Below are 60948 nucleotides of genomic sequence, written 5' to 3'. Positions count from 1 at the left end.
GCCTGTGTGTTCGAAATAAATAAATAAATAAATAAATAAGTAAATATATTTTACACTCAATTTTTTCTATGCAATACAGTGTTTTACTTTGGCTATTCTGCTAGACTACACACTAACTGAACCTTATTTCTGCCATTAAACATAGAAATAACATTTCTTTCTGCTCTCTTGTAACTTGAAATGAACCGTGTCAATTTCCAGGGAGCGCCATTCATGCATGCTGCCCATGAATACAACGTTAAACACACAATGGAATTGTCTGACTTATTGTATCATTTATCTACACATTCTATTTTAACTACTACAAAATAAGTGCCATACGACTTGGTCCCCATTTACACAAAAATGGTTCACTTTTCGACAAAAGAAATGGCAACAAGGACGGGGAGCAGTAGGGCCCTACTGAATTTACAAGTTAAATTTCTTTCTTTGTCAGTCTCCCAGTGGACAATAGAAATTTAAATAAAAATTACACAAATTGCACGTGATATTTAGGTGCATTATATATGTGATCCTCCATCACCTTGCATGTCCAAATATCTGTGCTATCAGTTATTAATTGTGACTTTAAAAAAGCACATACTGTCCAAGTCCAATTTCTATTTACGAGTACATTGTTTAACTCATCCTCTCTGCCCCTAGTTTAATCATTAAGATACAGATGAGGTTGAACAATGAAGTGAGAACGAACATGATAAGAAAGATGCAGTGGGACGTCCAAGCTTTGAAGAAAATGTCCTTAGGATAACCACTCCACCACACTGACAGCTTTTCATACACTGTAAATCTTCATCAATGAGAAAATGTATGTTTTAATGTTTGCTCTATGCTCCATGTTTACCCTATGATTTTTAATAATTTCATTCTTTCAGATTGCACCCAATACTATATTACTAGGACTAACATGTTAATAATACATATTTTATTATATATCATCTTTTTTGTAATAATAAAATTATGACCACTTATTTAATGTTCTTCTTCAAATCTCATTCAAGATGAGTTTTGGATTTGTTTCTTTCAGAAACACAAATCGTTAAGTGCTCTTTACGCATGTTATAACAAAAATCAGTATTCATTTTCACAAATTCCTATTTTTTTTGGAGTTGGAGTAATTCGTTTTACTCTGCTATAATTACCAGTCTTGCTCAGATAGCCTCTCTTCTCTCTCTCTCTCTCTCTCTCTCTCTCTCTCTCTCTCTCTCTCTCTCTCTCTCTCTCTCTAACGACCCATAATGTATTTTTTGTTGTTGTACCATTGCACAATAACTCATTTGAATTGCAATATACGCAATAGTAAAGGGTACTAAGTGTGTCTGGTGTCACAACAATCAAGTGCTGACTTCCCTTTATTTAAGACATGCTATTAGCAATTCCAGTAGGAATGTAATAATATTGGAACCAAGGCCCAGAGCGAGCAAAACAAAGGCACTCAGTAAGTTATACAATCCAAAAACTATCTTATCTTCCTTCTCCTTAAATTTCAATTGCTTCCTATAAGAAGCATAATACTTAGCAAGTGATTCTTTTCTCCAGAACTGAGTTAAACCAGACTCCATACATGAATCTATGACCCTAGAGAAAGGTTCCGTAAACGGAGACCCACGTTTGAGGATGAAAATCAATGGTAGAGTGTTAATATTCTCTGGTATAATGTAATAGTACGGTGTACCATAAGAATCTGTAAGATTGTATGTTTGCATTGTCCCATCAAAGTACATATCCTTTATGGTCGTCACAGCAAATCTTCCTCTAAGCAGGAGTTTATAGTCCATGTCATCAGATATGACCCATCTCTCGAGTAGAGTCTTAATCATTTTGTCCTCGTGAAAGGAGAGCGTCTTTTTCGACATCCTTCTACCGTATATCGGCAAATTTGAATCAACAAGACCTTCCAGAGTGTAAATCATAGGGCGCTTCTTGGGATGTGTTGTGAAGCTGAAGAGAGAGCTTTGGTAGCCTGTGTTGAGAACCAAGGAACAAAATACAAATAATGCGAAGGTCAATCTGGAGAGTGAAGTGTGCGGCATCTTGCACACTGAAATTCCCAAAACAATAGACAAAATGTATAACAGAGTTGATTGTTGGTTGAAGCTCTCACTCTTATGAAATACAAACATAGCAATTACTGCGTATGAAGTTGCAATAAGTATCCAAGGTAACCACTGGTATGGAAAATACACATTCATCCAGGAGGGATAAGGGTTTAAGAAGGGAGCCATAAATACCACGTGGATGTAGAGTCTTAAATAAATGTCGTCGAAAGTTAAATGAGTGTAGCGAGTGCCCGTTAGAATTAGTATTGCTCCCCCATGCACGCCGTCGTATATCTTTTTCATATCCCCGTATCCACTTCCATTAGGGTATACAATCCCTGTGTTGTATGCTGCTCTGTCAGAAAATTTGCTTGTTAGCAATGAAAAGTTATATCTTTCAGAGAATGCTCCGAGCATTCCCCCATAAGCACCTGCTAGCTTTCGCCTTCCTTTAGAAATACCATTATTATCAAGAAGTCCTTTAAACGTATGTCCTGAAAAATATAAAGGACAGCCATGCAAATCCTTCACTTTGTCTGGGAATAGATTTTCTTTTGCCACAAATTCTCCGTTTCTCCATACATCTAGAAGCTTCTCATGCACACTAGTGCCGCAGTTGTCGCTGGAATATGGGAAATAGGTGTACACGAACACTGAGGTATTGTTGATATCAGTGGATTTTTTCACGGTTGGCTCATTTGCCGTCATTGGAACGACAACAATTACGTTCGTAATCTGCTTCTCATGTACCGCTCTGAATATGCTGCGGATGTCATCTGAAGTACTCTTGTCGTTCCCCACTACAACTATGTATCGTGCCTCGGGCCTCCATTTTACGGCATGTCTCATATAATAGCGCAGAATGACATGAATATGATATGCGTGAGCCAGAGTAATAACATACCCTACTTCCTGCCTAAGGAGAATCCATCCATAGGGCAAAGGACCCTCCGCATACAATGATCTGTAGGTATCGAAAGTCAGGTGCGGAGTTTCGAGGTTCCTCGAAATAGCTTCGATGAGATCTCCAGTTCCTACATGCTTCAGCAAAATTACACGTCTCGTCTTATTGAAATACATTGACACAATTTCACTTACGCATGATGCCAGGTTTCCCATTTCAAAACCGGAATTTACATGAATATCAGCAATTCCACAGCATGAAACACAGAAGAGCAATAGCAGAGCAAGTTGAGCCATTTTCAGACTATGGCGATTTCTGTAAGGAAAAATTACATTAAATCAACGTAACGATTATTGTTCACAGAATATAACTTACGGCATTGAGAGAAACACAAACTCAAATATTCATTGAAATCTAATGCATTTCTTACTTCATTGAGATATTAAATGCAGATACATGATCTTCAGATGAGTGTCAATGTGTGTTTTATGGTGGCATGTCAATTCCTTGTTTGTGTGAAAAGGTGATCTTTAATGCAAGTGAAAGCAAGTGCGGCGTTACTAGTTAGAGATTTTCGCATCTACAAAGAAAATCCAAAACACATTGTTACCTCACTCAAACGCCTTGTTACAAATCGAAATTGTAACAATATCTACAGTGGGTACATTGCCATGAATCTAACCTTTACTGATCAGATATATCATTTAGAAGTTTCAATACCGTTACACCTGCTTTTCCTTTCAATAAATGGACTCCAGTTCATTGCGTCGATGCAGGAAAGTTTGCAACAAAATGCATCACGTGTAAGCATCATAGTTCACTTCACGAAGCAACTGGGAAACCATTGAACCTACAGTAGCAACAGCCCCATTCATCAGTCTATTCAGCTTATTTATATAATTTTCTTATACGAGTAGTTCAAATTTTAGAATTTAACTTCGAATGATGTTGATTTGTGTCTCATTCGACGTCAAAATTAGATTTAAGCTATTAACGTCCAATTATAAGCATACTTAATGTATGGATAAAAACAAATGTTCATGCGAAAGGTCAGTCGTACACTCTTCTGAAGCAGATTTATATCTTATCAACTAATCGACTACTTCTAAGTGTAAAGAAATGGGGGTACAATGTAACCCCCCGTTCCTGCGCCACTGTCCTCTACCCCCTCCTTCCCCCCCTATCCTGATACGCGTCAGAGTAAACTAATAGAGCTCACCAAGAACAGTGATTCCATTACACTATTGCAAATAAGTGATGCATGTATCGCAGGAACGGATAGGTATTGACTTTGTTCTCTGAAACAATTCTTGCATGGATTTTTGTTGCCTTAACCCAGATTTATAAAAAAAATAGTCATTATATTTATGCTTGTCATATATCTTTTAATAATATATCTATGACATTCCTTAAGCGATGTTTTATGAAAATTTCAGGACATTAGATCATCTGTGAAAAATAGTTTTTTGGTACTTTAGTATTATACGGACTACCGGTTAGGTTAGGTTAGGTTGCTTTCCCAGAAAACAGACGGTCTGAAATCAGGTAGTCCGTATAATACGAAAAGTGCGAGTTCTTTAAAAATCATTACAGAAAGAAAACTATCCGGTTCAAGATTTTTTTTAGAATGAAGTAGTGTTGGACGCCAATCCCCCTTATGGAACACCAATGCCATATATTTTCTTGAAGGATTTTAAGAAACTAATTGTAGTGGAGGAATGAGAAGATTGAATGCAGTTGGAATATTCGGTTCACGCAATCCATAGCCTATGTGTTTCATTATACTGTCGAAGGTTTTGGGAAAGAACATGTATATGTTCTTATAAATAATATGACATAATAAAATATATTTCTACATTTTATTCAAGGAACTTGAAATATTAAAGATAGAGGAACATCTAATTATCTACGACCAACTTCATCTCCAGACAAAGCAACTTTTTACATAAATTTTATCTTTTAGATATCTAGAGATTGTGTTTTATCCTCCCTAAGAAATGTTTATTCCACTGTTACTCAAACGTTGATGGCCTACGTCTATGAAACAAATGTCTCCTGATTGAATGACAAAAATTGGAGAAGTAATCAGCAGAAGCTGGAAATCTATAGTTTACTCTTATGGAACGGCTAAATACCAATATAACGGGATAATTTTCTTTTATAACTGTAACGTTGTAGAGACTTTTGAAATTTAAGATATACGCGTATCTACAATTGGCTTGTTCTTTGTGAATAGTAGTTGGAAAATCATCTTTATCGATGGTTATGGGTTACACAGAGCAGAGTCAATCAGACACACAAAAAAGTGTAGTGAACTGGGGTATATTCACTTGCAACAGTGGCGGCGATTATGGGGGGCGAAGGGGGCAGGTGCCCCCACTTTTTGCCACTTCTTTCCACTTTTGCCCCAACAAGGGAAAGTAAACTGTCTTTGCCCCCTCCCCCCAGTTTTGGCACCTTGCCCCCCAGTTTTGGAACCCAATCGCCGCCACTAAATTGCAATATTCATAATTTTGATTCATCTGTATGTGAGAAACAAATAACAAAAGTCAACAATCGATATTTATTTTACCTCTGATATTTCAAAACATTTAAAGTTAAACGTAAGCCATTCGAGATACCGAAAGATCTATAAATTAGGTTGATGTTTCTCTCCACCGAATTTTACGTGTCTAGTTTTAGTTGATTCTGAGAAATCGATAGGTATTGATTAGTTTCGATTGTTGACTATAAAAAACAAATTAACAGCTAGCGATCGGAAGAAGGGTATCGTATAAATATGATAATTCATAGTTTTTTTGACACGCCAGAATTTGTATTTATTGCAGGGCCGGATCTACAAATCTTGGGCGATCCCGCAAAATGTTACCAAAAGCCCCCTCTACCTACCTACCTTTACACACACACACACACAAATATATATATATATATATATATATATATATATATATATATATATATATATATATATATATATATATATATATAAATTACATACACATGCATACATACACATACGCATATGTGCCTATGTGCGTGTGCGTAATTCTTGATCTCACGTTGACAAAGTCACATATGTATAAGAGCCTAGATGTTGATTCAAAAGTCCCTTAACTCCCCCTATAAAAAGTAATGGAGTTAGGCTGGGTACAATTGGTCATGATGGAAACAGGATAGGCTTATGGGGAACCACCTTGGTGTGTTCCAAGCGGACGTCCGCCATATTGAATTCAACTCAAAATTTTTAAATGATTGATTGATTTGGTGTTTAAGTCCACTTTATGCACAATAAGGCTAGTCGGGACTGGACCTACAGTTTAGAGTGGGACCCGAACCACTATATGCCTCCACCGGAGATCGAACACGGGATCCCTTGATTACAAGGCAACAACGCTACCACTCAATTTTTTTTTTAAATGAGAAGGGGGTGATGTGTATATATGACACTGTTTTCTCACATCTGGAAAATGATACATTTGTTACAATCATGCAGTCGTAACGTTTACCTGATTAATGATAGGTTGAAGAAACCTTCACCACTGCATTTCTCGAGAAATTCTAACCTGATTTGATTCTAGTCTGATTGCCACGCGGGAAACGCGGGGTGGGTAATCTAAGGGCGGAATTTTCCGGCCTTTTTCCTTGCATAAAGCGGCTCTTGGGCCCACCCAGTCTCAAATCAATGATACCCGGGGAAGGGGGCAAAGGCGACCGCAGCTTAGTGCTGATCACATCACCACCAAGATAGCCGACATCGGAAATAGATAGGGCTCACATACCCTAAATGTGTCTTCATGGCACGGTGCTATATGCACACGCACAGGGAACTTTACCTTTACCTGAGTAACTACGTTTATTTTTACATACGCATATATGAACCCTCTACTATGCCAATGGCTGAGCGCCGGCCCGCCCAGCACTGCGGGGTTTTGTGGCTTGTAGATCCGGCACTGATTTATTGCTAGCTGACTGACTCCGGAGATATTGCAGCATGTACAAGCGTCGTTCAAAGTTGGTCGAGACTTTTATTTCTAGGGAAAAAATGGAAATTCTTACAAGCACTAAAGTTGGTCAGTTTTTCAAAGTACTTCAAGATGGCCAGCATCCGTAACGTATATTGAGAACTTTTATGTTTAGGGACATTTTCATTTGTGCTTACCCATCCCTATCTATTATTCAGACCGATATTTTGTTGTTTCCACACTTATGAACCACAGTGCATAACTTGGACTCCTAATTTCTAGATAGCGTACATGATAATACCATATGATAATACTATTGACTTTTCTTAAACATTATTTGTAGTACCACAGATTTACTAATAAATATTGCAAAATTCTGTCAGGACATATAATAATTTTACTTTTTCCAGTCCTCATATAACTTAATCCATTTTCAGATTATTTGCATAAATTATATTAAAAATAAACACACATAATTAATCCAGTCCTTATGATCATTAAGAACATAAACCGAATATGCGGGCCATTCGTTTATGGGATTAACACTTGCATACTGAACCTTCTCTAAACATACAAAAACAAATAACTTTAGATAAAATCGAATTACACTACATTCTACCTACAGAGAAAATTTTTACTAAAGTGCATTCAAACAATTGACAAACAATTAAAATCGCTCATACGTTGAATGATACAATCGAACAGTTTAAAACTTTCCAAAGAATAAAATGGAACGACTTCTTTCTTTCGCCAATGGTGCCCACATTTTCACTTTCAGTCTGCATTTAGGCTTCTTTCCATCATTAGTTCCTCTTCTCTGGAAAAGGAAATCATATTGTAGAATGGATTTCCACACATTTACTGTAATCGATCTTTAAATAGTTGTAAAAAGATAGCGAGTCATGTGATGTTTTCAAACAAGATTATGTTCAGAAAACAAACTCGTTTCAAACGGAAGCAACAACTTGAATTACATCTTGCACTACTAATTAGAACGATTATATACACAACTTAAGAATGTGTACATAAACTATGTTTAAAGCTGTAAGTAGTTGAAATAGTTATTCTATTTGTTTGTCGTTTCAATAATTGTTTATAACGTTAATGTTTCATCTTCGATTAATATGTTAATTTAAATCCCCGGGACGCAAAAGTTTCATTTATGTCAGTGCAGTAACAGCCCCCCCCCCCCCTGGTGTTTACTGCCCAAGAATAACATAAAAGGCGTGCAATTAAAATACCAGATGTTCAAAATATACGTATCAGTCTACGAGGGTCTACTATAGAACGATACTTTCTTAATGATTTTTTTGGCACTTCTCTGCCAACCCCTGCATTGTTCACACATTGTTCAATTCCATAAAATGTCCTCTTCAATTTGTATATTTCCAATTTTTGTGCCGGTCCTGCATTCTCAAGAATAAAAATAGTTGCCATGACCCTCGTATATACAGATTCATAAATTACGAACACGTTCTCCCTGTGCTTCAGCACGACTGCGTCATGAACAATAATTCCCCAAAGTATCTGTTTTTGAAATTAAACATCAAAGGTAGAACTCACTCAGACTCAACTAGAAAAGCAGAAAAGCGGTTTGTTTCTTTTCAGAATCTTACATTATCAGTCCTCGTTAGGGTTGGCAAAATTTGTGTTTTTTTCTCGAAAAAAAAGTTTTTGTTGTTGTTTTAAACAGTGTTTTAAACAAGAACCGAAAAAACATGTTTTAAACAAATAAAACATTAAAAACAAAATGCCAAGAAGACATATTCTAAGAATAATTACTAATAAGGAATCTGTTAATAATCCAAGGAAGGACTATGTTCCTAGTTTTAAAGTAAACGCTTGACTGACTCCTTGAAATACTTATTTTTGTTGATCTTAAAAGTTTGATCTCGTATGTAGGCGGTTCAAAAAGCTTCAACTAATGCACAGTTGCCACGCCACACTCTATCCACGTGGTAGCTACTCTGTTTTCGGGATACAGCATTTTTTCGTGAATGCAACAAAATATCGACATTAACAACTGTGTGCAGTGTATTAAGTGAGAAACAAAACTGTTTCATCCATATATTTTTTTAAAAACACTTCTAAAAAAACAGCCAGGCGTTTGAAAGAGGCCCAGGGGTAGCCCAACTCATCACGATATGTTTCTTGTTAACTGATTATACATTTTCAGCCACTCAACAGATTTCTGTGCAGAATAAACAAAGTGACACGGAATGAATGAAAAGACAAAGTTACAAAACACGCAAAAAACCACAAACTATCAAGGATCAAGAATAAGAATGTGTTTTAAACAAGCCTGAAAAAAACATGTTTAAAACACATTGTTTTAAATGTTTTAAACATTTGTAAAAAAACAAAGTCGTGTGTTTTAAACATTTAAAACAAGTTGTTTTAAACATGCCAACCATGGTCCTCGTTCAGTTACATCCAAAGTCTGGAATGCACTCCCACACTTGCAAGGCAACAAAATTTCGAACGTTTTTACAACATGTTCTGTGAATTAGTGATCACAAGGTTCAGAAGCAAGGTAATGAATAACCAAAAATCTCGGCGAGTTTTGGGAAATTATTTTCCCATCACTTTTAACTATCATCAGTTTAATTAGTTTCATTTTCTATTTTGCTGCTAGTATTGTTTATATTGTCTCGTCAGTTTATTCTATTCTATTGTTCTTCAGTTTATTTGTAATTTTAAATGTTATCATTATTAATTTGTACTTTTTGTGGTACCAGCAAGACTTCACCTCGCCCAGCAGTAAATAAATTCAATCTCAACGGCGAAAGCAAATTACACGAAGTTACAGTTGTGTCTTCCAGAAGAAATTTTAAACAGGTGTGCTTTGCTTCAGAATTTGGAATATTGTGGAAATGTTTCAAAATGAGCGAAAGTGACTCTACTGTTGCAATTGGAGGATCATGAAGCTTCAAAATGCTTCATAATACACATTTCAGTAAGAAAGCATAAAGAAAGTGAATCCAAGACCAATAAGGATAACCTACCGCACATCTCGCTGTCTTCGTCAGATCCGTCTTCGCAGTCGTTGTTGTCATCACACACAAAAGCCGATGCAATGCATTTGCCATCCGTGCACTTATACTTGCCAACAGGGCACGCATAGGATGCTGTATGAACAATAGGGATTAGTTTCAGTAATACATTTGATATGTTAATTTAAATATGAATTTACAAATATTAACGAGCAATTCTTTGATGAAGATGATTACATACGTCAAAGGATTGGCAATTAATGTAATGCATAATGATATTATTTGGAATATTTCCACTCCAAGCATTTTAAAGATATTCGAGTGGTATACGACTTTTGAACCACCCTGCATAGTTTCATATTTAATATACGTACATTTTCAATAAGTATACGTTTCAAATGTATTTTATACTTTTTCCTTAGAATATATTCATTTCCAAATTCCATACCTGATTTATTTAGTATTATAAAGGAGCAAATTTTGGGTAAATTTAATCTTAAATATTTTTCTTATTCGGAAAAACACCTTCACCAAATGTTAGTATTATGTTGAGCCTCAAGACGTCTCACGGTGGTGCAACCATTTGGGGTTACAGATATCAAACTTTTTTTTTAGTTGTTTTTTTTTTTAAATTCAATTTTGGGGAGATTTCAGATAAAAAGGGGGCCAAGGCACCTTACGTGTTTAACAATTTTCAAACTTAATAAACGTAATAAATATGGTTAAGTTGTGTTGCTTCCGTCATTGTTATTTTGTGCCCCAAAGATGAGAAATTATGAAAAAAATAAATCTATGGGATTTATTGTAGCATAGGATAGCATTGATTGATTGATTGGAGCAAAAATGTAACAAACAAAATGGAAGAGCATTTATTTCTGAAGAAAATGGTTTTTGAATCATTCTATTTGGAATAAGTTATAGCGATTTTCATAAACGTCTGAAAACGCTAAAATCACCGCACGCGACTAATTAAAAATGGCCGCCAGATCTAAACGCAAGCCTGAAAATAAATTCAATTCGATTTTGAACACTTGAAGGATACAGAAATAAGTAATTAAATTATCAATATTTAAAAAAATGCTGATGCTTGGTCGAAATGGTACGGAATGACCCACATACATAATGTTTGAGTATTGCTGTAAAAAAAAAAAAAAGAATAGTTTAACGGCAACAAATGAGGATGACCACCACTTTTTTTGGGTCTAAGGTCATACACCACCGTTGAGCCGATACCAATGTGTCGGCATTGACCGATGCCAGGGTGTCGGTATCGGTTGGATTTATTTACCGATACCGGCCGATACTTTTCAGGTATTTTCATTGTTCACGTTGCACGCGACACTTTCGCAGAGTCTAATTATCGTAGAAGTTATGCAAACTTTGATGAATTTTGAACTATTCACGCGTATTTTAATATTCTGATGTAATTTTTGAATAATTTAAAGCAGAACACTAGTAAATTTGTGTGGAATTCTGACTCACTAATGTTAATAATGATTTTGAACAACTTATAAATGTTAACAAATTTGAAGCATGGGTATCCGTTTGGGTATCGTTTCAGAGTGGTATCGGTGTGTGTGTAGGGTTTGCACGCGCTTGTGTGTGTAAATAATTTTCACCAAAAACACTTATTTAGTCATCTGTAGTAGTGAGATTAGAAAGTCATTTGTATGTTCATTCTATATACACTATCTAGCCAAAAGTCACCGGACACCCAAGTGGAAGTTGCAGTAGTGTCATGGTCTGGAGCTGTTTTTCCTGGTTTGGGATGGATCCATTAGTTTTGGTCAATGGCAACATGAACAGTGGTGTTTATGAGGACATTTTAGACAATAACCCACATTGTGGCAACAGTTTAGAATGGGCCCTTTTCTCGATCAGCACGATAATGCCCCTGCCCATAAAGTAGGGTCCATTGCATCGTGGTTTCAGGACAATCCGGTGGATGTGCTTAGCTGGCCCGCTCAAGGCCCCGACTTGAACCCCATGGAACATCTTTGGGGTGAACTGGAGCGTCGGTTGCATGCCTGACCCACTCGACCGAAAACCACCCATGAACTATTCACGAGACTACAGTACGAATGGAAAAAGAATCCACCAGCAAGGTACCAGAACTTAGTGGAAAGACTGCCCCGAAGAGTAAATGCTGTAATAATAGCGAAGGGATGTCCGACATCTTATTAGTTACGTGGCTGGTGTCTTTGGAATGAAGAGCACTTGGTGTCCGGTGACTTTTGGCAATATAGTGTATATGTACCAACTAAAAACCTTAGGTAAAATTGAAGTATTCCTTCGCAAAGTAACAATAGCAAAATTATGAAATACTGCCCGGTGGAGGCACATTGTACAGTGGTTCGGATTCCACTTTAAAATGTAGGTGCAGACCCGATTAGCCTATCTGTGCATAAAGTGGACTTAAAACAGCAATTCATTACATTACATTACAATCCTAACGATGATAATTTCCTTACCTAGGCTATTGATACAAAAACATACGGTTTGAAACACGATGAGCCTATCATGAACGACTATAACATACGATTATTGAACCCTCACACTCGAGAGTGTGTCACAGTCACCATTGTTCTAGAACCAATGGCTGATACCACAACATTAACAACATACATGTTTCTTGTGCAAAGTTGAAAATTAATTGATAATCGATATCTGAATCCATTTTTCACTGTTACAGTTTAATATCACTTCAGTCGGTCAACCAAGGCTTCTGTCGCAAGCTTGAAATATCTTAGAATAACTGCATAATATCTTGCTATACATAGCACGTAATAATGTTAGCAAGGTTATAATATCGGACGCTCGTAAAAATCCATTCTTTTCAGGGAGCTACAGTAACAATTACCACGACTTTGCTACTTCGAAAAATATATAATTTTTCAGTTGTTGTACTTGCACAACTATATCATGTGGGACGTGCTCCAACTATTCAATGTCGTTTCAGTTATTTGCTCGAAATTGTAAGGTTATAAGAGATATGGGATCTTACAAACAAGTACGAAACATAATCGGGATCGTATTGGTAAATAAAAACTTTAAAAGAATTACGACATTTCCAGTTGATATAGCTGTTGCGCTTGACACATCATCAATATATAGCTATTATGAAGCACTTCTTTTGTTGTGTCATTAATTATGCCTTAGTTCTTACATAATATAGACATGGAATTGGAGGTCTTGCTTACTTAAATACAAAAATTATTGGTTTGATAATCGGAAATAACTTACGATGAAAAATGTTACTTTGTGAAAAGTTTCCTACAAAAGCCATTAGGTTAGTCAGGCGTTTATCCAGAATTTTTAATCTATAGGCGTGTAAGTTTGTATTTATGGGATATAAGGTAAATTTAGACCCAAAATGTGAAACATTTTAAGAGCCGTGTTGAAATTTTAGAGGGATGTTATGGGGTTGTTGGAGGTGTGTGGATAGTTCACTGACTGCAGCTATTAGTAGTGGGAAATGATGCAGTGTAGGTAACGGGTGTTCTCTTCTTTTTAGTAAAGAAACCAGATACGCGTCCGGTCGGCCCCCTGTCGAGCTACGTCAAAGATACCGAACTGGCGTTCGAATCAGGACTCAATTTTACCAAACAAGTGCCATACTTGCTCTCAAACTGTCCATTCGATCGTGTCCTACTTTCCCTACTGAATGCTAGAAGCATCCAATCACGCTCGTAAGTGAAACAGCTTAGAATCAAAGCACATGTCTCACCGCACATGGTAGAATCCTCATCACTTCCGTCTGAGCAATCGACGCCTACGTCACAAAGGTACAAGGCCGGAATACATTCTCTACTGCCGCACTTGAACTGGGAGTCTGAACACACAGGGTCTGCTGTTGGGGAGAGCAGAAATTACAGATAAAAAAACAAAAAAACAAAAAACAAAAAAAACAAACGAGTATGATGTTGTAAAATGTCTGCACAGAAAGTAAATTAATTAATTATCATATCATATTCAAAAGCATTATCACAATATAGAAAATATGATTGTATTTTACATCCCATTTCTGCCACTCTTGACTAATAACAACGAGGAGAATGATTGATGATAATGATGAAGAGGACACACACACACACACACACACACACACACACACACAGAGAAAGAGAGAGAGCGTCGAATAAGTCAAGACAGAACACATTTAACAGAAGTTCGTAATTGAAGTTAACAAAGTCGTTCCTTCTCTAACATTCTTCTATTCATATTAAAGTCGAAATCAACTTTTCAGTGTATAAAAAAAGTTTCCCTCATAATCAATGGATACAAATTTTAGTTTCGATAGAAGACTTTTTAAAAGTCACATACAGAATCTAACTTTTCACTTACTGCACATTTTCGGATCTTCGTCGCTGCCGTCTCCGCAATCGTCGTCTCCGTCGCAACGATAAATGCATCGAACGCATTTTGCATTGTTGCAGGTGAAGTCAGTAATGGCGCAGGAATGGTTTGCTGCAAAGTGCGAAGACGTGTTGTGATCTTAAACGTATGCAACACATTTGGTACATTATACTCATTTATAGCAAACTAATATTTCGTTCCTTGTTTAATATTTTCATGCAGAAATGTTAGTTGAATTTTCAGTCACTTCCTTCATTTTCTGTAGAAATGTTGATGAAGTATTGAGGAAGGATGAATGTGTTCGATTTAGGTTTGGAATAATTTAATATGGCAAAACGTTCAGGTCGAATTTTTGCACAAATAGGCTTACCGAGACTAAACCTGTAGTTTAAACTACTCAGATGTGACTCTCTCAGCTCAGATTATCTTGTTCCAGTTAACTTACAAACGACAAAAGAAGAAAATGTTATAAACAATTTGAAGAAAATATGCAACTAATAATAATTATAACCCCAAAAGGTAATTTTATAACAGAAAATAGGGAGTTGAAGTTCTTGGTTTCGTGATGCAATTTGTAGTTGATAAATGGCGAATTGAGACAGACACATTATAAGTGGGATACATACCTGATACCCAAGGTACTATATCAGGACTTTGAGAATCTGAAACAAAACATAACATTATTAAATTAACTATAGTTCAAATCACAAACCCTGACACCTTCTGTAAACAAAACCACCTGCATGCAGAAAGCATTGCAAACTCATAGAAGTAAAATAATCCACACGAAAATCCAGCGTTGTTACAGGATTCATTATGTAAGGTAAAACAATGGCAAATTTGTAGTATGGGATATGCTGCCGCAAATGACGTCTCACTTTAAACCCAATGTTCTTTCTTTTTTTACTTATTGCTTCACCTTTATGGTTAATTCTTTGCACCAGTAATCATTTCCCATAAATTTGGCTTATTTCTTTGAATATATTTTACTTGCATTTTTTAGACAAAATGATATAACATGGTAATGTATATTTCTAAGGTTTGATATAGATAGGAGTGTATTTGAAATTTGTTTGTACATTTTATGTAAATTGTATCTTATGTAAATAAAATATATAATGGGCATAAACAGCCATATGCATTGCTGTAAGTCCAATAAATATATTGATGATGATCAAAACAAGACAAAAAGTTCGTAAATTTATTGCGGTTGGAAACTTTGACAAGCATCCTAATAACGATTTTTGTTCCGCCAAATATAGTGCACTTCGTAAAATAACTTGGTGACATGGCAAGGCAAGATAAGTGTGAACATTTTGTAGTAATATAACTTTCAATGAGCTTAGAGATTTGTGTACATAATGATATTTTATAACATTGGTTATTTTCTAAAAATAATCATGTGAACAGCAAGGAAGTAGTGCAACTTAGTAATATTGCCTGACTTAGCCTTAGAAAAATAACATGCCGAGTTCTATGCGTGAGGGAAAGTCTCCGTTTACTCCGAGCTTGTTTTCAAAACACCAGCAAGGACAGCCTTTGAAAAGGGGTGAGAAACAGATTCTACTCAATATTTTTGTAACGTTCTGTCAGTAGTATCCTAAGAAACCAGTAAATGAAGTGGTTAAGTTGGTATCCCAGTGCAGTGGTGTGTCAGTGTCTGCAGTTTTAAGGGTTATGAAAGAGAGAATGACCGGGAGAGTAACAATGTATGCGGCTGCATATTCGTCTGATGTTTTGAGAACGGGTTCTCACATTCAGAGGCTCTTATATAAAATGAATAGGTGCGGCGAACTATGAGTGTAACAGCAGATGATTGCGGTCATGGATCAGCTGACGCGGAGTGATACATCGAATCGGTGAGACCGTTTGTTTACAGAAGGTCTCAGGGATGGTGATTTAGACCTTAGATTTTATTTACTCGAGTAGAGTGTATATAGTCTGTGGAAAGGTTAAGTAGGCATAACTATTTATAGCCTAATCATAAGGAAACTATCAAACCTTTCTATCTTTTAAAGTAAATTCTACACAATTATGATATTTTTTGATCAATATTTGGATAAAATAACCCTTCAAATTAAATTCCTTTGTTGAAAATAGCGTACAAAATAATGATAGTTATGTCTTCTCTTGCAACAAAGTAGTGTGTTGTACAGTGGGATCCACTAGTATTACCCGGCAAATTGTCCATGACTATTTTCATTAATTATTCTCTTGCACTGTATGCGTTTTTAAGCAATGGATTTTTATGTATGCTGGTACAGAAGTTGTCAACAGCTTGTTTTGAGTTTTCTTTTAATTCTTTAAGCTCTTGTTGGGTCAAATAAAGTGCACGAACATGGTGATGGACAATTTGCACGGTAATACTAGTGGATCCCACTGTACGTACATCTCTTGGATTGCAATATACATACATACATACATACATACATGTATATATATATATATATATATATATATATATATATATATATATATATATATATATATATATATATATATATATATATATATATATATATATATCAGCTTTATCCCAGGATCCCGGTACTTACACCGTGATATTGTACCCACTACTCCATGTAGGTCGTGTAACGATTGATAAATTTTTGGTAAATTACTTTTTATTTAAATTACTTTTCGATAGCCCTCGTATAAATTCTTTTGGAGTTTTAATCTTTTGAATGTACATTTTATCTTTGTTAAAATTGTAACGCAGTTTCTGCCAAGCGAAAAAGAACGCGAAGCAAGTTGCAGCTTGCATTATTTTTCTTTCTTAACAACAATGGGTTCTTTTTCGTTCGGCGCTGCGCGGGTTTGTAAATAAGTTTAGCTTGCATTGTGATTCTCGATATGCCTTTTTGGAAGGGGTAATTGTTGGATGCTAAAAATAACTTTTCAGTTTGTCCAAATCTTTTGTTGGGGAATAGAATTGCGCAATCCCGCAAGTATAAATACCAGCCGTTTCGCTGGCAAAATAATGAGTATAGCAGTAGATTCCGGAATCGTTAGGTGATTAAATCGCTTGTCGAGGTCCAGGGCTGGGAGAACACAGGCGTTGTGAGGGGAGTGGCTGGTCAGCTCTCCCTTCTACAATGTCCTGAGTTTTCCGTAAGCCACCTTTCTGGATTTGTGCTGGTCAGCATGATCCTTAAAGGGGATTTTGGCAGGCTTATAAATAATTTGATTTATACATATTTAATCTTAATAATTTAAAATTTTGATTCATAAATTCTGTCGAAGTTGGCACTGGTCAGTGTGACTCCGATATAAATTCAAGATATGCATCCTTCTCGTCTAGTTAATTTTTATTCTTAAATCATTATGAATTCTCCTGGTCAGGAGGTTCATTTAAATAAATTTGTTTCTTTGATACTTAAATCCGAGAGCATACCTCTGGTCAGAGGGTGTCTTTTAAATCTCGTAGCTTATATAGTTTACTTGTCCGTTTTTAAAGTCTGAGTATCCGGAAAGTTTATTGGTTTCTCTTATTTAGGTTTTATTTAGATGTAATTTTGAAACAGTTATAATAGGTGACCGGTCGAGTATATGTTTTTATAGAAATTCGTTTAATGTAAAATTCTATTGTTTTGCTTTTGCAATGTGAGTAGCCAAAAAGGGTAGACAGAGTCCCCTATTATGTTAAGGAATTCCACGTGGACATTTGTGATTTGTGGCCGAGATATGGCTTTGATATTGGGTAGAGAAAGGCTCCCCTTATATTTTGTTATGAATGTTATTGGAGGTTGGCCCTGAAGAGGGTAGTATACCTCATGAGTTCTAGAGAACATAATGCAGATGTGAAAATATGACAGAAGCACGAATAGATATTTACGGAAAGATGTTATGCAAATTTTTCTTTGGTTTTGGATAATTGAAATTTTGTCGATCATTACTGAATAATTTGTCACCTGTTTATTGAAACCAAGTTAAGCTGGGTTAGTTTTGTGATGGGATATGGACAATATATATATAAGAGAGAGCTCTCTGGATTGTATGTTTACTCGAAAGCAAGTTTCAGTCTATGTTACGGAAGTCATTTTTGAACAAAAATTTAAATTTTGGCATTGTAGTTTTCTCTTGATCAGAAGATTGTATATTTTTCTTTCAACCTAACCATGTTTGGATTTGTAAATAAATTTATAATCGTTAATTGGTATTTCCTTATAGCAAATTTGTCTCATAAGTATAAATTAACTGGCATCCTTTGGGTTTGGTGAGGTGTCCCGCCATCACTGGTCAGTGAGGCGGAGGCTTTATCAATCCAAAGGACGGCAGATTCGATTATGCTGATTTCGCTCGCGACTCGCATGCGTATCCTCACTGGTCAGTGGGATGCGGGTGCGATCACGATGGAGGTTCAAGCATGAGAATGGTTACCTTATTTTGAAATCTTAGATAAGTAAGCATAAATTTAATTTTAATTATATTATTATTCAAAAGCAGACCTTTACCCGAACTTTGGGATGCGGGGTCTCATGCCCCGCAGGAACTGAGCGTAGTCGTGGCATTTATATATTTATAACAGAAAGATATTTGGTAGGCAGCGACGCCCGGTCTTTGTCTGTCGAGGGGACCGAGCCGGTGTGTCGTGTGTCTTGGCAACGGCCTTGATTGTTGCAGTCGTGGCTCGACGGAAACAATTAGCAACAAAAGTTTTGACAACAAGAACGAAAAGCAATAATTCATAATATATTTTAATTATAATTCATCAGCAGATGGCAGCATCGACGCGCTACAATCACGAGCACTAATTTACTTTAGCCAAAGTCACACACTGTTCATGAAACAGCTTCACCCACAGTGAAATGAAAGTAGAGAGATCAAGGAATATGTGAGTACATACAGTGCACCAATGCTGCCATCTATTGCTGATATAGAAATTCGGAAGCATTACTTTACATTCTACCCTCGTAACTAACTTAAAAGTATTGATTCCGCAAGTATGGAAAGCTATGCGGTGCATACTTCCTGGTTCAAATCATGTTGTATTACTCGTACGATTCTAATGTTTCGTAAGAGGCTAAATAAATATAAATGTTTCCAAATTCTCTGTATTAGCTGTTTTCTTACTGCATATGTCCACATCTTCGTCACTTCCATCTCCACAGTCGTTGTCTTTGTCGCAGAGGAAGCTGCAAATCACGCATTTCCCGTTGTTGCAAGGGAATTCTGTGTAGGAGCATGACGTATTTCCTGGAGATAAAGAAGAATTTGCATTTATAACCAACAATGTAATGACTCCGAATATAATTCACGAATATACCTCATGAACAAATGCTTCTAAAATTAAGAATGAAACGTAATAGCTCCATTAATCATTTGAAATCTCACTTACGTGTATAACTAATTCTCTAAATTAATTTGCAAATATGGCCTTGAATTTTAGACGATATTGCACTCTTGTGTGGTTTACTCACCTTCGTGGCAGAAGACAATTAACAATAAGAGAATATTGAGCAATATTCTTCTCATTCTGAACTGCTGCAGCAATTAATGATGTTTGAAAATATTATTCTTCCTGTTTCACTTATGTTTAAATTTAAAACACAGTCCTGATAAAGAGATATCTCATCAGGCAGGAAACTAAGCTGGAAGCTGTGGGAAAGAGATTCCGTTATCGTCTCTACTTGCTGCAGGTTATTAATTACTCCATTTCCTCCTAATAATTATTTTAATAATAATAACAGGACGAGTCATATCAGGCCTGTAAAGTTGGTTGGGGGAGTACCTCCAGATAACTTGCCTATCTGTACACCCTGTGTTTTCCATATGCTTGATACAGTTATTTTTTTTTTTCACGTTATACAAGGCGTTGAGGATCAAAAACACACACACATATACGGACACCAATCTTCTATTTTTCGGTTTACGACGATGAGGTTGTTTGGAATCGGTATCTTCTTTCTTTTTATCATCTGCGTGGCAGGTAAGCTTCACTTAAAAATTAATACAATAAGCATTGTTATCATAGTATATTAAATTGTCACTTTTTGTTATTCTTTTACTATTACTAAACCGAAACATGAGGAAGCACATATTTTAAAGTCAACTGTAACTTTTCAAATTCCGAAAAATTTGCTTAATTTTTAATGTGTCCTTCGGTTAATCCTTGTACTTTACTTCCATTTTCTGTCTCTTTAGGGTAATCGTGACGATCATGTTGAATGATGAATAGATGTAATTGATGAAGGGACACTCACAAAGGTGGGTGTGGCATTGGGTGACAAGTACAAGGGGAAGGGGTCAGGTTTCCTGGTGGGGGCGTTTGAGGCAGCTTTTTTGACCAGGGTGGAAGGATAAACACAGTTTACCAAGGCTTGGTGTAGGAGGATGTTGTCGTTGCCATGAAGAATGGGATTGCTTTCTTGGCGTGGAATGGGTGAGAACTGAAGAAGGGTTAGCAGTGGCGGCGATTGGGTTCCAAAATGGGGGGCAAGGGGCCAAAACGGGAGGGGGGAAGACAGTATATTCCCCTTTGCAGATAAGGTTTAGCATAGTGCGGGGGCAAAAGTGGCGAAAAGTAGGGGGCAACCGCGCCCCTCGCCCTCCTAATCGCCGCCACTGAGGGTAAGTATACTGTATGTGGTTGGTGGGTTTGATGTGGATGGATATTTTCAAAATACCTTCCTCGATGTGCATTTCCATATATAGGAAGGTGATTTGATTGGTGGAGTGGGTCCAGGTGGACCTGATGGAACTCTGTCCCGGGAATCTCTGGAGCAAGTCTGTACGCAAGTATTGGCTCGAGAGGACTCGACCAATGAACACGTGCGAGGGAAGGGGATTGCGCGGAGGAGGGAGGGACTGCAGATACTAGCCGTTTGCAGGGGCATGAACTGCTTCGCTCCTCCCATTCGCTTTCTCCCCTTCTCTACCTTTATGCACGACCTTGTTCCAGAGATTCCAGGGATAGAGTATAAGAAAGAAATGGTTCTCCATGTGTTCAGAGCATGAAAATGTCCATAAGCGGAGCTGGGGGAGTGACTTCTAGGGTTGGGTATCCAGCTACTGTTGTTCGAGTTTGCCGACGAAAAGGTTTGTATAGGATTGGACCAGTCTTGTTCCCATGACTGTGCCTCGGATCTGGAGGTAATGTTTGTCCTCAAAGGTGAAGTTGTTACTTGTAAGGGCTAGGTGGGTCAAGAAATTGGTGGTGGAATTATGGGTTTTAGGTCCTCACCACAGTTAACTTATATCACTGTTCTGTTTCATGGGTGAATTGAGATCTTGAGGATAAATGTTGAACTAATGAAATTGTTCACACGACTAAGACATTGACACATCGAATCCATGGCCAGTATTCTAAACCGTAACCTCTGGCGTCACAGTACGTTATGCTGACTCTTTCTTTCCATGTACGTCTGGAAGGGGGGAAAGGGGGGCTACGACCCCCCTGGAAAATTAATGTCCACGTAAAAATTATATATTTCACACAAAATTTCATTTCAGTCACAGTAATTTATGTTAATTATCATAAATTCGTTGAAGAAACGCGATAATTGCAGACTGAAATAGTGCTTTTTGAGGGGGCATCACTATTATGGGAAAAATATGCCTCCTTTACCCCCTCTTGAAAAAATACCCTGCTTGCCCCTCCCTGGAAATAAAATCTTCTGTTTCTTTCGTCACAGAAGTCGGTACACTTCTGTTTAAATATAAATAAATAATGTGAAATGTTTAGAGGGCAGTTATTGGAAGATGTACTGAATTGTCATTTTCTTTGTTGGAAGGTAGTTGTCCAAGGTTGATGTTTGACTGCGGCGATGATCGTCGTTGCATTGTACCGGGGTGGAAATGTGACGGAATACTTGACTGCTCCGATGGAAGTGATGAGGCCGAATGTGATACTACAGGTAGAGTTAGAAGAAGTAGATTTTTATGATTCGATGTTTTTTTCCATAAAGAGCGGTGTTTTGGAAAAATAACTCTTCTTGCAGCCAAACTGCATCACCAGCTTTGAGCTTGGTTCACAGTGCTACAATTTTGCAATTAGCGAAATAATTTTAGATTTGTTTGTTTCTTTGAGTTGGTTTTTTAAGTCCACTTTATGCACAGACTGGCCAATTTAGACTGGACCTACAGTTTTAAGTGGGATCAGAACCACTTTGTTGCTCCACCGGGACTCTTTGATTACAAGGCGACGCTACGCCATCGGGGAAGTCCATAATAATATTTTTAGATGTGTGGCAGCCAAAAGAGATACCGGGTGTTCCGTTCAAATCTCCCTAATTTCAATTAATTAATGTGAACGAAGTACGATGAATTGTCAAATGACTATAACACCAAATGAAAGGCCAGATCTTCAAGTTTTGTTTCCATAACTTGAAGTTGTCCGTTTGCTCACTACGCAGCGCCACTGTCGCATAAATTAAATTTTAGAGAAGCCCAAGTAAATGCATCCGCCAGGCATCTAGGCAATTCAATGTGACTCCAACAACAATCCATGGAGTTCTGTACAAGCGGCTTCGGTTGTATCCGTATAGAGTGCAGATTGTGCAACAATTCAAGCCAGATGAAAAGCCGCGTCGCATAGAATTTGGTATGGAAACCCCGCTCGAATTTCTTCCACCTTTTCCTCTGACACACGACGGCGAGCTCCACCACATTGTTTTAGCACTTCCGGTTGTTAGAAACTTACTAAACCACAGCCTAATTGATTTAGCATCAGGTGCAAATGCTCCGTACACTCGTCTGAAATTTCGTTGCGTTGCAATCACAGATTTTGTCTCAGCATACCACACCACTGCCTGCGCGCGTTGTTGAACAGTCGCCATTTCTATTTATGCGACCGTGGCGCTGCGTAGTGAGCAAACGGACAACTTCAAGTCATGAAACAAAACTTGAAGATCTGGCCTTTCATTTGGTGTTGCAGTTATTTCACAATTCATCGTACTTCGTTCACAGTAATTAATTGAAATTAGGGAGATTTGAACGGAACACTCTGTATATTTCCACTACTGCGGATAATTTTCTAATGTGCGTGTATGCCTGTAGAGGATAGGATTGTCCGTAAAAATGGAAACACTCTTTAAAAATAAATAGGAAGGGGTATGCTTCCAACGTGAAAGCCATCTTTTAGTCAATTCCATTTTCTAAATAAAAAAAATCAGAATGGGGAAGAATTTTGCTTATACTTATTTCCAACGTTTCATTATCCCTTATCTACTTGAACACACAGTGGCTTGATATATGGTTATGTTTTCTGAACCCATTATATTACAAGCTTTACTTAAAACCAAGATTATCAATCTAATTATAATCTACTGCATATCTTTTTAATTTCAGAGGGAGCATCACATGAGCATCAATTTGTTCTTGCAAGTTCATCGGAGTTAATCCCGATTCGAAATCTGTTGCTGATTACATCACTAGGCCATTTTTACGCACATTGTCTCTAAACCTGTTTTCAATTTATGTAATAGTTGTTCGAATAACATGAAAATGTTATCAGCAGAATAAACTGGACACCGAAGTTATAATGTAATTGAATACTTTGAAAGATATTTAATAATTTTTAGGCAATAATCAATCAAGGTAAAGAAGTACCCTTCCATCGGCCACTGTCGACTGTTAACATTTCAGAAAGCACTTAAGACTTGTCCGCAGAAAATTTTCGAAGGACGGGTAAGATCGCCTTTCGTCGGAGGAAGCGGAACGTTCCTTTCAAGTATACGTCGGTAGGGATTTCTAAAGCGAAGGATAGGTCGTTGATTGATTAAGTATCAGAAGTAGTAATAGTATAAGGAATAATAGAAATTGTAATAGTTGTGAACTAGGATTGTTATTATGTTCTTCTCTGTGCACATCTCTCCTCAGACCAGTAAATAAATCAAAGAATCAATGCTTGTATCCCCCTGGGATTCACACCCTCCCAAACCACCGTAGAACTCTAGTTTCTGATCCAACTTTCCGAATTGGACTCTACCACAAAACGCACTGGACCACTTAGCTAATTTTGTCAACTACATCGTGCAGTAACACGCATCTCCTTCCCCTACACACATACACTTGTACACACACTGAACATTAAGCTAGGAGTAACTCCAGTGAAACTCAATGTTAACATTGTTCTCGGTTGCATTGGGGTATAGAAATGGTGCCTTGTAATCGAAAGGTCTCGTTTGAAGCAAATAAGTGGTCCAGATTGTGCCACGCGACCCTTATACAAGAACAAATATAAAACCACCTATTTTTCGGAAAGGAGAAAATACTAAAGAATCAAAGAATCCTAAGGCAGCCATCCTGGACAATCCTCTTCCCCAAAGCTAAATCTATGATTTTTTTTATTTTCTATTATGTTACACTCAAAAGGTCCACGGTTCGAGTCTTTAATAAACTTCTGTTTACTTATTATAGCGATTAGTCAAAACATGAAATACAATAAAATACAATAAAACGCCCCTTTCCTTCAACCTTTGTTCAATATCTTGCCTACGTCCTTTCATTAGATTCAATTACACTACTTTGAGTAAGGCAAATGAATTGTAGTTTTTACTAGGACACACAGAGAATCACGATAGTCTTTGGATAGATCTAAATTAAAATAAGAATGTCACAACACAAAGAATGCCGTTTTCTCTTTATCTATAGTTCACACGCGATTCATCTGATGAAAAACCTAAAAGTAAGATTGAATGACATAGTTGCACACTGTAACGCTAAGTATAAGTTAAGCACATTTATGAGGACATTATAAGAATATCATTCCACCTTTTCAAATAAAAATAATAAAATAAATAATGTCGTTTATGGTATAAGTACAAACCTGCATAAGAAAATTACAGAATATTTTAATTTTATTATTATTATTTTCATTTTAAATTGACAGGTAAAGCTTTGAATTACGTATAGTTACTTGAAAAAAGAGAGAGCCGCTTTTAATTGGTACGAGCACATAAAGGAAAAAAAGGTTCGTAAATTTACATGGTAAGCATGGTCAAAAAGAACTAATAGCGTTTGCAAACATAACAAAAATAAATGGCCTTTGATAGCCTATTGCTACTTCATTGGTAAAATTTCACGGGGTAACACTGAAATAACTTCGAGAATAAATGTGTTTACCTAGGCCGACATATCAATTCTAAGCTGGCCTTCGTGGCGGAATGGTTAGTACATCGCGAATCCCGGCTTCTATACATTACAAATATAAAATACCTCGTATAAACAACCAACAAAAACATCTTTTAATTAAAACCTTCGGATTATCAGTTTCCAAATACAATAAAATAAAAGCTTTAATACAAAAACCTGCAAATTACACACCTAGAATTAGACAAAAACAGTTGCAATAACTTAAGACATCTTCGACATTATAAAAGTTTAGAAAACTCTTACCCAAATCGTATAATTCATGTTATTTGGACAGAGGCGAAACCCCGAATTTTGGTCGGAAGGGGGTGGCAAGTACCAGGATAAATGTACCAATATTATAATAATAATAATTATTATTATTAGTAGTAGTAGTATCAAAGACGTTATTATCCTCGTAAATTAAGCAAATAAGGGGTAGAAGTCGGTGCTCACATTAATAATGAAAAACAAGCACACAAACTGTATTTTTGAAAGACAGAAAATGCTTGATAAATGCATTCCGAATATAATTATTTTTGTTTTAACATAGGGTCTGTAACATGTATAACTTTCATGCACGATATATGTTTTACACATATGCAACATGTAGCGACGTAAAATAAGAAAATAAATATGCCACACGTTAACACTAAATTTTGTATCTGTTCAAAATGTCTTTAATATATAGCTATATGTACTAAACATATTATTTGAATACATTACACAATCAACTCATTCATCTCATAATAAACGGACAGCAAAAATTATATAAATTGTCTCTCAAATGTGCACGCTCCTTTTCCTCAAAACAATTGAGGGATCTAGTGAGAGAGGGAGATATGCCACTGTAACAAGAAATGGAAATAAATTGAGGTTTGTAAAGCATTACGTCGAGTCATAATTTGTATAACAAAGGGTAATTTATTTTTCTGGACATATTTTTAGGTAAATTATTCAAAAGGAAAAATATGAATTTCAATATAAATACCATTTGTTATGAACATGTATGGTATATTGTTGTAGTATACCCATGTGGAAAAATCAATCTAGCACATCAAAGACTTTGAACAAGGCTGAAATACTTTTTCATGTTCACAGGGTTACATATGAACTACATAAAGACAACTTCATATGTCTTCTGGAGTATCTTCACTGTCCATTGTTTCTGTGGATTTTAGTTTTTGGTAACTAACTAACTAACTCCCTAGCCTTCTTAAACCCGAAGGTTCAAGGCTGCAGCAACACAGGCCTTCCATCTTTCCCTATCTTGAGCAAGTTCTATACTCTTTTCCATCCCTACCGATTTCCCTTAGGTCCATCTCAACGTTGTCCCTCCATCTTCGTCTTGGCCTTCCTACAGGTCTCTTACCATCAGGTTTCCCAACAAGAATCCTGTAAACTCCTCTTTCCTCTCCCATTCGTGCCACATGACCTGCCCACCTAAGTCTTCTTGATTTAATTATTCTAATAATATCTGGACATGAATACAAATTATGTAGTTCTAAATTATGTAACCTTCTCCACTCACCTGTCTCCTCATCCCTTTTAGGTCCAAAGATTTTCGTAAGGATCTTATTTTCAAAAGTGAGCAGAAGAAAGAACTCATTTGCTTACCATGTGACAACAGTTACTGGTACAAGGTTAGAGTATGTTTAAAACACCATGAAAAACTGGAGGAATATAAGGCATTATTGCCATGAGATATTTTAACTTCAGGGCTGATATGGGTCGTCCATGTGGATAGAGTAGTGGTTTTTCTTCAAGAAGTGTAGTCAAATAAGGATGATCAACCATAGGATCTCTTCTATTTTTGGAGCGACGACCTGGCATCTTCTTGAAGAGTTCTAATCCGTGCCACTGTTCCATGTCAGAATAGGTGTCTTTGAAGAAGACAGTATCCAATGAGGTTGTGTATCCAATGACGCTTCACTCATTTTGTGCTTAACATTGCCATGTTTTCCGCGTCTATCTATATGCGGCATGCCAAGATGTGTTGTATTAAGTTCATCAGTACTTTCATCACTGTATACATCTTCACCAACATTACGTGCTTGCCTGTCTCCTCTAGCTGTTGCCACCCTTTTCCTTGAAACTGTAAATATGTCACAAAACGCTTTTAAACATACTCTAACCTTGTACCAGTAACTGTTGTCACATGGTAAGCAAACGAGTTCTTTCTTCTGCTCACTCCAACATCATTGCATTTTTTTGGCATAACCCCGACTGCACACCTTACGCTCAATAAGACCATTGAGATATGCATTTTGAATGTTGTACTCCTGCAGCTTGTAAAACTCGCAAAATAATGTACTTTTGCAATCTTCGTCTAACACTGAATAACTGCACCAGTTGAGGTTAGATCCGTCTGATTTGTTTTTACAGTCACATCCAGGTCCTTGTTGCTTAGCTGTTATTTTCTTACCGGTTTTATCACTCACGTATTCATTTCCACTGTTTCTTTTTTTCTTCACAACTACTCTCTTCCATTTGTCTGGGTTACGAATGCATTTTTCACAACCACTTTCAACATCTGATACACATGGATCCATGTTTCTGCGGAATATTTTAAAGCAGGGTTACCAGAACTAACATTCACTTAAACAAAAGAATGAAGTAAAATGATTATTGCAATGTGGGGACAAAATAAAAAAAAATCACGTATAATGCGCATAAAAGAAGAGAGATATAATGAGTGATGATATGATTAAATTGATGAATGGACACTCACAAATATCCATGCCCATGCCAGGATTCGAACCCGGGACCCCTGGCGTCGTAGCGCGATGTGCTAACCACTCTTTTTTTTTTTATTCTGATATACAAGTTATGGAATTACATTGTTTTTGACATAAGTGTAGTACTGCTATTACAATTCGTATTTCTATCTGGTTAACCTTTACATTTTTGTTTGACCTAAATTAAGTATAAAGCACTAATAAGAAATTTGCATACCATTTCTTCCTTGCTTGGAGAGGAATTTTTTCATATTGTTCTTGCAAGAAGATACTGAATTGTTTCTTAAAACTGCTCTCGTCATTGTGAAATATATATAATAAGTATTCTGTTATCAACCATTGTACTGCTCGTTGTTTTGTTGGTGGATAAAAATTGAAAGCAGGAAAAACTATATCTGTATCCGTAAACTTTGTTAATGAGGTGCGGCATATACGACTGAGCATTGTTCGCAATTTGTTCCACACCATGGAGGAGTTGCGACACTTGGTTATCCTGTGGGCTAAAGCAGGCACGTATCCAGAAATTCTTTTCGGGGGGGGGCTAAACATCATTATAGATAGAACCTCGCAAGGTTTAAGGTCGATGGTGGCGATACAGTTCCAAAACGATGGGGGGGGGGGGGGGGGGAAGGGGCAAGAAAAGTTTAATTGCTCTTGGAAGACAAAGGTTAGTATTAAAAAGCCATAGCGCGGGGCCAAAAATGGAGAGCAACTGTCTCCTAAATCTGCCACTGTTTAAGCTGCTGTGTTTTTCTTCTTTTCTTTTCTTTCAGAACGTGATATCGGGACATTTTTTATCACTCGACTCCTCTGTTGCAATGTACGAACGTTGTGTTTGTGCCGAAACGATCTCAATATGTGTATGTGTCCGTTTCACGAAGCTGTTATGCAATGGACAATCCATTCGAATGTTTTGATTTGATTTATTTTATTTTACTTCGCGGTTTGTGCCTCTTGGCTAATTTGCGAAGATGGGGATGAGCGATGAAATTGATGAATGGACATTCACAAACAACCATGCCCGAGCGGGATTCGAACCCGGGACCCTTGGCATCGCAGCGCGATGTGCTAACCACTCAGCCACAGGGTCCGGCCTATTCGAATGTGTTCTCCCAGGTTTTGATATGATCCTTTATGGTGTTGTCGCCTGCCTTCGAAAAGTAACCTCAACAAAAATCCTAATTTTCCATCCTTGTGACTTGGATCTTCAAGATTTCGGAAGAATACAGACCGAAGGCACACACACACACGTCGTTTTCAATGAGTGATCCAATCAACAGAAACTTTTCACACCTAAGCGGCAAGACAGGCTGTACAAGCCTGTGTTTGATTTGTGAAATCCTCAAGCGACACGTATAGCTTGTAGCTTCAGTGTGAAACCTAGTGGGTCAATCTCATTGTCACCTTGAAACGGCAGCTCGTGTTGACCACAGAAGAAAAATATCTTGTCAACCGGTTGGAATGTCCCTTAGTTTTATTCTATCTCCTTTTTCTGTGCTTGTTAATTAAACGGGCAACATCTTACGGTTGGACATACACAAGAGATGTGCTATGCAGAAATTTTAGCGGAAAATGCTGAACCCACCAGGCATACCGTGCCATTGCTCTATAGCGACAGCAAAAGATCAAGCGAAGCGAAGGGTGACTCGGTAGCTCACTTGGTAGAACAAGGAATGGCACGGTATATGCCAGAGACCCTGGTTTTGGAGTCTTGGTCGAGCTTGCTTTTTCCGCTAAAATTTCCACATATGCAACATCTTCTTGCTTTCTCTTTTCGACATTCATAAAATTTTCGATCTTCATGGCTGCCCTTTTGTGGTAGTTAGTGTTTGAGTGTTTTTCCAAAACAGTTGACTTAAAAGTCCTTTTTAAACCCACGAAACTCTCGGACTGCATACACGAAACTTGGTCCGGTCACTAATAAATCGTCACTCAAAACTTAGATTTTCAGTCGATCTGCGAAGCTTCTTTCCTTTTTTTTTAAAAAAAAAATGATGCTCCAATGCCCATTACTGCTGAAATATTTACTTTAGAGACCTTCGATCTCTTCGGCTCATGACCCAAAACTAGCACTACACTGTCGGGAATGTCTTCAGCTTTGGACCCGAACTTGTACTAGTGGTAGACTTCAGCACTTTGCAGGAAAATGTGTCACTAGTCCTCTTCCCCCTCTCCTCCCCCCGAATCTCTACATCTTATAAAACTGTCAATGGACACTGACTGATCACTAATCGACCGTCACACTTACTCGTGAAGTCATTGAATTATTCTGTTGTACAGACCAACGGTGAAATTGAATCCGCGTATTTATGTCCATATTATATTCTGGAATGTTCCGCACTTTTTAGTAATTCAATGAATCGCCCGACTCATGGCGCTACTTTCAACAGTGCTTTGTTGTGCAACTTCCAAATGCTGCAAATCTTTAAACAATGCTCAAGTTCGTTGCGACAACACCGAAAGAGCAAGAAAAGTTTACATACAATATTATCAATAACAGGGTTATCACTCAGGGTTCTAGAACATTCTCTGCCTTTCCTCGATAATTATATTTCTCCATAAATTATAATCACAATATTTTATTTCACACACACAAGCCAAAAACCTCATTTTATCTAGTGTAAATCGAAAAATTTCGGAGGGGGCTCGAGCCCCCTGAGCCCCCCCTCTGGATACGTGCCTGGGCTAAAGAGTCAGGCACGTTGCATGATATACAGTTAGGAGAGTCACTGATTCCATATTGGTATGTCCTATCTCTTGTCACTATAACACGATGAACCACTTTGTACCATATTGATTGGCCAGCTTTTGAAAGGTGTTTGGCGGAGACATTTTCCCATATTTGTGGCCAATTATGTGTATTGAAATCCCGGACTATTCGTGGTACTGTGTGCTTGAAACTATTGATTTCACTATATAACTTTTTAACAGATGGTGTAATTGTCTCATGTCGTAATAACTGGTAGCATACCTGTAAAGCGATGTCCTTATAAAAAGAAAATCTTTTGGGGATACTTTGGATATCGATGGGAGCTTCTAATGGAATGTCCTGTATCATCGTCTGGATACATGCTTGGGTCGTTGACTCGTGCAGTGAGAAAGCTGTTTTAAGGCCAGTCTGTACAAACAATGCTCTTGCCTGTGTGTTCACGTGTATTAGTGCCAAACCACCTGTCTTCTCTGATAACGTGACCTCATTTATTGCCACCCGGAAAATTGTATCGTGCCACAAAAAGCAGCCAACAGCTTTGTTGACCTTGGCCAAGTGCTGTGTTTTGAAGGGCAGGATTTTTGCTACATACCAAAGTTTAGAGAGAGCAAAAACGTTGATAAATCTTACTCGTGTTTTTAAACTCAGAGAGCGCATCTTGTTCACTCTGAGGACGTAGATAGCCCTCTCGCACGTGAGATTACTATTGGCTTCGATCGTTTCATCGATATTTGCATAGAAGTTTATACCTAAAACTTTTATTTTCTTGTCTACAGGGATCTCCGTATTGTTTGTGAAAGAATTCTCCTTGCCAAGGGGCATCAGGAATGACTTTCGATTGTTTAGTTTTGCTCCTGATGTGAGCTCAAAAGTATGTATTTGGCTTTTAACACTGTACAGATCTCTTTCATCCTTGAGAAAAATCGTGACGTCGTCCATGAAACTGCCAACTTGTATTGTGGTGGAAGCCATAGAAATGCCCTGTAAATGATGCTGGATAGTAAACAAAAAGGGGGCTATTGTGAGGACGTACAATGTGCTACTCAAGGGACTACCTTGTAGTACACCTCGTCGCATTTTAAAACTTGTTGTCAAGAAACCATTTATTTTGAGTTTTAGCAGCATATGATTATATAATGTTTTTATCCAATTAAGAAAAGTGTCTCCGAAGCCATATGCTTCTAAGACTTTGTACAGATATTCGTGGCCCACTCTGTCATATGCTTGAGAAAAATCTAAAGATAGAATTGCCTCTGATGCATTCTTATTTTGTCTGGTAATAATTACGTCTCTTATCGTTTGTAGCAAGTGATGTATACTTTGGGACGTATTACAAGCGAACTGTAAATTGCCAATAAGTTTAACCATATATTTTTTTAAACGCTGATTTATGCACCTACTTATAAGTTTGATGTCACTGCTCAATATGGAAATTGGCCTAAAATCTGTGACGAACTTTGGATTTGCCTTTTTGGGAACTAACACTATAACTCCCGTGCTACTGGACTTCCCTATGGTCCCTGTTGTCAACACTTCGTTGACCCATTCCGTTAATTCGTCTCCTATTAGATCCCAGAAACATTGATAGAATTCTGATGGTAATCCATCTTCGGCTGTAGTTTTATTCCTCGGAGCTTTGAAGACTGCATCATGAACCTCCTTTTTACTAAACGGTTGTGTGAGCTCAGTTCTTTCATTTTCCGTCAGTGATGCAGGGAGGTAGTTCAAAAAATTGCATTGCGTTTCTGTTGGATTAAAGGCTTGACCAAGAAGATTTTTATAGTATTGCAAAAACCTGTCGTGTATACTATGAGGGCTGGTGACAACTTCACCGGAATCTAAAGTTAATTTATGAATAACGTGACTCCTTGCGTGTTTATGTTCTTGAAGAATGTGACTTAGTGTGGCTTGCTCGTCTGGGTCTATAGGAAGAATCTTGCTCTTTATTATTGCTGCAGATTTTCGTTTCCTATGTATAGCAAGTAATTGCGCTTTTATTTCATTTGCATAAGGACGATCGAAATTACCTTGCAATGCTAAACGATGGAGATCGTTCAAGACTGCTTACAAAAAATTATATTTGTTTCTTTGATCTCTACTAACCTCTGCACTGAAGAATTTACTGACCTGACGAAATTTAGGCTTAACTCGAGTTTCCCACCACTCGATTAGGGTCTTTTGCACTGGCCGAGAGGCCTTGAGTTCGTTCCACGTTTCCCTGATTAGCTGGACATAACTACCATTGCGTAATAATGTGCTATTTAAAAGCCAGTATCCGCTACCTTGTCGGGGTTTAATCAAATCTAAATTTATTTTGAGAATTGGGACACTATGATCACTAAAGCATACTGGAAAATTTTGAACACTAATGATATATTCCTGAAATCTTGGTGCGACATAAAACCTATCGATCCTTGACGCACTATTGGAGGTGATATGTGTGTAACCTTGACTTTCGCCATTGGTGTGTATCCAAGCGTCACGCAGTTGTAACCCCTGCGTTAATTCATAGAGCGCACGTGAGAAGTTGTATCCTGGATTTTGATCTTGTGAACGAATTACGCAGTTAAAATCTCCCACTAGTATAGTGTCTAGTGTGTGGGATGTCAACTCGGGCCCTACAACTGTTGAAAAAAAATCTTCTCTTTCCCGTCTGTTTTGGCTTCCTGACGGAGCATACACATTACAGAGAAACACTGAGCCTAATTTGGCACTTATTTGTCTGCCCGTGGGATGGGGCACTACATTACGTAAATCCAAGTGTCGCCTACATGCTATGGCAGTCCCTTGTGCAAAGGGAGTAAAATTGTTGTAAACTTTAAACATGTTCAGTACAGAAAAATCGTCTATGGCTACCTCTTGTAAGAGGGCCACATCAATAGACGATTTAATGAGAAAGTCATTGAGAGCAATTATTTTGGTCTTACTTTGCATTTGATTCAAATTTATAGATGCCAAGGTAAATGTTTGCATGATTATAACTGTCCACAAAAGAAAACTAAACTTACTTACATTCTTCAACATTACTAAACTCTAATTTTTGCCTAGAATGCATTAACTATGCTTTCCACTAAATAAATCTGGGGTAAGTTTGTTACTCGTCGAAGGTTTCTCTTTAATTACATTTCCTGAATGACTTGTTAAACTACCCTTTGAAACATCTTGTTTTGGGGTACCAGGTTCTACTCTAAATTCGTTATGAACTATTGTGGAACTTACGCATTCATTATTTTTCTTCTTCTTTCTACGTAGCACCATGGACTCCGCCACTGACCGTAACCTTGATACAGATCTTGACCGTGATTTCCTAGGAGAGGTAACTACGGGGAAGTCTGCCTCCGCGAACAAAGCACTTGGGGGTGGGGGCGGGGGTATGTGATGCATCTCCTCTACAGTGGTCAATGTTGGCTGCTCCATCTCTTCCCTTCCTGTTGGTGCATTCTGCTCACTAACTTCCTGTCTGGCACCTGTCTCCTCGTCGGTGATTCTGGAGCTATCCGTGTTCCCTCCATTGCTATCTCCTGACGCTGGGACTTCTGCAACTAACGGAGCTGAATCTCTTGGTTTAGTCCGTACGGGTAGCACAGTTGGTTCATATACCATCGGTACATTGTCAGCGGGTATATTAACCGGACCCCTGCGGGGCTGGTTCCCTGAGGATCGACGCTTAGGGCACTGAGCAACTACATGATCCTCCCCCGAACACGCGAGGCACGTACGCACCTGCCCAGGGTATGTTACCCAATAAGAGTCTCCATTCATTGTTACATATGAGGGTATGGGTTTACGTAGTATCATTTTAATCAAGACACGTCCAGTTCGAGTAGGGTAAATGTGATCTGCAGAGTATGTCTCGTCTTCAATTTTTAACACTTCCCCATAAGACCTCATGACACGACTTATCACGTCCGCACTTAATTCAATTGGGACTACATGGATTCTGACGATTACATGCCGCTGGTGGGCCCATTCTACTTCAACTTTATGATCACCATCTACGTCACTGTAGATTACCTCAGCACCAAAATCATTTAGTAACCGTTCTCCTACCACTTTTGTCGCAAATTTCACGTACAAACACTTACGAAAGTAATCTATTTCAAAACTGAGCACTTGGTTCGTAGGCACTTGGTAGACATCATGAAACCATCGATGAAAATCCAATGACGTAGGTCACGTTTTGACCTCACGGAAAACAAATTTCAAGGTGTTTTCTCTTTGTGTATTCATCGTGAACTATTTCATCGTATCTTCACTGGCTCACGGTAATTGTAGTCAAAACCTCGCTTGCACTCCAAAGGAAAAAAGAACTAACACAACACTAGCAAAGCGTATACGGCCCTAGCTAACTCGGACAGTTCGATCACTAAGCCTTCTCACGCGAAGAGCGGAGCTCGGTACGAACTGATACCTGCACGAGCTGCAGGCAGACTACCACTCCGCCACAGGGGCCGGCACTTGGTTAACGTGTAAGATCTGAAGCGAGCTGCCGCCTCGAACGTGCGTGGGGATAAACAGTGAGCGAGTTGTTTTCGTCCAATCACACTCAACCTTCAGCCAATGGACGCAGCTGTCATTCTGCTCGTCTACCCCACGTGGAGTCCTTGAGCCAATGGGCGCAGCTGTCATTTTGCTCTTCTAGTCCACGTGGAGTCTCAACCGTGAGGAGAATGTATTGTTGGAGCTGGTGGGCGCGCTCCATCGACTTCAAAGCCAGCCGCTCGCGTCGACTATAACACTATTACTTCATGTCATCGCAGCCTTGGTCCATCCGGTTAAAATAATTTGAACATCAGGTTATGTTGTATAAAAGAACGAACTACTGTTATGCTATCAGGCTATGAAGCCCAAAGAACAAAGCGCAGACAAGATCATGACGTAATCCGTTGAAACTCCTTTTGTAAGATTTCTATGACACTCTCGTCTTATCTTAAAAGTCACGTGATTGCGTATAAGACAGCGAAGGAGATTACGAGCAAGTAACGACAGGGCAGGTGGTGGTCTAGACGCACAAGGCGGGGATTCTGCCAGTTGATTCTTCAAGGTCTAATGAGTGCCCAGTCATCGTATATTTGTTGAGTGTTTCCGTGCCAAATGTGTGTGATCAGAAGTCTCGAAGCCCAGAAGATGAAGCGAAAAGAGATCCTGTAGGGTTCATGCATGAACAGAGAAGATGACGACGAAGTATTTTGTGCTTTTTGCTTGCTACTTTCTCTAGGTAAGAGTAGCTCTGGATTTACAAATACTCATTCTTGTACTTTTGTTTTGGTCACGCAGCGTTCCTTTCGCTTGATCGCCACGAGGAACAGAATGACATGGAATGAAGCACGAACAACTTCCACGTGGAGACCCGCTTTCCATTCTCAGGTGGAAAGTTTTCCAACACATCTCCATAAAACAGCGCTGGGACCCACTCAGCCTCTAACCATGGGTGTTTTGCATCGGAGTGTGGTGCTGATCAAGGACGAGATCGAGAATGTGTGACGTTTTACTTCCACACCATACATACAATGGCACAGAGGAGAGTTTTAATAGTTATTTGTGGTCAACAGTGGTTATCTATACACCCTGGTCACAAAACAAATAGCTCCAGCTGCCTCATACTCCTCGACCAAGAAACCTGATACCATCCCCCTTACTTTTCACCCAATATCATACCCACCACAACAATATCAGGCACATCCTACGTTCCCTTCTCCTCATCAGGGGTGACCAGGGGTGTCAGATCTGGAGCTCCTTACTTTTATTGTTAATTGAAGAACTAACGACCAGTTAATATTCAAACAGAATAACCAAAGTAAAAACAGCGGTACTAATTTACTATTCCACCAACAGATTTCTTCATTTTTACATAAGAAACTACTTATGGTAATAAGTTTCTGTACCATTGTCTAATAACTGGAAGGTGTTTTCTGTCATGTGGGAATGTATCATAGCGGAAATTCATGTTTTTTGTTGAAAATTAATTCTCCGACGGACAATAGCCTTTGGCGTGTATACCTTCGTAGATGATCACGCGTCGTGCTTGTGTTTTGTTGATGCTCATTGAAATGCAGTGTTTCCAACCAAAAATACAAACATGACGTTTCGTGGATGCGTTGTGAAATTCATACCGGGAGCCCCACAAACCATTGACGGATAGCCCCAAAAACCATTCACGGAAAGCCCCATGAACCATTTCCAGCAAGGTTAGGTTAGGTTAGGTTAGGCATGCATAGTTAAAATTTTGTTCGTAAAACAATGCGGTGGTGAAATTCATACCGGGAGCCCCCACAAACCATTCACGGATATCCCCCAAAACCATTCACGGATAGCCCCACGAACCATTTCCGGCAAGGTTAGGTTAGGTTAGGCAAGCATAGTTAAAATTTTGTTCGTAAAACAATGCGAAGAAGTAAAAAAAATATACATTCTTTTTTTTAAAAGAAAATTAAATTACATCAGCTTTCTTCACGAGTGTTTTTTGGGTTACGAAAGTTGGAAACACTGGGTACCGAATGAAAATCGACAAAACACAAGCACGACACGCGATTATCTACGAATGTGTACGCGCCATACTGTGTGATACGCAAGCGAGACAACGCACATAAAGAAGTACTCGTAATGTGAAAAATTGACATTACTTTCATCAAAAAAACGTGAATACAGCTTAAAGAATGTTCCGCGAAGCAGATAGGTAACTACGAATGTTAAAAGTGACGAAACGAAGAAGTTACAGGTGTTTGTGGAATAGTAAATTTTTACCAAAACTGCATTAGATCGAAAATACAGTAGTGTAAAATACAGTAACCAGGTTATGTTTTTATAAAAAATGGTCCTGCAGTTTTCAAAATTCCAAAAAAAAGTGAGTTCCATCAGTTCTATGGGGTGAGGCGAAACCATAGAACATTATTAGTAAAATTTTCCCAAATATTTATATTTTTCTTGTACAAGTTATGCAGAAGTTAACAACAAAATAAATTAGCTATGCATTTCACTACACTAACTGTATGAAGTGGATATTTACTAATTCGGTGGATCGATTAAAAGTCTCTCTCCAGTGATATAATAATAAATTTGAAGAAAAAGTGGGTTTATTTTCATTGCTTTATAATAGTTATTATATCATAATAATCAAGACAATGATAATAATAATTATTAATATTGTTATTCCTACTATTTAAGTTTTATCAATTGCCTGACCGCCCCTATAAAAAATTCTGGCGACGCCCATGTATCTGATCTTTTGTCTCAAAAGTGTACAAAACTTGCCTGTAGCTATATTAACACATGAAGGCTCCAAATATATTTACCCTACTGATTTAAAAGATGAACTGAAAGTACTTTAAGCTGTGATAAAACAGAATAGTGCACCAAAACAGACCATACGAAAAATAACATTACATGTATTTTTTTTAAAAAAAATCCAATCATATCATAGGCCTTCAATGGTAAAAATATGAGCCCCTTCAAGGCATTTCCTTCCTAATACTTGTTACATTGAAGATACGTATAATGAAATTGTATTTTAGTGTCGCATATTTTAAAGTTTTGCTGTGGTAGGGACATCCGTTTGTTCAATAGTGTAAAAAAAAGTAAAATGCTCCCCTGTGCTTTGCACCACTCCATGAAGGCGTATAGGGGGTGTAGGGTTAGGGCTCCACACTTTCTCGATCTCGATTGAGCTGGGGGTGATGTTATCAGCACCACGCCCCTGGCGTCCTTTACTCCCCAGAGTTTCCTCCATGTACCCACTTTATACGACGCTGGGTGGGCGCCGGAGCAGCTTGAACAGGTTTTAAAAGTCCCGGTTCTCCACCGCTGGGTCTCTCGCATGGTAGTCAGACGCTCTAACGACTGAGCTACCGCATCTTATCAATGTTCAATAGTGTAACATTATTTATTTTATTTCTTATTTTATAGTTCGATGTTTTACTTAGGAATATATTGATTTTGAGTTTAAATTTCCCGTTGCTGTGTAATGACTGGGGGGTCGAAAGGGAGCGGCATCTGCCGCATATATGTATGTATGTATACAGGGTGTCGCAAAACTCTTTCAACAACGCTTGGGAGCTGGTAGATATCATAAAAACAAGTAACTTTTCCCTATAAAGTTTACCTCGATAGCGCTTAGTTTCTGCGCTATAAGCGCTTAAAGTCTATCCTGTACGTATGAAACCCAACACAGAAACGCTTGCTCTGACATAACTAGCAGGGGCGCGTGGCAGGGTTGCCACTAGCGTTCCTCCTTAAGAGAGACGACTTAAACAACAACTTGGGAGTCTTGCCTGAGCAAAATCCAAAACATTAATGATACTTGCGATGTTGTAAGAAGCATTCACAGTATTTATAAACTGACCAAAATAAATAATGGGCAGACTGAAATTCAAGATTACTCATTCTAAAATATCTCCATAATTGATTGATTGATTTCGTTTATTTTAATTCGCTTTTCTGCGACCTTTGGCTAATCGCGAAGATGAGGATGATATGATGAAATAACAAATGACACCAATGTCTAGACCAGGATTTAAACCCGAGACACCTGGCGCCGTAGCGAGCTGTGCTAACCACATCTCCACGGAGTGTTTCGTATATCATGCAATATCAACAATTGCAAGGGACACGTGAGATAGGGGAAATCCACGAACGAATAAATGTAAGCATGATGTGTTTGCTGCCTCGTTTCGAACACGCAGACTGTAATGTAGAGATTTTCAGCGAAAAATGCAGGCTCGACCAGGACTCGAACCCGGGTTATTACAATTTATTTGAAAATTATTCCTATCTGTAATAGCGTTATTGCTAATCGTGTTTGTCTCATAAGGAAATAATTGCGAGGCTCTTTTAATTTAATGATTGATTGATTCATTGCTTGATTGATTTGCTTTATTTTACTATGCTGTTTGTGCCACTTTTGGCTAATTTACGAAGATGGTGATGAGTGATGATATGATTAAATTGATGAATGGACACTCACAAACATACATGCCCAAGCCGGGATTCGAACCCAAGACCCCTGGCTTATTTTAGAAAACAGTGGCAACCTATGTAAGAAGCATTGACAGTATTTATAAACTGACCAAGACAAATAATGGGCAGACTAAAATTCAAGGTTACTCATTCTAAAATATCTCCATAATTGATTGATTGATTTCGTTTATTTTAATTCGCTTTTCTGCCACCTTTGGCTAATCGCGAAGATGAGGATGATATAATGAAATAACAAATGACACCAATGTCTAGACCAGGATTTAAACCCGAGACACCTGACGCCGTAGCGAGGTGTGATAACCACATCACCACGGAGTGTTTCGTGTATCCAGGGGCGGCGCCAGAAATTTTCGACCGGGTGGGCAGAAGCTCCACATTGATAAATTAGGGTTGGCAGTATAAATGTATGACCATATATAGTATATACGCATGTGTATGTAAGACGTATGTATGTATCTCCTCTCTCTTACACTCCCGATTTTCCTCTTACTTCTTTTTCCTTTCCTTTTCTTGTTTTCCTATTTATTATTTTCTAATCAATTCTCTCATTTTGTTCCATTTGCTTTCGCTTTGTCTCTGATGGACACAACTATTTCAAGGAAGTGTTTACCCATACATTCTAATCACATTCCTTCATGGATGTTAATACAGTGAAATAAATGTGAATTAGGTTTAAGCTTGTGTTGCAAATACAAGGCACATACTTGATTTTATGTATTCGGCGAAAGTGATAGAAGGTGCGATGATAGACAATCGTGAAGTTTCTCGTAATTTAAATGCATGTTCCTAAGCATAGTATTTTCATCGTATGAGTTTTTGACTGAAAGAGTTTTCTTACTCCTTGGGGGTCACTTTTCTTAGCTTACAAGGTTTGTACAACTGAGAAATCTATCTGCATGTTTGAGGGGCAAGGACAATATACGTTTTCTTGGTAGAAAAGGCTTAGCATAAAGAGGACATAGTGCTGGGGCAAAAAGTGGCAAAATGTGGCAGGGGAACTACATCCCCCACTTCCCGGTCCCCCTAATCGCCGCCACTGAATGTTTGGATTAAAATGAACGTTTTATTAGGAATGATTTAAAACACACACGGAAAACCAATTCTTTGTTCATTGTCCATGAAGTATTCCTAGGATAATGAAAGGCTATTTTGACAAAATATCACTCATAAGTAATAAACATGTAAGATTGAAAAATCTGTTCAGAATTGAAGAGATTATTAGCTAAGTTGCTATTCGTTTTCTGAACAGTCATGGGAGAAACAATACACGTATGGTTACATGAACATATTTTTTGAGGTAACAAAATGATTTAGGACACAAGGAATTCATCGAAGTTGATCACCGTACCAGGAATAATTCATCTATTTTTCATAGATGTCTTGGGTTGAATGGCATGACCATTTCGAACCCACTAGAATGTCAACCTCTATCCTGTGCAGCATACCCTGGAAACTTTATTCTTTCAGGGCAACGAGTCCCTGGCGCCTGAAACAACTGTCAAAGTATTAAATTATGAGGGTTTGTATTTTGAGTGTCAGCGTGTGTTTGTTTTCGCCCCTTCGTTACTTTCATCTAATCACCATTGAACCTTATCGTCTACATTATCAAAATTAGCAGAAAAATGACTTAAAATAAAACAAATCAACCAGAACTTACTCTTCCAAAAATTGAGTTTCATTAGTCCATAGCTCTTAGAAAGTTGAGGTGGTAGTTTCAATTGCACAGCGTTTCATTAGTGGATCAAGGCAGCTAATTACGTGAACAATTACATTGTTTTCCGAAAGTCTCAAATATTTGTCTCAGGCAATCACCCTCTTAAAATTGACACATCTTCTGTGGTGATAAAATGACACGTTTGGTGCGAATTCTTTCTGTATATATTTTTTTCCCAATGACATAACGCTGTCGTTATAATAGAGAGGTCCTGTGTTCGACTCCCCTTCCTCTGGTGGAAGCACAATGCACACTCGTTCGGACTACACGTTAAACTGCAGGCTTAGTCCTGATTAGCCTATCTGAGCATAAAAGTGGGCTTAAAAACAAACTCACAAAAACGTCTTCTGAATACTTCGTGACATAACTTTTTTCTTTACTTCAGCTGCATTTACAGATTCTGTCGACATTTTCGGCTCATTCATATGGCAAAATTTATGTGTGGAACGAGGATTTCTAAATAAGATAAACCACTCATTAGCAATTGAATAATTCTATAGCTTTTTGCACACATAACTGGTTTATTAAAATTTATTTACTTAGGTATTGTAGTGATTATTGTGATTCCTACTTATTAGTAGAACGAATATAAAGTTGATGTTTCGCATACCATATTGATATATGAAGATGACAGGTATATAAAAATTGTAATGAAATAAAAAAGGGACACTTCTGGAATTTAAATGCAAAGCTAATTAAAACTATATTATACTCTGATCACATCACCTCCAGATTCGTCCGAGAATAAGAAAGTATGGGGCCCTTACTCCACATCCCCTATACGCCTTCATGGTGTGATGCAGAGCACAGGGGAGCACTTTACATTACTTTTTTATTATACTCTATAGCATACTTAAACCCAAAGGTTTATGGCTGCAGCAACACAAGCCTTCCATCTGTCCCTATCCGAGGCAAGATCAATCTAATCTTTCCCATCCTTACCGATTTCTTTCAGGTCCATCTCAACGTTATCCCTCCATCCTCGTCTTGGCCTTCCTACTGGTCTCTTACCATAAGGTTTCCCAACAAGAATCCTGTAAACTATTCTTTCCTCTGCCATTCACGTCACATGGCCTGCCCATCTAAGTCTTCTTGATTAAATTATTCTAATAATAATTAAAAAGTCGAAATAATTTATTGTGTTGCTGGAGATTTATTAACCATACCCAGGCCGGGATTTATATACGTATGTGGAGGCCCGGAGCTGCAGTCCTCAAGTTCACCCTAAATTCTGATCTAATTTTGATCATACCCTGCATGATTTTGAGCCTCCTAAGCCTACTACCTGCTTTTAAACATGGAAGTATTCATTTGATCACAGTTTTTGTTTCAATAGCTCTAGTAATTACTTTCACTCTCTAATGACAAAATTGACTTTTTATGGGTTGATAATATGTGAACATTTCAGCATAGATAATATTCACAAGTAAAATATACATGTTTTGAACACCAAAATACACTAATTTATTGAATCATTCATATATCCCCAAGTATATGTACTTATTGAATTTGATTGGGTGGGCAATCAGGTGGGCACAGGAATTTTTGGGTGGGCAATCAAGTGGGCACAGGAATTTTTGGGTGGGCGCTTGCCCACCCCTGCCCACCCCTGTCGCCGTCCCTGCGTGTATCATGCAATATCAACAATTGCAAGGGACACGTGAGATAGGGGAAATCCACGAACGAACAAATGTAAACATGATGTGTTTGCTGCCTCGTTTCGAACACGCAGACTGTAATGTTATTACAATTTATTTGAAAATTATTCCTATCTGTGCTAGCCTTATTGCTAATCGTGTTCGTCTCATAAGGAAATAATTTTAAGGCTCTTTTAATTTAATGATTGGTTGATTCATTGCTTGATTGATTTGCTTTATTTTACTTCGCTTTTTATGCCACTTTTGGGTAATTTGCGAAGATGGGGATGAGTGATGATATGATGAAATTGATTAATGGACACTCACAAACATCCATGCCCAAGCCGGGAACCGGGATTCGAACCTAAGACCCCTGGCTTATTTTAGAAAACAGTGGCAACCTATAAATTTTACCGACAACTGATATGCATGTATGAAAAATTATGTGTTTTAAAAGTGGGTTTCAAGAAAATTTCAACGATTATGCAATACTAGAAACATGCGAATTAAAAACTCTCTCTCTCTCTTTCTCTCCACTCAAACTGGTTCATCTTGAATGCTCTATTAAAGAAGTTTTAGGAAGAAATTAATATTTTATTGAAAGGAGTTACAGAGAGTTCGGTGCCTACTGCCTGTACTAGTTTGTTCCGCACTTCACGATATCGTTTGATATTGGTACGAGGGCAGATCGGAAAGTAACGCACAATATTTGTTTTCTCCCCAGGTATTGCAGCTGGAATGCTGAAATTGCACGACGAGAGAGTTTGAAGTTTGCACCACAGAGGGTATTTTTTTTCCTGTGCAGCTCTAGCGAGAGAAGCCTGAACTACGAAACAAACATGGCGCGCATGTTACGGTCGTCCACGTGTGAAAAGAAGCGAAGTGTGGTTCGATTTTTGTGGGCCAAAGAGAATACACAGAGTGACATTCACAGGGACATGCGTGGCGTGTATGGGGACGACTGTCTGGACCGTTTCAATGTCTCTAGGTGGTGTGCATTCTTTCAAGAGGTTCGTGTGAACCTAAGTGATTCGCCACGCTCCGGGCGGCCGGTAACAGCTTCAACTCCGCAGAATATCCGCGCCATTGAGGCAGCAATTGTGAACTACCGGCGTGTGCACCTGCGATCCTTATCGCATACGTTCAACATTTCCTATGGTGTGGTGTACGACATTGTTCATGACACGTTGAAATTCCGTAAAGTTAGTGCTCGCTGGGTGCCTAAGAACCTGACAGACCACCACAAGGGCCAGCGAATGATGACAAGCATGGATCACTTAACGCGTTACGCCGCAGAATAGCGTGACTTTCTGAAAGGAATCGTCTGGTGATGAGTCGTGGGCGTACCACTACACGCCCGAAACCAAGCGGGACCACTGTGAATGCTGCAGCCTACATTAAAACTTTGGTTAAGTTGCGTCGTGCCCTTCGTGACAAACGCCGCAACATTCATGCTGATGGTGTCAAACTTCTTCATGACAATGCCCGTCCCCATGTTGCTGCTCCTGTTCGTGAGAAACTCACCGAATTTGGGTGGGAGGTGCTCCAGCATCCACCATACAGTCCGGACCTGGCACCGTCGGACTTTCATCTGTTTAGTCCCATGAAGAAATTCCTGGCCGGCCAACACTTTGCGACAGATGCGGAAGTGAAATCAGCAGTCCGCAGATGGCTATACTCCAACCAAACGGACTTCTACGAACAGGGCATATTGAAACTGGTACCACGATGGGAGAAATGTGTTGAGAAACTTGGTGACTATGTAGAAAAGTAGGTCAAAGATGTCAGTTCATTTGTGATTTGTTTGGTTTTTGTTACATATTAAACTTTTTGCGCAAAAAAATATTGTGCGTTACTTTCCGATCTGCCCTCGTACATCAAGAGAAATCCTCGTAATTTACACTCTTTTCATGTATGGGAATTAGTTTTCTCATTTTGTGTCTTTGCTTCGCATTCTTATCATCGAACGTGAAAAACAATAATCAAAAGGAAACCATTCAGTACACGTCATAAATTGTTCATATTTATCATACCTTGTATCAACTTAATATCAACATTGAAATGTAAGAGTAACATTTTCGGAAGGCACCAAAATGTCAACTTTTAGTTCACCCTGGAAACAACGATTTGTAGCAAACGAGCGAGATTCTGACATCTAGATGAATTTCTGGGATAAATCTTGTAAATTTCTATTCTTCTCGTTGTACGTCATTTTTCTGCACTTTCAGGCAAATAGTAAATACGAGGACGAAAGATCCAGTAAGACCTTCGTCCAGGTCAGAACTCGTGTCCGGAACATTCGGCAGAGAGATCATGTGTTGATCACTAAACGTACTCAGTCACCGAAGTGTCTCAAGAATATTCATCTGCCGGAGATTTTTGTTTCTTTTCAGCCTGCTTTTTATAACGAACTCGATTCGCAATAGCGCTAGTTCACAATTTTCTAATAAATAAATTGTAATAACATTACAAGCTGTGGGCCTCCCCGATGGCGCAGTGGTAGCGTTGTCGCCTTGCAATCAAGGGGTCCCGGGGTCGATACCCGGTGGAGGCACAAGTGGTTCGGATCCCACTTTAAACTGTAGGTCCAGTCCCGATTAGCCTTACTGTGCATAAAGTGGACTTAAAACACCAAATCAATCAATCAATCATTACAAGCTGCGTGTTCGAAACGAGGTTGCAAACACATCATGTTTACATTTGTTCGTTCCTGGATTATGCACACATACAAGTACCAGATGCCTCAAATGAAAAGCGATTTGCGAGGCCACATGGATGTAATTGATGAACTAGAAGAACAATGAACTTGGTCTGTGAAATTTATATAAAAGTACAATTTACTAAAAAAAACTACTGTTCTATTTAATTACAATGCCGTGCATTACCATAGGCGCAACCAGAAATTTTTGTACAAGGTAGGGGGTTCAGGCTCTGATAAAACTCAAAACAATAGAAATAATAAACATAATAATGGTTATGATTGTCATTGTAGAACAATATTATAAACTAATAAAATAAAGCAGTTTTATTCCTATAATAATTTTATTACATTCTTCCTTCGGGAGGCTGTTCTATTCGGTCTATTTGCTGCGAATATGCAGCAAAAAGGTTTTTTACTTTATTTTTTCACATTTCAATACAGTTATTATACTATTATACTGAAATGTATAATACTATATTTTGTTATTTACATTCACACGCCTTGTTAAAGAAAATAATTTAAGTTATGGGTTTTGGTCATAAAGTTTATGTTGTGCGACTTCTCACATAAAAAAATCAAATCTATTTTTTGGAATTTTGAAAAGTTAGATCAAATCCGGGAACTTTTCTAACGTTGGAAGCGGCCCCGGCGCCCACCCAGCGTCGAATGACATGGGTACCTGGGGGGGGGGGGGTAAAGGCGATCAGGGGCGTAATGCTGATCACATCACCCCCAGCTCAGCCGAGATCGAGAAAGTGTGGGGCCTTACCCCCACACCCCCTATACGCCTTCATGGCATGGTGCTAAGCAGAGGGGAGCACTTTACCTTTTTTTTGTAGATCCATTTATTCTTTGATTTAAATGGTAAAATATGGTTCCTGCATTTTACACTTAACTTTTTCCATCTCGCGCATTTTTAACTTTGGTTTTTCTGTTGGAATCATGGGCGTCGACCCCCTTGGAAATTGACATCGTTCATTTCCAGTTACAAAAAAGCATAAAACTTGCTATTTTTATTCATAATCATAATATTTATGTACTGTAAATAAATAACAGAAATGGAGTCAATTTAGTTAGTATTCGAACAGAAGAGCGGCCGAACCGTGTTAAAAAGAATAATGTAAAATACAGGAACCAGGTTGTATTTCTATGTTCTATCATTTAATCCAAGAAATAAATGGTTCCACAGTTTTCAAAATTCCAAAAATTATAATTTTAGGCTAGAGGTCACAACATAAACCTTGTGAGTAAAACTTTTGCCTTTTCGCGAAAGGTATGCAAAAGTTAATAACATTGCAATGACTGTGCATGAAATGTAAAAAAAAATGTGTGAAACGAAATTTGTGGCTCAGTCGGTAACGCGTCTGACTACCATGCTTAAGGTCCCGGGTTCGATCCCCGGCCGGTTCAAATCCGGGAACTTTTCTAACGATGGAAGCGGCCCCGGCGCCCACCCAGCGTCGAATAACATGGGTACCTGGGGGAAACCCTGGGGGGTAAAGGCGGTCAGGGGCGTGATGCTGATCACATCACCCCCACTCATGACCGGATCAAGAAAGTGTGGGGCGTTACCCCCACACCCCCTATACGCCTTCATGGCGTGGTGCTATGCACAGGGGAACACTTTACCTTTTTTACCTTTATTCACTCACCTGTTGAATCGAGTAGTGAATTCTCCCCGTTTAAGTAATAATAATAATAAAACTTGGAATAAAATTGGTTTATTTTTATTATAGTTTAATATATATCATTGTATAAAAACAATTTTATTTTTTATGAATTTTTATTAATGTTATTACTTCTACTATTCAAGTTTTATCTCCCGGGTTCGATACCCGGTGGAGGCACGTAGTGGTTCGGATCCCACTTGAAATTGTAGGTTCAGTCCCGATTAGCCTTATTGTGCATAAAGTGCACTTAAAACACCAACTCAATCAATCAATCAAGTTTAATCATTGCCCCGCGTTCCTGCAAAAAATTCTGGTAACGCCCATGGTTGGAATAATGACTAAATAAAATTATTTTCTTATTATTATTAACAATAAAATTAACATACTTTTTTTTTGTAACTTGAAATGAACGATGCCAACTTCTAGGAGCTGGTCAACGGATCGGTTCGAACTCGCCGCCCCTCCTGGCGCTCATATGCATTACATACATTTTCGGCTACGCAAGAAAATAGAAAAAACCGCTGGTTTGTACCGCCGTGCAAACAGACACTTTAACATTTTTCTTCAGGTAAACTTATTGCACTGCAGTAATATCACCACTACTAATAATAATAACAGAAGATTAGGAATTATTGCTACCGAGAAAAGTCTTGCAACAGAATAATATTGAATGATGCTGTCGATAAGTAAACGTGAAATTTCCCTTGCAAAACGTAACTCGCTGCTTTCGCTTCTCTGATTTCTACTCCAATATAATTTCGGCAAAACATGAAGCTACCGTGAATGCATGTGCACATGTTAGATTACCGGAATTGGTTTTCGTATATCTTTCGCCTGTCATAATAGAAACGTTCATTATGAAAATCGCAGAGAATCTTGTGTTCAAGCACGAGGAGCAGCACCTTCCTGCAGAGCGCGAAGCAGACGACCGCTTTCACTACCGAACGGGAACGTCATAACTGTGATGTCCAATCAGAGGCCGTTTCGTTTTCGTGACGTACATCATCAATCTAATACAACTTCTAAGGCCAATTTTTCGCAAACTATGTCGAATTAACACAAACTGTTTTGCACAACGTTAATATAAAATGAATGGCATGCAGTGATACAGTTGGAATGAGTGGAAATGTCCTTCTCTTCTGAGCCTGAGCTTCGCAGATAGCCTGGAATATACGCCTCTGCCTATTGAATGCAATAATAGCTGTATCACTTCAATACCTAAAGCCAGTCTCACACGGCAGTTAGGTACGTCCTCACTTCGTCAGCGTCACTCGAAAAACGCACCGGACAGATGTCAAATTTTCTTCCTAGTCTTGCCAATATTGATTCCATTTCCCCCTTCGAACGCAAATCCATTGCATGGTAGACCGTTTGAGACTTTACTGGTGGGAGGGTTGCTCTGTCGAAAGAAACAGAAGACAAGGTTCCCTGTCCGTAACTCACCCCCCCCCCTCCACCCCGCCTGGAAGGTCAGGCTCTGACCATAACAAACCTATCTTTTGAGCCCGCACGTTTATAACTCCTAGCCGAGAGGGTTTCTGTGACAGGACAACACTTTTTCCGAGTGTCTGAAAGAAGAAAAACACACATTGACGAACATCGCAATACAACTTACATGTAATAGAGCCAAGGACTATTTAGGGGAGGCGGGGTGTCCAGGGAGTCCGAATCTTCCACGAGAGACTTACTAAAATTAAATTATGTAAATATGCTTGTTTTGTTTAGCATCTGTCGTATAATCGAGGGAGGTGTATTTCCGTCAAACTTATTGTAAGGGAAGGATTACATTGGGGTCATACAACTTTGGATGACTGTATCAAAGAAGATTTATACACACCACTACCTAAGTAATATGCTTAAATATTAAATTAAGAGCTTTACTTTTCGTCAAATGGATCTAACATCCTTTTTCGTTATTCAATAAATATTCAATTCCTTATCTGTTTCACAATCACCTTGCCAGGTCAGTTGTTTTTATACAAATTGAAGCGATCTTAACTATTCATGAGCTAGATAATGAATACGTGCTGTTATATTCCTATTCTTATGCCATCTTTTCCCATTCATGTGATAAGAATATTAATTAATATTTTAATATTATTAATTTAATATTACTGTTATTTTAACTTGTTTTTATTATTAGAAGAAGGTACGAACATCATAGGCGTGCGCAGACCCTCTGATAAGGGGGGGGGCAAAAACCTTGAAAATAAGTCAGATCGGCAAAGAAAAACCTCATTTATCTCACTGTTTTAGTTTTTTGCATTGATGTGATATATATATATGTGTGTGTGTTCGCGCGCGCGACCCCATCGTGATTTAGTATTAGGATATAGCGTAGAGAAGAACTGTTTACAAGCATCGCCCAAACCATTGATTCTCCCCCAAAACCTTTCCCTGCATTCTTTTTTCTTTTCCTAGCTCTCAGCATGCGGTTTTCTTGGAAGACTGGGCGATTGTGAAAGAAAAAAGGGCCGTGGAGGATTGTGAAGGGGGGGGGGGGTTGAGCGCGAGCGGTACAGAGGGGGAAACGGCTAGCGCGACCAGCTTAGAAAAGTCGAAGTTAAAATTTACATACATTGCTCTGTACGTCGACAAACTACAGACATTCTAAAGAAAATTATGTAAGATCAGTTTCATTTCTTTGCTGTAGAAGAACAGTTGAAGCTTTCTTGCGCTTTAAAATGTTGATTTAAGTTATTACATACAATTGGCGAGCAAGTGAATTTTACGAAATTGAGATCAGGAAAACTACGTAATAAATAATATATTTAAAAAAAGGCTGCGCGGCATAACTAACTTCATATTTGATCTTTAACTCAGTAAAATTTAAATGCCACACACTTGACTGTTCGAGCACAAAAGGTCGACGCAAGAACCTATTTTTTAGGTATCGTCACCAGAGGTGATACGGGCTCTTAAAGATCGTGTGAGAGCTTTCTCTTATTCAGTTCACAACACAATTAGAAACCGTCTCTAAATTCATCGTTAATACCATAGAACTGCCAATCAGAATTGAGGAGCACACTGGCCAGCTTAAGTAGGAAGTAGTAGAAGAAGAAAGCAATAGATGTTCGACTGTTTATTCAAGGGACAAGGCAGCTTCGCACCCCCACTGGCGCCGCACCCTGCCTCAAGTAGACATGCCGATTTATCCATTTCTCGCGGCTCAAAGTTCTATGAAGAAGAAAGAAACAATTTACGTGTTCTATTATTATTATATACATGTAGAAAATTATATATATGTAGAAAACACGCCACTTTTAGTTTCAATAGTTGCATAAAATTAAAACATTTAATTTTATTTATGTACAAACAGCTTGACCAAGATGAGAAAACCCCGCTGTGGCTGTCATCGAATTTTCAACTGTAAGTGAGAGGATGTACCGTGGGCGATGCAATCAGCTGTTTACCATGTAATTCTGCCTCTGCGTTGCAAAAATAAGCGGCGTTCTTCAACACATTTTCGTCACCTGTATTCAATGCTAAACGTTTGTATCATTATGAAGTGGAAACCCGTACTACAGCGCCTTGAATAACGTAGTGTGGAAAACGACCCAAGAAACTAGTTCCCCAGACGGATGACAAACATAGATGGCAGTGCGATCGGACCAGGTGCTAATTTTGTTATGAAAGTAATGCGGCTTAGTTAGTTTTTGGAATATATTGTGTAGATTTATTTGTCTAGAAAGGCGGTAAGTGAATTGATGGAAACAGTTATATTTGTGGAGTGATTTGCAGTCACGAAATGACATCAATTTGGAAAGAAAAGTAAAATAAAATTAATAAATAAATAGCATGCGTAACACAAGAAGAAACATCACAAAGTGATTCCGGACGTCAGGTGTTGGATTGTGTACTAGAGTTTTATTTTTCTATGTTATTAGAATATAAACAGTGGCGGCTGCTTAATACGTGCTACCATGCTATAGCACGTTGCTAAATTTGTTAAAATGAAAAGAAGAAAAAAGCAAATCTCACAGATGCAAGAATTTTAATGAAGCCCCAAAGTGAAATGAAACTTCTCATGTTAAGAGCCTCAACATTTACCAGCGGCGCCACGTATTTCCCTCACGCTGTTGGGCTATATGGAATAGCGTACCGTGCTAAAATCTCAACAGCACGTTTTCGCCTCTTTTTCATCACTCCGCGCATGAATACTGTACACTCCCACTGCTCGATTTGTACGGGGGATAGGGTCTCGGCTCGAGAAAAATCGTCTGCTAGCGTGCTACAGGAAGACTCAGCACGGTAAGTGTGCCATCTCAGGATAAGAAGAAAGTCTACGACAACCTATTGCTTCTGTCAGAACAACGTTTTTTAATGTCATTTTCAAACGTTCTGTACGTTATCAGTGTAGACTTATGTAATGTTTGTAACATGTCGTATACATTAGCAGCACCTGCAAAAAAGTTGGAACGCGAATTGACACTACCCCTTAGCCTTTTATCTATTTCGGTGGTAAGTTTTAAAGATTGCAACTCTGAAACTATAGTCCGTACCCTTTTTGCTTCCGAAAGTGGATTCTGCTATGTAATTTATGTTTAGAAAATTTTAATTTTATATTTTATCTAAATTACCTGTTTTTAAATGCTAGAAATATATTTCCTTGTGTGTACGTAGCATTTCAATAGTCAAGAAACAATTCCCCGGCTTCCAGACCCGAAAATTTTCGGCGCGGTTCATTGTGTTAAAATCGCGTGGCGCGTGAAGTGGTGGTCATTGTTGTGAAGGATTAGCTTTTTGTTGTTGTTGTTAGAAGTGAAAGTGAGTGTGTGGTAGTGTACGATGAATTCGGTGGATTCTTTGTTGCAGCGACCTTTCTCTTCAAGAACGCTTGAAGAAAAGTTGGAAATAAAAGGGCTAGGACGGCCGTTGCCAGATTTGGATCTATCGCAAAATGCAAAGGGAGGTAAGAACGCTACGTATAAAAAGCGATTTAATAGAAAACTGTACGATAGTGAACCATGGCTTTGTGGGTGTCAAATTCGAAATCCATTATTCTGATTTCCTTGCATACTTTTTGGAAGTAATGATTCGTGGTCTAAAGGAGGGGTAAAAGATCTAGGACATTTATGTGAATATATGAAAAGCATAGTGAAAGCAAGAAGCACATGTATAATGAGTTAAATTTTGTCTCTCTCGGAACTGTCAACATGGCAACGCAGTTAAGGCACGCTTATCTAGAATCGCATAATGAGCAAGTAGAAAACAATCGCCACGTCTTGTCAAAATTCATAGACTGCATCAAGTTCTGTGGAGCTTTTGTGTTGGCCCTGCGTGGCCGGCCACGATGAAACAGATTCCTCCGCAAACCCTGGGGTATTTTTAGGGCTCCTTGATTTTGTCAGCAGTTTAGACAATGCTGTTAAAGAACATCTTGACAACAGCACTGCATTTAAAGGCACTCGATCTCGCCATCCAAGTTCCGGGTTGGAGTCTCGGCCCGGGTATGGGTATTCTTTGCATTACTTTGTAATAATGAAATTAATGAAGGGGCATTCACAAAGAATACCCATACCCGGCCGAGACTCCAACCCGGAACTTCGATGGCGAGATCGAAAGTCGACCACTTACGTTCGTGGCAACAGAACCGGCACTTACGTGTGGGTTGGTAGGGGCAGGGAGGTGCAGTCTGGCGTTCGGAAAAGTTCGGAACCATTCGTAAACCTCCACGGATGACGTCAGGCACGGGACATGTCAAAGACGAGCAACAGCAACGGTATAGGAATTCACACTTCTTCCGTGTTTTCGGAAATACATTTGTTATAAAATCGAATGAATGTTCTAGCGTGTGTGTATAAATAAATGTATATGTATAGAGCAGACTATATCTAGTAAACTGTGTCGCTGAAAGTTAACTATCAATAGAATTACAGTGGCTCCAGAAAATATTCGTCTGTATAGAGGAATGGGTTATTGGATGTACAGACTGGTATTAATTTTTTTTAAAAAAAGAACACATATTGCACTCGATTACTTATTCGTTTGCACACAAAAAAATATACAAAAGGAAATGTCGTATTTGTCATACAAAGTGAATTACAACAAAAAATACATTAACACGCATCATCCGATGCCAAATAATATTCGTCTGCAATACATAAAAATAAAAGTCATCTTTACAAATGGTTAATACTTGGTGGGGCCACCTTTGCTTTTAAGGATGGCTTCCATCCTTCGTGGCATTGATCGAACCAAATTACTTGTCGTTTCCTGTGAAATATTACGCCATTCAGTCATTAGAGCTTTCTTCAGATCATTTTTATTAGAAATGTTGTGTTTGCGTATGTTTTCCTCCAGCATATTCCACACATGCTCTATGGGATTAACATCTGGAAACTGTGGAGGTGTTTCCATCCAGTGTGGTGTATTATAGAGTAACCACAACTTGGTGTTGTGAGCTGTATGCTTAGGGTCATTATCTTGGGTGAAGATGTATCCATCGGATAGGCCTATATCATGCACACTTTTGGGAAGGTGGGACTTCAGGATGTTGATGTATGCTTTATGATCCATGATGCCTTCCACAAAGCACAGATCCCCAACACCACTGGCACTCATGCACCCCCATACAAGTATTGATCCTCCACCATGTTTCACAGTCGGTGTTAGATTCTTCTCAGCCAGTTCTGTGTTCTTCTTCCGCCACACCATGACCCGTCCATCTGACTTGAAAAGATTAAATTTACTCTCATCTGTGAATATGACTTTCTTCCAGTAGTCATGTGTGTCATTTTTGTGTGCTTTGGCGTAATCAGTCCTTTTCTTCCTGTTGCGTTTGTTGATGTACGGTTTTCTACGGGCAGTTCTTCCCCGATACCCAGCTTGGTGGAGAACACTTCTTACTGTTTCTGCCGAGACTGTTTTTCCAGTTCATTTGCAACCTCAGCTGCCAACTTTGGGGCACTCACTTTCGGATTTTTCGCAACTTTCCGCACTATCACACGTTTTTCTTTCTGTGTTAGCTTTGGAGGTCGGCCATTTCTTGGGGCATTTTTGTATGTTCTTGTGTCCTTAAACCTATACACAATACTTTTAATTGTGGTGATTGGCCTACTGAGTGTTTTGCTTATGTCTGTGAAAGAGTTACCACTACGAAACAAACTCACCACAATACACCTTTCCTCTTCGGTAGATTCCTTCGATTTGCGCCCCATTTTTTCACACAGGTCCAACGCTGGCCTCCAGCACGCACATTCCCTGTTGCAACGGAAGAAAGCTTGTACTTGCACTACACGAGATTCACCTTGCGTCTCAAAAGCGAGTACCTAGGGATCGTGATTTCATGGAACTATGTAGCAGACGAATACTAGTTTGGTGCGTAATATGACATGATTTTCGATATTTGTGTTGTGTTCGAACACAGCAGGAAATAGCTTTGCTTTTTCTCTTGATTTTCGCAGAACAAATGTGGACGTGTGTCGGTATTACATTTTGCTCATGCTTTTCTTCTTTTGCAAAGTGCTATACGTGGTTTGACAGTCTCATTGTGCTCAGACGAATACTTTTCGGAGCCACTGTACATGTAATGAAAAGCGGAAAAGCCAGCTCGGTGGTGGAGCAGAGAGGTTTGTTCAGAATTTTCTATTTGAGTGGTGTAAATTCGTGTTTACGAGGGTGAAAAGTTATACTTAGAGCCAAAATGACCACAAAGTTGTCCTCTTTAAAACATTGTGTGGGGTGTTAGGGCGAAGTTGTTGGATAAATCACTGGGGCCGAGATATTACAACTTCATGTTTAGGCCTATAATCCAAAAGTTACTTTTTTAGCACTATCATCCTGTAGGGTTTGCAGTTTCTTTATTTGTTCTTCAGCACATTTTAATTTCTTTTTCAGAGTTTCCTACACACTATCTTGTTGCAGTTTGGGCATATTGGGTATATTTCCAGTACTCAAAGTCTCTGAATTATGTGCCATGCAAATTCTTTTGCGAGGAGACAACTCTTCAAGTGTGTCCACTGCTCGCTTTCGAATCTCACTTTTATTGGCACGTAAACTCCGATCAATTATGGCATTTGGCTGTTGAACACTACTACAATTCACCACACAACCACGCAAATTTAAACATGGTACAGCGTTTCTATTAAGCTGCGGTCTACAGGTAATAATACTCAGCAGTTCAGCTTTTAAGTTCCGTTCGTAATCGACATACAGAAAATGGGATGAGCACACTGTCGCTGTTTTGGCGTTAACAGGATCTAACCTCTTCACTTTGAAACCCACATCTTGCACGTAATCGGATCCTTTAGGAACGAAAAATAGCTTACACCCAGGCACGTATCCAGGAATTCCTTTTGGGGAGGTGGGTGACCACCATTTTTTAAGGGGTATTGTATGTTTAAGGCTAGTGGTGGCAATTTGGTTCTAAAACGGGTGGGGGGGGGGGGTTGCAAGGAAAGTTTACTTTCTCTTGATAGACAAGGCTTAGCATTAAGAGGACATAGTGTGGAGGCAAGAAAATGGGGAGCAACTATCCCCTAAATCGTCTTCTTGAATACATTTGGATCGCGAAACAATTAATGCACAGTGAAAACCCTTCCGTTCCCAACACATCTAATGTTTCGTCTCCCAATATGGTTAAATGCTTACTTCTTTATCTCCAGTGATGTGCCCAAGAGAGGGTTGGTGGGGTCATAGCCCCATTTGAACGTCAAAGACAGGAAAAGATGGCTAAATGAGGACTGACCATCAAAAATAGTATACGTAACCACTTTCCCTTCCGAAAATTCTGGGAACGCCACTCTATCTCGGACACATTTTTTTGAAATCAAGTCCCCAGAAGTTTTTATGATTGCATATTGGAGACTGAAGTAAAGCGCCTTGTACACGATCAAATAAATCATGAACAAGTCCTTGAATTGAACACTTAAAAGGCAATGAAGTCAGAAACAACGCAATTTTTCTCATTGGATCCAAGGTCCGGTCAAAGTATATCTATTTAGGAATGGTTCTAATTAACGCATATTTATCCTCATTATATTCTAGAATGTTCCGCAGATAAACGATTCATAGATATTGCCAGTAGTTCGACTCCTCTTATTCAAGAACATTCCCTCTCGCGTCTTCCAGAGATTAGAAATTGCAACGAATCACCCTACGTGTGGAGCTACCTTTGTTGTGCAGCTTCCAAATACTGACAAGTCTCTACATAGTGCTCAAGTTCACTGCGACAACACTGAAAGCTCAAGTAAAGTTTACGTGCAATATTATCAACAACAGGGTAATTCTCCGTCTTGCTTTCATAAGTATTTCTCTCCTTAAATTATCGTCACATTATTCAAGAAGATAAAAACCTAATTTTATGTAGTGTAAACTGAAAAATTACCTGAGGGTACTCGAGCCACCTGATTCCCATCTTGCATACGCGCGAGTAACAATAACAGGGTTATAGAACATTCTCAGTCATATTATTGACGAAGCCGAAAGCCTAATTTTATCTAATATAAACTGAAAAATTTCCTGGAGAGAGGGGGTGTCAAGCCCCCTATACCCCACTTGGGATGCGTGCTATTATCAATAACAGGATTACAGAACATTCTCCGTCTTGCCTTGATAATTATTTCTCTCCTTAAATTATCGTCACATTATCTTATTTCACACAACAAGAAATCAAAATCGGGGTGTAAGGGGTGACCTTCCACGTAGTACACCCAAATGTCAACCTCACTTCCACGTTAGTACACCCTGGACTGAAGACTAACGAGGCTCTGGCGACTGGCCCCATGGCCAGTATAATTTTGTTTGTATTGTCCTGTTGTCCTTATGTGTGCTGAGTGCCCCTTTACAGCCTCAGCTTTTAACAGAAGTCAGAACATTTTAAGATTTTTAATTATGCAACGTTAGAGTTGTTGTTTGTAATGATAAGGGGCTGGCCCCTGTATAATGTGACGGGAGCAAAATAGCCTAAGTGCTGACGCTCCCACAATTTTAAAATCAAATTCAAATTCAAATTCAAATTCAAGAAATCAAAATCCTCATTTTATCTAGTTTAAACCGAAAGCTTTTGCTTAAATACGCGTATGTGCCTGTCCTACTGTATTTCTTGCTTTGTTCGGGCACAAAGCAACAGCACAATTGCGCGGCATTTTCCTGAAATGTTATTGTTGTTGAAAAAATTCTCCACTATCACACAAGAGCTACAGAAAAATAAAACAAGGCACTTTCACACAAATGCAGATCCTATAACAAGCGGAAAGGTCTGTAACAGCGTCAGTTCTGTCCCGTGAGTGACGTCAGGGTTTGGAACGCCCACGACCCTCTTTTTTCAGCTTCGGGAGGGAAGACTGCGCTACTTTCTCAACTATATTATATACTTACTTTGGGTAGAGGGGGGGGGGTATGAGTCATTATAAGTACTTGAAAAACAGCATCAGTTGTAGCACGCATCTTTGAAAAGTCACGAGCCGCCGCTGAATATAAATAGTATCCTGAGAGATATTTCATACCGAGGCGACAAACCACAAGTGTCGCTTGGAAGCGAGCAGTCCGTAATCAATGCAGCCTTTCGAACCGTAGGGACACAAGCTCTGACTGCACCGTTTCCTCAAGTAGATTTTACACCAAAGCGACACGCGACAAACGATACGAGGATTTCACGCCAAAGCGACACGGGTCCTTCGGTCCAAGGCAACTTTCACATCGAAGCGACAATTGTTGCTTGGAAACGAGCCAATCAAGAGCAACATTTCAAATCGTAGCGGCATGAAGGGAAGCACAGGCCAGCGTTCGGTAGGTGAAATCCTCAAGCGATTAGTGTCGCGTGACCCTTGTCGCTTTGGTGCGCAATCTCCCTAAAGCAAAACACTCATTGCATCGCGCATGCGCGAACAACAAACCACGGCAACATGTTGCAAGCTATTGAGGAAATGACCCAGTTTGAACGACGCACAAGTGACAAAGCGACACGTGTGGCTTATCGTGTCGCCTAGATCTGTAGCGCGTCGCCCGACCGAAGTAACAAGTAGCACGCGAATACGCCATATAAACGTGTCGTTTGCTGTTTGGACCCTCACGTGCAATGAATGCTATTTTACAGTCTGGAAGTGTGTGTCACTAGTGTGACAGTGCAGACGAATACCAAGCACCGGGCCCAACACCAGCGCCTCTAGCGGATCATTTTCGAGTGGAACCAGCCAGAGAGCGCAGAACCGGGGGAAGCAGACGGCTTTTAGGGTAACTGGGGCGACACTAGAACTGCGGTGGCAGGCGGACGAAACTCGAATTCCAGGATTTGCGAGAATCTCTGAACTTGCGTGAATATCGGGAATTATGAGAATCTCGGAGAGCCTACGCGTTACCGACGCACCAAGTTTTGAATTTAACTGGCAACGTCTTTATATCGTCGAACCTGCAGTGAGTTTTTTTTTATATAGTGTTTGCCGATTTTCCTCGAGTTTGTTTGTTCTTTGGTGGATTTGTATCTTTCAAACATGTTACGTAATGCAGCTAGAAGTCGAGAGTTCTCAACGTTTAAAATTTCCGAAGATCTGGCGAGGTATGTACGATAAAAATTTATAAATTTTTTTCTATGTAGAATTAGTTTTCAGAAATTTATCTAACTCTGAAAGTTATTTTTACAACTATGCCTGATACCATTGAACGTACAGTAAAAATAATATTTATTTTGCCTAATTTCATGTTCACCTCGTGCTTGGACGTGTACTAGCTCGAAACAGCCTTTCTTTCTAGTAAAAGTCGAATCTTGCAACAAAATTGAGGGTGGGCTTATGTTTCCGTTATTGTCTAAAAAGAAAGCTGTGTGTACAGTCACGGCACGATGTCCTTTTTGAATAAATGCCAAGTGTTTCGTCTGTTTTGTCCATAATTGCACCGCGTAAAAAAATACAAAAAAAAAAACTGCCTTGTATATTTTCCTCTATCATCGAAAGTTGCATATATTGGCTAATTTTAAATTCCTTGTATACTTGTGTTTAGACAAGGCTTGCATGAGATGGTGATAATGAAATTGGTTGTTGGATGCTTTCTGCAAATTATCTTTACACATCTCTCTCTACTTTTGTGCCCAGCTTGCAATGTTGGCTTATGATGCAAGGAGGAACAACTCCCTCATTTTTCAACAAAAATGGAGAGGAAAGATGTTTGTGGGCAAACATATGTATGGTAATCTGGGGGAATTGTTTTATGTCTTTGTAATTAAATTAATTATTATTTGTGCTATGTGCTTGACTTTTTAAACTTCAAAACTAATAAACATTTGTTCTTATTTTCAGATTTGCAACTGGTTAGCAACAATCAGAATGGAGGATGCAACATCAGCTTCCCTGCTTTTACTCGGAAGTAGCACTTCACAACTGTTCCCAGTTTAGATGCAGCAGTTCAGTTTGAGCCACAACCAAAATATTTCAAGACAAGTGATTTATGTACTAATGACATTCCCCTGACAATGTTTAAAGGAGATCTCAAACTAATGCACATGTGTGATGTCCTGCTTGGCACAATCCAGCGTAGCGGTATTTAACCGCAAGGAAACTGTTCCCAAATAAATCTTGCAAGATCCCTGTGTACTTACTTGCTTAACAAAGATGAAAGATTTAAGTGAATAGAAAAAATATAAATGTCAGTATCAACATTATTAATGTTTAGTGAAAGTATGTTTTGAAAAAATTGTTTTTCAGTGATTTGATCAGTTTATGGTGAGACAGATTCCTTGCAGTGGGGAAAAAAATAGTGTATTCTATTTCTAGTGTTATGCCATACCCCAGTTTTTGTCTAATGCTGCTAAATAATATGAATGTTGTGGGGGGATATGTTACTACAGGTAAGTTATGTGAAAACAGTCCAGGCAGATAGTGAAGACATTTTTTTGTCCCCAGTGAAAATCAGTAGTTTTCCCAGGTTGTGTAAATGATGTGCTAATGATGTATGATGTTTACCCAGCATTGTGAGGACAATCAGTTTCTACTTAAAATCAATAATTTTGAGCATTTGTGTCGGAAAGCCAGTTGGTATGCCTTGGTTTTCGAAGGACTGTTTAGTTTACGGAGTGACTATTTTCACCAGGTGGTGAAGCTAGCTTTTGAGCAATTTTCACCAGATTTTAAGCTGCATGTCAGGGTGTCTACCAAAATAACAAATCTAAAATTTTTGACCTTTTTTTCCTTTTTCTTAGCATGTATTTAATCACGCCCTACTTATTTATGGTTGGGAATTAAGAAAAATAGATATTTTTATTCAATGAAAAACTTCTACAACAAGGCTGGTTAACATGATAACTGAAGCTGTACTTTAACAAGAGATTTAGACTTGCTTTAATTATTAATGCTTCAGACTTCATCCTGGATGGGGAATGGCCACATTACTTTAAAATATTTTTACAAACCTTTACGCATGCAACAATGCAATTCGGTAAAATTTTCAAAGCCGGGAAACTGGTTTCTTCAAATTTACAGGAGAAAGTACTTATGTAATTGAGTTTCTGTAGACTTGTGATAGGTCGTACAAGTGTTCTCTCTAATCGGTAA

The 60948-nt window shown here is 38.6% G+C and overlaps 2 protein-coding genes and 1 long non-coding RNA gene across 6 annotated transcripts; 2 read left to right on the top strand and 1 right to left on the bottom strand.

Moving 5' to 3' along the window:
• Nucleotides 1-1189: 1189 nt before the first annotated feature.
• On the bottom strand, nt 1190-19743 carry LOC145994770 (uncharacterized). Of its 4 annotated transcripts, none has more exons than XM_083131019.1 (7): nt 19672-19743; nt 19325-19447; nt 14878-14913; nt 14240-14362; nt 13623-13745; nt 9908-10030; nt 3112-3255 (listed from the first exon to the last, which is right to left on the bottom strand). In XM_083131019.1, the coding sequence occupies exons 1-7, from the start codon at nt 19724-19726 to the stop codon at nt 3239-3241; spliced, it is 600 nt and encodes a 199-aa protein (XP_082987145.1). In that variant the 5' UTR covers nt 19727-19743; the 3' UTR covers nt 3112-3238. The 4 variants fall into 4 exon arrangements, with proteins under 4 accessions (XP_082987144.1, XP_082987145.1, XP_082987147.1 ...); XM_083131020.1 differs by lacking the exon at nt 3112-3255 and adding an exon at nt 6178-7719; XM_083131021.1 differs by lacking the exon at nt 14878-14913.
• A 268-nt stretch (nt 19744-20011) lies between these two features.
• Nucleotides 20012-25017, top strand: LOC145995226 (uncharacterized). The gene is made up of 3 exons (XR_014442429.1): nt 20012-20180; nt 21985-22107; nt 23540-25017. It is a non-coding gene; the product is annotated as an uncharacterized LOC145995226 (long non-coding RNA).
• An 18915-nt stretch (nt 25018-43932) lies between these two features.
• Nucleotides 43933-44394, top strand: LOC145995013 (protein GVQW3-like). The gene has a single exon (XM_083131546.1). It carries the CDS (start codon nt 43933-43935, stop codon nt 44392-44394), a length of 462 nt encoding a protein of 153 aa, XP_082987672.1.
• Nucleotides 44395-60948: the final 16554 nt, after the last annotated feature.

This window comes from Lepisma saccharinum, chromosome 11 (assembly GCF_977018435.1).
Source record: "Lepisma saccharinum chromosome 11, izLepSacc3.1, whole genome shotgun sequence".
Classification (NCBI taxonomy): domain Eukaryota; kingdom Metazoa; phylum Arthropoda; class Insecta; order Zygentoma; family Lepismatidae; genus Lepisma; species Lepisma saccharinum.
Note: the sequence above shows the minus strand (reverse complement) of the source record. Positions and strands in the feature narration are given on the sequence as shown.

Coding starts and splice junctions, on each gene's coding strand:
- LOC145994770 (XM_083131018.1), bottom strand. CDS start 3,236: ATGGCTCAACTTGCTCTGCTATTGCTCTTCTGTGTTTCATGCTGTGGA.
- LOC145995013 (XM_083131546.1), top strand. CDS start 43,933: ATGGCGCGCATGTTACGGTCGTCCACGTGTGAAAAGAAGCGAAGTGTG.